Below are 72089 nucleotides of genomic sequence, written 5' to 3'. Positions count from 1 at the left end.
CTTTTTCTAGTTACCTGAAGTGGGATGTCCTCCTCACACTTCTATCTGAACCTAGCTTATCAGGTCTCAACAAGACTGGCTGTATCATTTTCCTCTGCAACCTGATTCTCAGGGCATTGTTCTTCCCGAGTCCTCAGTTACCTCTAATTATGACACTCTTCCTGCCTCCTCTTCTGCAGGCTTAGAAGAGAACTGAGGGAAGGTAGAATTTCATAGGGAAATCCCACTTAGAGCTGGGTGTTTTAAGGTCTCTCTCTGCATAATATCGGACTGTGGGTCTATGTATGCAATCCCATTTGATGCAGAAGGAAGCATCTCTGTGTATCCAAGGACATGGCATCAATCCCAGTTGAGGCCAGAAAAAAAAAAAAAAACATTTTAATAACAACAGCCTGGGTTACTTGATAATTTCCATAGGATGCCCTGGCCAACAACTTAATAACTGCCACCCAACCCCCCTAGTGAAATAATGGTTTGGTCACAATGGCTGTGACCAAACCATTGGAACTTAATCACCCACTATTAGGAGACCTCCTAGGAAGTGAATCTATACCATATTTGTCTTTCTGCATTTTAGTAACTTCACCCAGGATGATTTTTCCTGTTTCCATCCATTTGCCTGAAAATATCTTGTTGTCATTTTCTTAACTGAATAATACTTCATTGTGGAAGTATAGCACATTTTCCCCAAAGGAGTTTGTTGCTACTATTCTTTAGTCCTTATATGTTGCTGGGTTGTTAATCTTTGTATTGAATTACAAACTTTCAGGATAACTATATTCTTTTAGCCTAGAAATTCCTCCACCTTCTTCTACTTCCTGGTGATTTGAATTGCAATGTTCTCTTGAAGCTCATCTATTTACCTGCTTAGTTTCCACTGAGGAAATGTCTGTGAAGGCCTGGGAGGTGTGGTCTTGCTAGATAATATAATTGCAATTACATCACAGGATGTGCTATAAGTTTGATAAGTCAATGAATGTGACCAGACAGGATGAAGTCTTTGTCTCTTGATTTCTGTCACATTCTATCATTGTTTCTGTTGGTCTAGGTCACTCTCTTTCTGAATCTGTCTCTCTATCTCATTCTCTCTTTGTCTCTCTATGTCTCCAGCTCTCTGCATGCTCCTTCTGGTTCAGTATGAAATCCTCTCTGTTTTTCTGAGGAGTACAACAAGATGACTGCTTGATGATATGACACCATGGAGAGTCTCTGGACAAATATAAGCAAACCCAATTATACACTTTTTGTACAAAGAGTTGCCTTGGGGAGGGACAATTTTTACAGTAAGTAATTTGCTGACATATCTCTTCATTTAACCAATAAGAATAGAATCTGTGATAATGTGAAAGTCACATGCCAAGGATATGTGACTTTATTAATGACCATTTGAAAGAAATATGTGACACTTTTCCTGTAGAGTCTTGGACACATGAACTGACATCTCTAGGTTGTGTGCTGTCCATACTGTGGCATATAGGGCTTCTCACCCTATCTCTCAAGCAGGTTGTCCACTTGGCACTTTTAATAATTGACTCCTGAAACTCTTACTGGCTTTCACCTGTTTCATGACATCATTTTCCAAATGAGGCAGCTGAAACCCAGCAAGCCTTTATCTTATCCCTTTATCCAGATCCTTCACATTTACTCCTGTTTATTTCTGTGACAATATCAGGTAGGAAATGATACTTTAATGTGTATTTAATTGTACAGCTTCCTAAGTATGGAAGCTTCAAAGTGGTGTGGGATTAAGGGGAATGGACCTAATGACAAGGTGGTCTCCTACTGTGGTCTTTGAAATGTCCTAGGTTGTGACTTTGAACTGAGCATTTACTTGAGAACTCAATAAGTGTACCTTCACATATTTATTGATATAATAGGTTCCCATGGTCCAGGGTTCCCTGGGGTATTGAGTCTTTAAGAGCAGGGAAAAGAGAAGGATACCAGACAATTCCTGGGACTGGTTGTCTGAAAGAGTGAAATATTGTTGAGTGTAAAATGAGACCTGAGGGGCAGTAAACTCTTTTATAGCTGATTCTATTCCACACTAGTGTCAGCAAACCTCTATAAGTAGGGTTGGCTTGGCTGATATGGCTGGATCAGGAGCTTGACATTCACAATTTTCTGTGAGCAATCCTCCTGAACCTGGGGTTTACAGTTAAAACTTGTCCTTCAGGACAGAGAATAGGTCCATGTTATATGCCTAGGACTAAAGAGCAGCTGTGGTACTCCACACAAAATGTCTGCATGTAGTGTTAGTGCCAGGACATATCCTTTAGAGGTACTGAGCTCTTGGGATCTGAGGTAGTTTGGAACCACTAGTTCATGGCTAGGATACTCTGCTGCACAATGATTCTAGAAAGAATGCCTTACAAGTCAAACTCGGCCCAACTTAACGGAATCTTTTTCTCCATGTTAAAAGTCATTGTAAAAGTTGTCAACATATTATTTTTATTGACTACGTGGGAATTTCATATAATATACCTTACACCCCCTTGCCATTGCTCCCAGATTCAAATTCCCATGTGTCACAGTAATTCTTCTTCTTTAAAATACACCAATTCAACTACTCATTGGAACATGATCAAAGTGTCAGTGCCAATCCCTTTAAAAGAAACTGAGTTCACCATTGCTGCACCCTGGCACCTGCCCTGACCCGCTGGACTTCAATGGGTTCCTAAAGAAAGGAGGGTGGAAGGAATGCGGGAGGAACAAGAAACAAGAATAATGGGATCATGTTTGCTTGTCTGATCAAAGTCTCATTTATTAGAAATTTTTACCCAACTTATATAGGGAGAAGGCAGGAAAGGGGGAAGGCTAAATTACTGCTGCAGGATATAGGAAGAGTGCTTTCATGGGTTAAATATTGCACCTGCAAGATACTATAAGGATGTTTTCTTAAGATATCTCACAGATGCTCTAAAACTAACAGACACATGTCCTCATAAATCTATCACCCATGATTTAGGGTCCTATGTAACTCTTTCACTAAATAGCTTTAGGTCTCCACTAAATGACCTTTCTCACTATTTGACTTTGGCTTCAGTAAATAGAATTGGCTCCCGGCAGGCCCCAACCCCAAGAAGAAGCCATGATTCCTGAACAGCTCTTTGATTTATCACAGTTTTTGTTATATATTTATTTATTATGATTTACTCACTTTGTATCTCCTCTGCTGCCCTCTCTGTCTTCTCCTTCCAGTACACCCAGCCTCCTTCTTCTACCCCTATGTTCTTCTCCAGTTCCCTGATGGGGAGTTCCTGCTCCCCCTTCCAACTGATCCTAGCTTATCAGCTCTCATCAAGGCTGGCTGTATTATCTTCCTCTGCAGTCTGATTCTTTCTCAGTGCCTAGTTCTCCTTCTGTCCTTAATTCCCTCTACTTCTGACACTCTTCCTGCTTCCTCTTCTGCAAGAAGTTAGAATTTCATAGGGAAATTCCATTATAGCTGAGAGTTTTAAAGTCTCTCTCTGCATAATATCAGACTGTGAGGCTCTGCATGAAATCACATTTGAGAAAGAAGGAAGCATCTCTGTGTAAACAAGAATGTGCCACTGATCTATCAGTTGAGAGCAGAGAGTAACATATTTTAATAACAACAGCGTGGCTTGTTTGAAAATTTCAGTAGGATACCCTGGCCAAACAACTCAATTAACTGCTACCCAGTCCCACTAGTGGAAGACTGGTTTGGTCACAATAGATGGCCCATTCGGACTTTATCCACCACTATTAAAAGACTTCCTAATAAGTGAATACATAGCATGTTTGTCTTTCTGCATTTAAGTTACTTCACACATAATGATTTTTTTTCTGATTCTGTCCATTGAGCAGAAAAAATGATATCATTTCTTATAAGAATAATACTCCCTTATGAAAATATTCCACATTTTCCCCAAAGGAGATTGTCAGTACCTCTCTTTTGTTCTTGGAATTTGCTGGGACTTTACTCATTGTATTGAATGAGAAACTATCGATGTACCTATGCTATTTTAGCCTAGAAGTTCCTCCACCTTCCACTTCCTGGCGATTTGAATTGCAATGTCACCTTGAAGCTCATCTATTTACTCTTGTCACCCCCTGTAAAGAAATATCTGGGAATAGTTAGGAGTTATGGTATTGTTAGATAATATAATTCCTATTGAAGTTATAATATAGAATGGTTTGCTGTGAGGTTGATATGCCAATGAATGTGACCACACAGAATGGAAACTCTATCTCTCAGTCTCTGTCACTTTATATTTTTGTTTTTGTCGATCTCCAATCTCCGATCTCCATCTCTCTATTTCCAAGTCTCTCTCTAGCTTTTTCTCTGTCTCCCTCTCTCTGCCTGCCACTTGTGTTTCAGTAAGAAACACTCTCAGTTCTGCTGAATGGCTACAGCAAGATGACTGCTTGCTGACTTGACATCCTGAATGGTCTCTGTAAAAATATAAGCAAAGTCCCAATTAAACACTTTTGTTCAAAGATTTGCCTTCATCAAGGAGCATTTTCACAGTAAGTAATTCACTGGGATATATCTGTGCCTTTAACAAACAATAATGGAGTCTGGGATGATGTTAAACTCATCAAGGACAAGTAACTTTATTAATGAACACTTGAAAGAAATATGTGACACTTTTCTTGAACTAATATTCTTGGACACAGGAACTGTCATCTCTGGGTTGTGTGCTTTCAACTGCCCAGATTGAGGCATTATGGCTGTTCAGCCTTTCTCTCAAGCAAGCTGTCCACTTGGCCTCATTAATAACTAGCTTCAAAACTCTTACTGGCTTTCACCTGTTTCTTTTTTTATTATTTATTAATTACACTTTATTCACTTTGTGTCCCCCCTGTGGTTCCCTCCCTCCTTCAGTCCCAATCCCTCCCTTCCTCCACCCTCTGCATGCATGCCCCTCCCCAAGTCCACTGATAGAGGTCTTCTTTCCCTTCCTTCTCATTCTAGTCAATTAGGTCTCATCAGGAGTGGCTGTGTTGTCGTCTTCTGTGGCCTGGTAATGCTGCTTCCCCATCAGGGGGAGGTAATTAAAGAGCAGACCAATCAGTTCATCTCAGAGACAGTCCCTGTTCCTATTACATTGGAATGCACGTGGATACTGAACTGCCATGGGCTACATCTGTGCAGGGGTCTTAGGTTATCTCCATGCATAGTCCTTGGTTGGAGTATCAGTCTCAGGAAAGACCCCTGTGCTCATAGTTTTTTGTTCTGTTGCTCTCCTTGTGGAGTTCCTGTCTTCTCCAGATCTGACTGTTTCCCAATTATTTCATAAGATTCCCTGCATTCTGCCCAAACATTGCCCATAAGTCTTAGCATCTACATCGATAGTCTGCAGGGCAGAGGTCCTCTGTGTCAAGCTCCTAACTTGTTCCCTCTTTTCTTCTTCTTCTGATGTCCATCCTCTTTGCCTTTCTGGATAGGAATTGAGCATTTCAGCAAGAGTACTCCTGCTTGATTAGTTTCTTTAGGTGTACAGATTTTAGTAGATTTATCCTATATTATATGTTTATATGAGTGAGTATATACCATGTGCATCTTTTTGCTTCTGGGATAGCTCAATCAGGATGATCTTTTCCAGATCCCACCATTTACCTGCAAATTTCATGATTTCCTTTTTTTATTATTATTATTGCTGAGTAATATTTCATTGTGTAGATAGATATACCACAATTTGTGCATCCATTCCTCCACTGAGGGGCATATGGGCTGTTTCCAGCTTCTGGCTATTACAAATAAGGGAGGGCTCAGCCATTAAAGGCTAGGCTCACAACCATAAATATAAGAGTTCACCTGTTTCTTGACATCATTTTCCCCTTCAGGCAAACAGCACCTGAGAGAGTCTTGAGGTTTCCATGCAGATGAGTAAACAAACTTTAGTCGTGTCCAGTATCTGTGATCCTTTGCACACAAGACTTTTTCTTGTGATATCCAAACAGGCCTTTATCTCATACTTTAACCCGATTCCATACCTTTACTCCTGTTTACCTCTGTGACAATATCAAGTAGGAAATGAAACTTTAATGTTCATTTAGTTGGATAGCTTCCCAAGTAGGGAAGCTTCAAAGTGATGTGGGATTAAGGGGAATGTACAAAATGACAAGTGGTCTTCTACTGTGTTCTTGGATCTGAAATTCTTAGGTTGTAACTTTCAACTGAGCAGTTATTCTGGTACTCACTAAATATACCTTCACATTCTTATTGACATAATAGGCTAGCAGGGTTTATGGTTCCCTGGTGGATTGAGTCTTTAAGAACATGGAAAAGAGAAGGAAACCAAACAATTTCTGGGATTGGTTTGGCTGAAACAGAGAAAGATTAGTGAGTCTAAAAGGAGAAAAGAGGGGCAGTGAACTCTTTGACAGCTGGGGCCATTTCACGCTTTTGTTACCAACCCTCTATGAGCAGGGGTGCCTTGGGTGACCTGGCTTGATTGGCAGCTGTGTCCTACTCTGTGCTTAGTGAGGAACCTCCTGTTCCTGGTGATTGCATTTCAAACTAGTCCTTCAGGACAGAGAAATGGGTCTGTGCTATATGCCTAGGACACAAGAGCAGTTGTGAGTTTTGCTGTGTTCCTTCAGAAAATATCTCTAAATGTAGTGTTTGTTCCATGACTGCTTGTTATGAGATGCCACCTGAGCTCATGGGTTCCGAAGTATTTGGGTAAACACTAGTTCATGTGGATTCTCTGATACATAATGTGTTCCTGGAAAGCATGCCTTACCAAGTCAAACTCTACCCTACTATAGCAGGATCTTTTCTAAATATTAAAGGTCATTGTAAAAGTTGTCAACATATTATTTTTATTACTTATATGGGAATTTGAAATAATATAAAATATACTCTGTATCCATTGTCCCAGGTTCAAATTCCTACTTATGTGTCACAGGATTTTATATTATTTAAAATACATCAATTCTAGAATGTGTTGCTCATATACTCATTGCAACATGATCTGTGTCTCAGTGCCAACCTTAAAAAAAAAACTGATTTCATCCTTGCTCTACACTGGCATCACCCACAAGAAGAAGCCCTCAGTCCTAAGTGCTCTATACTTCATCACCTTGCACCTTGAACACGGTTTTTCATATGTATTTATTTATTATATTTTGTTCACTTTGTTTCCCCTCTGCTGCCCCTTTCTTTTTCTCTTTCCAGTCCCATCCACCATCCTTCTCCTACTCTTAGGCCCTTTTTATAGGTCAGTGATAGGGGAGGTTCTCCTCCCCCTTCTATCTGAACCTAGATTTTCAGGTATCATCATCATGTGTGCCTGCATCATCTTCTTGTCTGGTCTAATTCTCAGGGTTTTGTTGTCCTTGTGTCTTCAATTCCCTCTACTTATGATACTCTTCCTGCCTACTCTCCTTCGGGCTATCCAGATAACTGGGAGGAAGAATTTCATAGGGAATACCCATTTATACCTGGGTGTTCTAAGATTTCTCTCTGTATAATACCAGACTTTGGGTCTCTGTATGCATTCCTATTTGATGTAAAAGGAAACATCTCGCTGGATTGAACAACATTGCACTGATCTATCATTTGAGGGCAGAGAACAACATATTTTAATAACAACAGCCAAGTTTGCTTAAAAAATTTCCATAGGATTCCCTGGCCCAACAAACCAATTAACTGAAACCCAATCTCCCTAGTGGAACACTGGTTTGGTCACAATATTTGGTCTTTTGGAACTTTATCTGTCACTAGTAGTAGACTCAAGTTTACATCAAGTTTGCTCTCTGGATCCCAAAGTTGCAGGGAGATTGCTATCTACTTCTCAAGCTCAGAACACCCTGCTTGCAAAGACTACCAAGTATAGTCTCTGAAATATGGAACCTAATAAGACCTGCATCTACCCTGGACAAGAGGCAGAATTCAAATTACCAGACTCCTTCAGTTCCGCTTCTTTGTTTTATGGAGAGCCTATCTTAGATTGGTGAAATATGCATTTTCCTTACTGGTCATTCAGTTTTTGGATGCAGATTTTATGAGTCTTTGTCTTAGGTTGGAAAAACCACAAGTTTACTTTTACACATCATTGACTTACTCCATATCAAATGAGGTTGTTAGAGATCTTTAATTTAAAATCATGCAACTGCACTTGCATGAGTTGAAGTTGTTGAAGAAGGAACTGTAACACACAAGGAACTCAGGCACAGGCCAACAAACCCATACCTGCCTGGCCAGCCAAGTGTCTGTCCACACTTTAGCAAAGAGTCAAAGGATGGAAATCAACTCCTGAGGCTAGTAAATATATCCCAGGCTGTATTGGCCAATTCTAAGCTAGGTATTTTTTTGCAGATTCTAAGTCATGGATCTAATTTCTCATCATTAACATTTTCAATTTGAATTTTTTATGGACCAAATACCAGCATTCTAAATACCAGGATTCTAAACCTGAGTCCAATTAAATTCTGTGTCATCATACCAAGAATCAGAAACCCTAACAGGAATCATTAAAAAAGCAGGTTGCTTAACAACTAATACTGAAAGAGCATTGTTATCAGCACTAACACAATTAGTAAGATTGTAATATATACATTCAACTGAATAGATAACATTGTTCTTAAAATGTCTTACTACAATGTTTCCCATTAGCAGTAATGGGAAAAAGGATGATTAAGCTTTTTCTAAAACAAAGGAATTTAGACTGCCCTTATCAGAAGCCAAGTTTTTAATACCCTTATCAATAGATTAATACAATCTATGACTGTAAATGCAGGGACATTGCCCCAGGAGTAGAATGTGTGTGTTTCTCCGAAGTGTCTCCAAAGGAACCATTAGTCTAGTAATTATACATGGATCCACTTTCTCATGTAAGACCTGGGGTCTCACAGCTCAAGAGTTCAGGATTGCACCCTTCCCAGGAATTCCCACAGAGCACAACTCCATGCAAAAGAAGAGGGGTTATTATTATTATTATTATTATTATTATTATTCCAATTGCAATAGGGTTGCCCCTCCAAAGGCAGGAGAGGACACTGAACATGCAAAGCTCAGGGTTTTCTTACTTAAAAATCTGGCCACTTTTGCTCTATACATTGATTGGTCAGCAAGAATAGAGTGAAGATAGTTTACAGCTAGTTGTTTGCAGTGTTTGGTCATTTGTGAGCTTTCTCAAAATAATTCACCCTTTATTTTTTAAAAACTATCTTGGAGCAGTTCATCCTGCCCTTCGAGAACTCTCTGCCTCTGGCTTTAATTCAAGGCTATCTCAGAACAGTTCATCCTGCCTTTTGAGAGCTACATGCCTCTGGCTTCACTTCAAGGATGGGAATAGTCACAGCTGTTTTTCTTTTACAGTTGTTTTCATTCTCGGGTGACCCCTCATCCCCCTACTTTTTTTTGCCCCAGTATAAACCCTAAAATTGTGGATCATCTATCTACAGGGAGAGGTTGATACTGTCTCTGGAGCTTCAGGACCTGAACTGCACTTACAAATTTCCTAAGGAAAGCCAGTATATGGTTGACAATACAGGGTACTATTGTGACAAGGAGCAAAAGGGTAGCAAGAGGTTCCAGAAGGGAAGCACATAGGGGAGCAGTCCATTAAAACCATTTTAAAAAGGAAATTCTAATTAATTCTATTTTTTTCAAGATCTTCTTGTAATTTTTTAATCTTTCCTTTAACAATTCCTGACTTATTAGTGTAAAAAGAGCATTGCTCCTGTAGGGCTAAGAAGATTCCTCCTTTTACAGCTGTAAGGAGGTGTAATCCTTTCCGGTTCTGGAGAACTACTTCTGCTAAGGAATTGAGCTTGGAGGTCATTGATAGTGCTCAAAAGCAATTGTAAATAAAAAATTAACCATTGGGACAGTTTGTTTTATTTATATAATGAAACACCCAAACCAGCTGACCCAGTGCCTATGGACCAATTCCCACTAACAGAGAAATGAACTGAATGGCTCTTTTCATTCTTCCAACCATTAAGTCAATGCTGGGGACTGAGACCAGCTCATCATCCCCTGGAATGATGCTAATATCAGGGAGTAAGGTTGCCTGTACACAGGTCCCAGTCTAATCTGTGGGCAAAAAGGTATAGTAGGCTTCATTATTGCCAGATAAGAAAACAGTGTTATTGTCAGGGCAGAGAGTTGTGGAGTTGTCAAAAAGTTAGCATCAATTATAGTTGGATCTGGGCTATCATTTTTGTAGGGTTCAGTCAAACAGGTAACATTTTGGTTGAAGAGAGGCTGCACTCTCATAGGGGGGTGATGGTTGGCAAGGACCCCTCAGCAGTGGAATAAGTGGCATTAGGAGCAGGAAGTGCCAGAGGAACAGGCTGCCGTTTTCGTAGGCATAGCCAGCAGTCACTTGCAAGTGAAGGATTAGGAGGCTACGAGAGGCAGTAATAACAGGTATAGTCTGGGGTTCTAAAATAAGTTTTCCTCTACTATCAGGAAGAACCAGAGGGTGGTAATTGAGGGACAGCTATTCTTTATTAAATCTTCAATGCATTGTTTAACCTGTTCTTGTCTGACCTGATCCTGCAGCCCTCCTCCCTCTGAGAGGTGAATAGTGGGCACCTTACTCCCAGCATATAGGCTTTCCTACAATCCCTGAGCAAGGGGCTTGGAGTAATTTAGATCCATGGCATCTTCCTGGCATGTTGTGGGACCAATCATCTATCTTCCCCTCCCCGCTGACCTGGTTTAATATGGCAGTGAAATAGGTGATGTTATCTTTTCCAGTACATTGTTGCACAACCCCATAGCAACTGCTATGTACAGCCTGTTGATAGGTATCACAAGGGCAAGGCCAGGGGTGCCCATTTACATAAGGAATCATTTTAGGCTTGGTTACACAATGCCATTCTAAACTTGGAGTTCTCCCTGAACATTGTAGGGCTATATATGCCCATTTATTGCCACACTCAACTTGAGCATAGGCCTTGTTGGGCACCCAAATATCACCATTTAATAAGGCTCTGCCATTCATCACCCCACCCTTGCAATTACAGGGTTTACCATACAATGCTTCCAGGCCCCTGTGAACCTGGTGAGGATAGCCAAAGCTCCGGTCAATAGTTACTCAAATGAATACAAACAGAACCACCCAGCAGTACCATTGTCTGTCCACTTTACTGTTCAGAGAGTTCATTGTCCCTGATGAGTTTCAGTTTTAACGGGTTGCTGGAGGCTTGGACTTTCCAGGTGTTGGCAGGATGATGAAGAGCAGACTTGACATGTGACATGTGGATCCAAGCTACAATGCCCTCTATTTTGATGGCTGTTGGAGTGGTGAGCAGGACATTGTAAGGACCCTTCCACTGAGGTTCCAGATTCTGGAAGTGTTTTTGCAAGTACACCAGATCTCCAACCTGGAACTGATAGGGAACCTCCAAGGACCCAGGCACATATGCACTGCTAACCTTGCTCCAAATCTCTTTCTGAATAAGTTGTAGTCCTTCCAGCCTAGACAATAAGTCAGAGTTACCACTAGTTATGTCAAGGGGGTCCCCAAGAAGAGTCAGGGGAGCAAGAACCACATATAGTAGTTCGAAGGGAGTTAAGCCCAATAGGGAATGAGTATTTCTGACTCTAAAGAGGGCCAAGGGAAGGAGCACCAACCAGTCACCACCAGTCTACATGGTCAATTTGGTAAGAGTCTCTTTGAGAGTTCTATTCATTCTCTTTACTCTTTACCTGTCCTGAATTTTGGGGTGCATAAGCACAATGTAATTTCCAATCAAGCCCCAGAAACCTGGCCACCTCCTGGCTTACCTGAGCAATGAAGGCTGACCCATTGTCTGACCCAATTACTTTTGGAATACCGAACAAAGGAAAAATGTCTTCAAGAATCCTTTTGGCCATGACCAGGCAAGTTTCTTTCTCTGTGGGAAAAGCTTCCACCCATCCTGAGAAAGTGCCCCCCCCCCAAAAAAAAAAAAAAAACAAGATATTTATTGCCTTACCTGGGTGGTTTAATTTCAGTGAAATCTACTTCCCCATGCATTCCAGGTCTAGTTCCTTTCAGCCACTTCCCTGGGCTCTGGAAACTCTTACCTATGTTTACCCTCTGAAAAGGTTCACAAGCCCTTGTCTTTCTCTCAGTCAGGGCAGTGAGTTTTAGTATTAGGTACTGGGATTGGTGGGCAACTTCAGCCAATTCTTTGCTCTCAAGTGAGTCCAATTATGCATCTGTGTTATTAATCTCTCAGAATCTTCCTGTGGTAGAATGACCTTACCTTTGGAGTCAATCCATGCCCCCACATTGGTGTCAAATATCTCCTGTTTTTGCCATATTAGCTTTAAGTCACTTTCTGAGTAGTTTACTCATTCTTCCCTGGGCAATGAAGAATGCTTACCATTGCAGGCAGCAAGAAGGCATTGAGCAAGCCAGAATCTAATTTTTATTTTATCTTTTACCAGCTGATGTTGGCAGGCCTTTCTGCTGATAGATGGCCTTGTGCACATGGGTTGTTGCAAAGGCATACTGACCATCAGTGTAGATGTTTATCTTTTTACCCTTTTCCAGAGTTAATGCCTGGGTTAAAGCAATCAATTCAGCTCGCTGAGCGGAAGTGCCCTTTGGCAACACCTGGGCCCATTTTACTTTATGTCCATCTACCACTCCTGCCCCTGCCTTTCTCTTCCCGTTCTCCAAAAAACTGCTCCTGTATTTACAGTATGTCACCTTGATATCAGGCAGAAGCTGATCTTTCAAGTCCTTTTGCCATCCCTGTTCCTCTCCTAGAAGCTGCAAACAATCATTCTCCAGGGGCTGGATGTCTGGATTGGGCAATAAGGTGGCAGGATTTAGCCCTGAAGCCAGGGCAAAGGTGACTCTATGGTTATTCAAGAGCAAAGCCTGGTAATGTGTCATGTGGACATTCATAAGCCAGTGATCAGGTGGCTGCCTTATGACACTTTCAAGGGCATGAGGAGCATAGATGGTGAGGTCCTATCTCAGAGTCTGTTTGTCTGCATCTTTTAATAGTGCTGCCACTGCTGCTATTATTCGCAGACAGGATGGCTATCCTGCCACTACTGAATCAAGTTTTTTGGATAGATAAGCTATGGTTCTCTTCCAGGGTCCAATTTTCTGTGTTAGCACCTCTTTGGCCATTCCCTGATTCTCAGCCACATGGGGATGGATGGTCACATAAGGGAGTCCCAATGCCTGGGCCAACATTAAGGCTTCTTTGATATATCAAATGTGGCTTGTACATCATTTCCCCTGATGAAAGAATCATTCCCCTTTGTAAGGGCATACAGAGGGGCTGCCATCTCAGCAAATCCCGGAATCCACAGTCAAAAAATCCCTGCTGTACCACTGAGAATTCCCTCAGTTGTTTAGTAGTCCACGGAAGGGAAATATGAAATACAGTCCCTTTTCTAGCTTCTGACAGCTATCTCTTTCCCTCTATTAATATATAACCACACATCTTTCCCCCTCTTAATATATAACCTCATACCTTTCCCTCTGTTAATATATAACCCAGAAAACTGACCTGTTTTCTGCAGAGCTGGGCCTTTTTCACTGTTGCTCTGTAGCCAAGCCCACCCAGATCTTGGAACAACCAGTTGGTGGCTTCAAGGTAGGTTTCTTTAGAATCTGCAGATAATAGAATATCACCCACATATTGGAGAAGAATTACCTGGGGATTGGTGGCCCAGAAGTGCACCATGTCCTCGTGTAGGACTTCATCAAATATCTTAAGGGAATTTTTGAGGAAGTCAAGTCCATGTAAGCTTGCCTGAGACCCCTGAGCCTGGGTCTTTCCATTCAAGAGCAAAAATGTCTTGGCTGGTAGGGCTGAGTTGGAAACAAACAAACAAACAAAAAAATTGTGTCCTTAAGGTCCAGGACCATATACCAAACCCTATCGGGGGGAAGGGAACTCAACAGGTTATGTGGGTTAGGCAAGGTAGGGTATAAGTCCATGACCTGTTTGTTAACTTCCCTCAAGTCCAGTATGGGTTGATAGTCGTTGCTCCCAGGCTTCCGAACTGGCAATAATGGAGTATTGCAGGCACATTGGCACCTTTTGAGCACCCCTAGGTCAAGGAGCCCATTGTACTTGAGGGTGGATCCTGTCACGGGTTTCCTTAGACATTTGATATTGTTGCACCAAGATTGGGTTAGCCTGAGGCTTCAGCTCTATCTGAACAGCTTTATCTCTGCTTTTCCTAGGCCAGCCATATCAGCCCATGCTCTGGGATGTCTCTCTAACCACCAGTCATGTCTTTTTCCGGACTTCTCAAAAAGGTAGTATTCATCTTCCAGTTGAATTGTCCATACATGAATGGGTTCCCTTTTATTGTCTGTCACCTGTAGGCCATCTGGTCTAAAACAAATATGGGTCCCTATCTTATTTAAGATATCTCACCCTAACAGCAGGTATGGGCATTCAGGGACAACTAAGAATGAGTGGGATACCGGGCCCACTGTAAGGTCCACCATTCTTCGGGTAGTCCATGAGTATTTTTTACATCCAGTGGCTTCTTGGACCCATGATTTCTTCCCTTTTTTTAGCTCCAAACTCTTGCAACACAACAGAATACAGGGCGTCAGTGTCCACCAAGAAGTTGACTGGCATCCCCTCCACCTTAAGGGTTATCCTTGGCTTGGGAAGGACTGAATCCTGTTCCCCCAGTCACTGTTATCACCCAGTTATGACCCAGGTCTCCAGGGCTTGGGCGTTTGGTTTTTCTGGCTTTTTTTTTTTCCTTTTAGGAAAATCCTTGATCCAGTGTCCTTTCTCCTTGTAATATGCACACTGATCCTTAGACAGAGGGCCTCCCCAGTTGCCAGGAACTCTCTCCCTATCATTACGATTCTCCTGAACTATGGTGACCAGGATCTTAATTAACTTTCTGTCTTGTCTCTTATCCCTTTCTCTTTCTCTTCTTGCTCTTTCTGTTTCCTTTCTTCCTTCTCTTCTTCCATCTCCCAACTATAGAAAACCTTCTCTGCTACCTATACTAAATCCTTTAGTGACTTATCCTGCAAACCCTCTACTTTCTGGAGCTTTCTACAAATATCTCTGGCAGACTGGACTATAAAGATTATAGTCACCATTGCCCTATGCTCATCTGAGGAAGGATTATTGGATGTAAACCGGTGGTATGCCTCCATTAGCGGTTCAAGAAAGCCTGTGGGAGATTCATCCAGCCCCTAAACCATCTCTCTCACTTTCATCAAATTGGTGAGCTTGAGAGCAGCCCCACAGAGACCTGCCATTAGAGTCCATTGTAGAATTTTAGGAGCTCCCTACCTCTGGGTGTGTTGTAATCCCAGTTTGGGTGGGTGAGGAGAAAGCCATCATTAATCTCATTAGAGAGGACAAAGGGCCTCCCATCCATCCCTGACACATTCTTTGTCACCTAAAGAAGGACCTGTCCCCATTCCTCAGTAGTCAGGAGGCCATGCAAGAGTTTCTGGCAGTCATCCCAAGTAGGCTGGTGTGAGAATAGGACAGATTCAAACAAATCAGTTAGAGCTTGGCGATTTTCAGAAAAGAAGGGGGATTATGGGCTTTCTATCAGCTGAAGAAATAGGCCAGCACTGAAGTTGTTGATTTCCATAGCCATCAAGGGGCCCATAGGCAAGCAAAGGAAGGGCCATGGAGCCTGGCTGAGCTGTTCAGCAGCTCCAAGTTCCCACTGATGGACTGCTTTTGCTTTTGGAATCTGGTGGTGACTGCAATGGTGCCAAAGGGCTGATGGAACTCTGCTGTGGACCTGCTGGGGGATTACTTGGGGGGAGAACTGGCAGTAGGGAGGCAGAAGTTCAAAAAGAAGGAGATCCATATCTGAAGTGGCAAGTATCTTCTTCTCCTTGACTGCACAGATGGCTGTTGGGGAAGTCTCTGTGGGAAGAATAAAGGGGCGCAGCCAAGGAGATGGGTAATGAACTAGATCCTCCCAAGTCAGAATATATGGAACCTGATCATGGTGGCCTCCTGGAGTCTGGAGGGTCTTAATCTTGACATCAAGGATCTTGTCAAGGTGAAGGGTGCCCTCCAGTGACCATACAAACTGAAAAGTAGGACACTCTGAGGAAGAGAAAGTTTGCCATTTCCCCTTTTTAACTTCAACTGAAAGGTTATGAACCCTTTATCTCACCTCTGAGAAATGATCAAGGGTTAGGCAATAAGGGTGTAGTCACAGTCTGTCCCATAATAAAGTCATCCATCAGGAAAGTCAAAGAGGCAAAAACACGATAGAGACAAAGAGAACAAGACAAGCAATTAGACAAGGATGCCCTTACTGCTGGTACCACAGAACGCTGAGAGGCTGCCTGGCAGCGGCCATCTTCACGAAGAAATAGATGGGAGGAGGACCATCCTGGATCTAGACTCCCAAATGGAATCTGGAGTGTCCTCCAGTTCCCAGTCAAGCAATATTCTGATATATCTGTCTATCACAATGACTGATGAGACAAACAAAAAGGTCCAGATAGGTGCCTAACCAGAAACAGATTGGTAAGACAGAAACAAACAAAGCAAAACAGAAATCAAAGTAACCTGTTCCAAGCTCAATTTGATGAGAGTTGGGGAAGTGGCATGCCCTTTCCGGGCCAAACACAACAAATGTAAAACCTGGAGGTTTCACAGCTCAGGAGTTCAAGATTGTGCTTTTCCCAGGAACTCCCATAAACCACAACTCAATGCAAAAGCAAGAGGGTTTTTTTGTTTTTTGTTTTTTTGTTTTGTTTTGTTTTGTTTAGTTTTGTTTTGTTTTCCAATCACAATAGGGTCACCTCTCCAAAGGCAGGAGACAAACCTGAGCATACAAGGCACAGGGTTTTTATAATTAACAATCTGGCCACTTTTGCTCTATATATTGATTGGTCAGCAAGAATAGCATGAAGATAGCTTACAGCTAGTTGTTTGCAGTTTTGGGCCATTTGTGAGTTTTCTCAAAACAATTCACCTTGCCCTCATATTTTTTAAAAACTATCTCGGAGCAGTTCATCCTACCTTTTAGAGCTAAGTGCCTCTGGCCTCAATTCAAGGATGGGAATAGTCACAGCTGTTTTTCTTGTGCAGTGGTTTTCATTCTATAGTGGCCCCTCAATCACAGGATGGGAAACTCATTGTATATGTAAGACTGTCATTCTTAACTCCCATTGGAAGGTACAATAATATCTTTCCAATATCCCACTTTGCCTGAGTGCAAAAGAAGGCTTGATATGCCACCCCAACTTTAGAGTAGTAGGCATTTCAACCTATGACCTGGACAGGGGATATTGGTAAGCTGTCCTGATGAATACTCTCTCTGGTAAAGCAAAGAGGATGACCTCTTCCTATTCCTGAAAATTTAAGAGTCTGTTTTACTTGCATTCCTTCAAAAGCTGGAAAACCCAGAAACTAAGTATTGTTGACATTAACAAAATTTTTAAAATATATGTTTTAGGACCAAATTTTAGGCAGATATACATAGGCAAACTTTATGGTTATCCATTTTAGATTTAACCTTAAAAAACAACAACAAAACTAAAGAAACAGACTAGGCAAAATTCAAGTTTGTACTCAACTATTATTTTTAGCATGACTTTAAATCTATTCTTTTTAAACTAAATTTAAAACAAAACTTTTATTAAAACATCATTTATAAAGGTGTTAGCAAATCTTATTAATCCTATTATATTGTATTAATATTTAACAGAAAAAAATGACAGGACAAAAGTTTTATTTAACGTTAATCAGAGAACTATACTTAGTTTATAAGCCCTCAGAAAAAGTGAGATGTTCTGGCCATACCAAATCTATAAGACAGAAATAAACAACATTAAATCATTTATTTAGGTACTGGTAGCCAGACATATATTTTATATAATGGTTAACAATGATCTGATTATAACCATGCATAACCCTGGGCTAACATAAAATTGTAGTCCTTTTTTTTTTTTCCTGTAAGAGATCATAAGCAAGCATTTTGCATTGAAGAATCTACAGCATTTTAAATGTAGAACAACATATTTTATAGTTTTTTTTTACATGAATATATTTAAATTACTACAGTTTTTGTTTAATTGGCTTAAAAATGGCTTGGTTTTACTTTGTAACCTTAATAAAATAAATACCAAGGTTTTTCATTACCCCCAAAGTGTTGAGAACCTGTTTTAAGTTCTTTGTTAGACTTCCCAAGGGTTACTATTGTAAAATACCTGATTTTTTTTTTCAATGCAGTTTATTCAGGAACCTTGAACAATCCTCGGACCCTGAGGAAAGCCAGCCCACAGCATAAATAGCCTCTGGGTAGCCAACCCAGGCGTGCCATATGGGCAATGCAGATAGGTCCACATACATGGAAGCAAGCCAGATCCTCAGCCTTAGCCAAATGTGGAATTGTTCGTGACAGAGAGCACTCACCATCGGGAAGGTGGAAGGCGGAAACCAGCTCCATCTTTAAGGCATAGCATTCCGCAGCTCTCTAAAGTTCCCCCTTTTTATTTTAGAGGCATTTTTTTTTTTTTTTTTTTTTTTTTTTTTTTAGTATTTATCTCCCATGTTCTAGAACTTATTTCAGGTATGTTGATTCAAATTGTCTCATGTCTAAAAATATCCAAGTCTACAGATAAACATACACACAGAGAGAGATACATAAGAAAAACAGAAATGTGACATTGTTACCTTGGAGTAACCAGGATACCCAAATACCAGGAATTGACCAGCCCGTACTGGACACAAGTCCCACGGAAGGAGTTGACCCCCTCATGGGTCCCCTCCAGTCACATAGATTCCAGAAGGAGCAGAGCCCCCATGGCCCTTTCCACAGTTTCCAGATGGAGAGCAGTCTCCAGGAGCCCTATTATCACAGAGAATAGAGTTCCAGTGTCCCTCTCTCCTGGTCCCAAAAGGAGTAGAACCTTAAGGGGCCTCTTCCCCAGGAATTGGGCCTTCCTCCAGATTCCCTCAACAAGATTGGAAACTCTCCAAGTTTCCTAGACCTCATGAGCAAAGTAAAACCAGAAACCAATACAGAAACATGCAGACAAAAAAAAAAAAGACAAAGATAAAAAACAACCATAGTACCTGCTTCATAAACGTATAAATATTTTTAAAACCAGTTTTTGTAATATTAAAACAAAGCTCTGTATCCCATTTTTAAGAGGATTGCTTGATTTGCTGTTTTAGTTCTTTATATATCCTGGATATAAGCCATCTGTCACATGTAGGGTTCGTAAAGATCTTTCCTAGTCTTTAGGCTATCGTTTTATTTTGATGACTATGTACTTTGCTTTACTGAAGCTTTTCAGCTTTGTGAATTCCCATTCATCAGTTGTTGCTCTTAGAGCCTATGCTGTTGATGTTCTATTCAGGAAGTTATCTCCTGTGCCAATAAGTTCCAATGTCTTACACACATTTTCTTCTAAAGGATTTAGTGTATCTGGTTTTATGTTGATATCTTTGATCCACATGGACAGAATGGCAGAGAAACACTTAAAGAAATGCTCAATTTAGCTATCAGAGAGATGCAAATCAAAACGACCCTGAGATTTCACCTGACAACCACCAGAATGGCTAAGATCAAAAACTCAAGTGACAACATATCCTGGAGAGGTTATGGAGAAAGGAGAGCCCTCCTCCATTGCTGGTGCAAATGCAAACTTGTACAACCACTTTGGAAATCAATTGGCAATTTCTCAGAAAATTAGGAATAGTGCTTCCTCAAGATTCCGATATACCACTCCTAGGCCCCTCATTTTCAAGGTTCCCTGTTTGGGTGCCAAATGACCCATCCTTTAGGTTGGTCAAAAAATGTATGTGAGATTAATATTTGCTAATTATTATCTTTAGTAAAGCTTGCCGTTAATCTAAAACAGCTGTGTAACCAAATCCCCACACAGAGACTGGGGTTTATTTAGTTAGCCTAGAACATGATGTTGGGCAATAGTTACTCCCTCCTAAACCTCCAAGCCCTCATATTTTCCTAACTTTTAGATTTTACCCATTATAAAAATGTGAAATATTATGTCCAGTCCATCTCAATGTAGTTCCAAGATCTGTCCTCCAGCTCTCTCTCCAAGCTCTCTCTCTCATGCTTTTCTCCCACTCATTTCCTGCCCTCTAGCTCTTCTCCTCTTTCCTGTCCTCTGGCTCCTCACTTTGCACAACACTGTGGCTAGTTGCTTTCTTTTTGACTGTTTAAAATAATGCAATATCGATCGGGACATGGCTAGGATACAGAGTTAATAAAATGTAACTGATAAAAAAATAAAAAATAAAAAATAAAATTAAAAAATGAGCATTCATGTAACTTACCAATAGGGTTCTTCTAATGTAGAGGTATTTGTGTATTCCAGAATTACTGATATATTTACCATTTTATATTCCATATGCATGTTATGCCAAATGTGTCATATGGTGAATTTATAGTAGTTCTGGAATTGTATACTATTTCTGGAATATTTTCCTACTTAAAGGTACTGCATCACAACTTAGAAAATTAAAGTTCAGTAGCCAGTCTTAAAAGTAAAATTAATATTTACAATTAATTACCTTTTGTCTAAATTTTTCAAATTTGTCTTTGTTATTTTTAACGCACAATATATGAATGTTTAATTTTTTCACTTTTTAAAAATGTATTTATATTTTTTATGAATTAGAGTTTATTCACTTTATATACCTGCTGCAACCACTTTCATCAATCCCTCTCAATAGCACCCTCTCTCCCTCATCTCCTCCCATGCCTTTCTCCAATACACTGATAAGGGAGGTCTTCCTCCCCTTCCCTTTAACCCTACCCTATTAGATATCATCAAGACTGGATACATTGTTTTCCCTCGTGGCCTGATAAGGCTGATTTCCCATCAGGGGGAGGTTATCAGAGAGGCAGCCACTGAGTTCAGAGACAGTTCCTATTCCCATTACTAGGGGACCCACTTGAGCTGCCATGGGCTACATCTGTGCAAGAGTTCCAAGGATTGTAGGTTATCTTCAAGCATGGTACTTGTTTGAAGTATCACTCTCAGAAAAGACCCCTGTCTTCAGAATTTTTTGATCTATTGATCTGCTTGTGGAGCACTTGTCCCTTCCAGGTCTTCCTGTCCTCTCCTTCTTTCATAAGACTCTCTGCATTCAGCCCAAAATTTGGCTTCGAATCTCAACATCTCCTTCAATGCCTTGCTAGCTAAAGTCTTTCAAAGGCCCTCTATGGTAGGCTGATGTCCTGTTGACTATTTTCTCCCTCTTCTTATGTCCTTCCCCTTTGCCTTTTTGCATGATGTTTGATCATTTTACCCACAGTCTTCCTCTTTGCTTAGCTTCTTTAGGTGTACAGATGTTAGTATGTTTATCCTATATTATATGTCTAATATCCCCTTATAAGTGAGTATATACCATGTGTATCTTTCTGCTTCTGAGATAACTCACTCATGATGATCTGTTCTAGTTCCCACCATTTGCCTGCAATTTCATGATTTCCTTGTTTTTAATTGCTGAGTAGTATTCCATTGTGTAAATGTACCAGAATTTCTTTTTCCATTTCTTGATTGGGTGACATCTGGGTTGTTTCCAGATTCTGGCTATAAAAAATAGTGCTGCTACAAACATGGTTGAGCAAATGTCATTGTTGTTTACTTGAGCATGTTTTGAATATATGCCTAAGAGTGTTATAGCTGGATCTTGAGGAAGCACTATATATAATTGTCTGAGAAAGCACCAGATTCATTTCTAAAGTGGTTGTACAAGAAGTGAAAACCATACAATGGCAAAAAGACAGCACCTTCAACAAATGGTGCTGGTCTAACTGGATATCTACCTGTTAAAAAGTGAAAATACATCCAAATCTATCAACCTGCACAAAAGTAAAGTCCAAGTTGATCAAAGACATCAACATAAAACCAGACACACTAAATCTGTTAAAAGAAAAACTAGGGAAGAGCCTTGAACTCATTGGCACAGGAGACAACTTCCTGCACAGAACACCAACAGCATAAGCCCTAAGATTAACAATCAATAAATGGGACTCAAAAAAAAAATAATGCAATATCAGATTGAAACCAGAAACTGGGGGAGAGGAGAGAAATCAGCATTTGAATAAATGAGGGTAAGGTGTATAGATTTCAAAAGAACATTATACAAACAGAAAAGGGTCCACCTAAAAGAGTGAGTATAAATGGGGGGACAGAGACAGATTCCTGATCAAGTCTCAGTTTACTGAATGAGAAAACAATACTAATAAAGCAAAGGGTAAAAGCAAATATTTTTTCACAGTAGCCACCTAAAAGGCATCCAGGAATTCACTCGAGGTTACACAAAGTTTTTGGTCTAGTTCCCAAGGTTTCAGGGAGCTTGCTATCTACTTCTCAGACTCAGAACACCCTGCTTGCAGAGACCACCAAGGAAAGACTCTGAGACATAGAACTTAGATAAGACTTGCATCTGCCAAAACCAGGAGGCAGAATTCAAATTACCACCCTCCTTCAGAAACCAGACAATTCCTGGGACTGGTTTGGCTGAAAAAGTGAAAATCTGTGAGTACAATAGGAGAAATGAGGGGAAATAAACTATTTGACAACTGGTTCGGTTCCACACTAGTGTAGCCAAACCTCTATGAGCAGGGTTGACTTGGCTGACCTGGCTGGATGGTCAGCTATGTCCTACTCAGTGGTCAGTGAGGAGGCCTCCTGATCTTGGTGTTTACATTTAAAATTGGGCCTTCAGTGCAGTGTAATGGGTCCATGTTATATGCCTAGAAAACAAGAGCAACTGTGTTTCTGGCTGTAGTCCTCCAGACAAACCCTTTAAACATAGTGTTAGGGCCAGGACTGCTAGTTAAATGGTGCCAGCTGGAAAGCATGCCTTACAAAGTCAAACTGTGCCTCCCTTTAGCATAATATTTTCTCCATGTTAAAAGTCATTGTAAAAGTTTTCAACATATTATTTTTTATTGACTATGTGGGAATTTCATATAATATACATTACTCATTTTCCATTGCTTCTAGGATTAAATTCCTACCCATGTGCAACTCTCATTATTTTTTCTTTAAAATACATCAATTGAAATATGTGTTGTTCATCTATTCATTGGAACATGATCAGAGTATCAGTGCCAAGTCTCTTAAAGAAAACTGAGTTCATCCTTCCCACACCATTCATCCTTCCCACACCCTTCATCCCCAACAAGAACAAGCCATCAGTCCTGAAGAGGTCTAAATTTCATCATCTTGACCATCTTTTTTCTTATGTATTTATTTATTATGATTTATTCGCATTGTATCTCCTCTTTTTGCATTTTAGATGACTTTTTCTAGTTCAAACCATTTACCTGAAAATATCACAATGTAATTTTCTTAGCTTAATAATACTCTGTTATGTAATTATTCCACACTTTCCCCAAAAGAGATTTTCAGTCTTTTTCTTTAGTCCTTGGAAGTTATTTAGATTTTATTCATTGTATTGAATGATAAAATATCAGGATAACTTATTTCTTATAGCCTAGAGGTCCCTCCATCATCTTCTACTTTCTGGTGATTTGAATTGCAAATCCCCTTGAAGCTCATTGCTTTACATGTTGAGTCCCCAGCAAGGAAATGTGTGGGAAGTGTGTATGGCCTTGTTATGTTTCTGTAAGTTTTTTTTCAGCCCTTTTATCTTTTGTATACAGGAGGGCTACTGATTTCTTGAGTTATTTTTGTATCCCGCCAATTTGCTGAAGGTTGTATGAGTTCCCTGGTAGAATTTTGGTGGTCACTCAGGTATACGATCATATCATCTGCAAGGTAAAGGCTAAAAGATGAGTTTCCAAGCAAATGGACCAAAGAAGCAAGCAGGAGTAGCCATTCTAATATCTCATAAAATAGACTTTCAACCAAAATTAATAAAAAGAGATCAGCAAAGACACATAATCCTCATCAAGATAAAATTCCATTAGGAAGGCATTACAGTCCTGAACATCTATGCCCCCAAATCAAGGGCATATTTGTAAGACAAACATTAATAAATTTTAAACCACACATACATTCCCACACATTAATAGTGGGAGACTTTAACACCCTACTCTCAACAAAGGACAGCTCAGCAAAACAGAAATTAAACAAGGAAACAATATCTCTGACAGAAATCATGAATCAAATGGGCCTAACAGACAATTACAGAACCTGACACCCAAACACAAAAGAATTTACCTTCTTAGCATCTCATGAAACCTTCTCCAAAATAGAGCATATAGTTGGTCACAAAGCAAGCCTCAACAGACACAAGAAGATTGGTATACATGTATCTTATCTGATCACCGTGGAATAAGGCTGGACCTCAATAACACAGAAATAGCAAAAAACCTACACACACATGTAAACTGAGCAGCTTGCTACTAAAAGATAGCTGGGTCATGGAAGAAATAAAGAAAGAAATTATAGTCTTCCTAGAGTTCAATGAAAATGAAGGCACAACATACCCAAACTTGTGGGACACAATGAAAGTAGTGCTAAGAGAAAAGTTCATAGCACTAAGTGCCTTCAAGAAGAAATGTGAGACATCTCATTCAAGCAACTTTATAGCTCACTTAAAAACTCTACAAAAAGAAAAAGCAGACACACCAAAAAGGAGTAAATGGCTGGAAATAATCAAACTCAGGGCTTAAATCAGTCAATTAGAAACAAATAAAACAATTCAAAGAATCAATGAAACCAAGAGCTAGTTCTTTGAGAAAATCAACAGGATAGACAAATCCTTAGCCAATCTAACTAAAGGTAAGAGAGACACCATCCAAATCAACAAAATCATGAAAGAAAAGAGGGACATAACTACAGACACTGAGGAAATCCAATCATTAGAACTTATTTCAAAAGTCTATATGCCACAAAATTTGAAAATCTAAATAAAATGGCCAATTTTCTTGATAGTTTCCACTTATCAAAGCTGAATTAAGACCAGGTATATATAATAAATAGTCCTATATTCCCTAAGGAAATAGAAGCTGTCATCAAAAGTCTATCATCCAAAAAGATCCTAGGACCAAATGGTTCAGCACAGAATTCTACCAGACTTTCAAAGAAGAGCTAATGCCAGTTCTCTTCAAACTATTCCACAAAATAGATAGAGAAGGAAGACTACAAAACTCATTCTATGAAGCCATTGTCACATTGGTACCTAAGTCTCACAAAGACCCAACAAAGAAAGGGAATTTCAGGCCAATCTCCTTTATGAACTTTGTTGCAAATATACTCAACAAAATACTTGCAAACTGAATACAAGAACATCAAAGATATCATGACTAATGATATTTTTGACAATGACCAAATCGGGTTTATCCCAGGTATGTAAGGGTGGTTCAGTATACGGAAATCCAACAATGTGATCCACCATAGTAACAAACTGAAAGAAAAAACAAACAACAAACAAAAAACACATGATAATCTCCTTAGATACTGAGAAAGCATTTGACAAAATCCATAATGCATTTGTGGTTAAAGTATTGGCGAGATCAGGGATACAAGGCATATATCTAAATATAGTAAAGGCAATATACAGCAAGCCTATTGCCAACATCAAACTAAATGTAGAGAAACTTAAAGCAATCCTATGGAAATCAGGGACAAAGCAAGGCTCCTCATTTGCTCCATATCTCTTCAACAAAATTCTGGAAGTCCTTGCTAGAGCAATAAAACAACTGAAGAATGGAAGAAGTCAATTTATCATTATTTGCAGATCGTATACCTGAGTGACCCCCAATATTCTACCAGGGAACTTGTACAGCTCATAAACACCTTCAGCAAAGTTGCAGGATATAAAAATAACTCAAAAAAAAAAAATCAGTAGCCCTTCCGTATACAAAAGACAAAAGGGCTGAGGAAGAAATTAGCGGAAAAAAAAATTACTCTTCACAAAAGACATAAAATACCTTGGTGTAACCCTAACCAAGCAAGTCAATGACTTGTATGTAAAAAACTTCAAGATTCTGAAGAAAAAAATATAAGAAAATATCAGAAGATGTGAAGACCTATGCTCATGGCTTGGCAGGATTATCATTGTAAAAATGGCCATCTTCCCAAAAGCAATCTAGCAAATCAATAGAATTCCCATCAATCTACCAACATAATTTTTTACAGAAAATTTGAAAGAAAAATTCTCATTTCTTATGGAAAAACAAGAAACCAGAATTGCTAAAACAATGCTCTACAATAAAAGATCTTTTGGATGTATCTCCATCCTTGATCTCAAGTTGTACTATAGAGCAACAGTAATAAACACTACATGGTCTCTCATAGAAACAGAATGGTTTTTCAATGGAACCAAATAGAAGATCCAGAAATAAACCCACATACTTATGGACACCTGAGTTTTGACAATGATGCAAAAAAAAAAAAGGAAAAATGAATGCCTACAGATTGGGAAAGAATCTTCACTGACCCTCTATGTGACAGAGGGATTTTATCAAAAGGAAGGAGAGGAAGACCTCCCCTATCAGCAGATTTGGGAAGGTGCATGCATGGATAAGTGGGAAGGATCGTGGCTTTGGGATAGGAGGAAGGAGGGGTTTATTGAGGTATATAAAGGTTGATATGCCAATAAAAGCAAACAGACAGAATGGAGTCTCTGTCTCTTGGTGTCTGTCAAGTTATATGTTTTTTTTTTTTTCGAGATTGGTCTTAATATTTCTGAATCTGTTTCTCTAGCTCTTTGTCTCTCTTGCTCTTTCTGTCACCCTCTTTCAGCCTGCCACTTGTTTTTAATTATGAAAAGCTCTCAGTTCTGCTGAAGGACTACAACATGATGACTGCTTGCAAACATGACATTCTGGATTGTTTCTGTAAAAATATAAGCAAGCTCCCAATTAAATGCTCTTTGTTCTATGATTTGCCTTGATCAGGGAGCATTTTCGCAGTAAATAATTCACTGACTGAGGACATATGTGTGCATTTAACAAATAATAATAGAATCGGTCAAAATGTGAACTCACATGTCATGGACTTTATTAAATACCATGTGTAAGAAATATATGACACTTTTCCTGAACTAAGAACAATCTTGGACACAGGAACTGACATCTCATGGTTTTGTGCTTTCACCTGCCCAATTTGATGCATGTAGTTCTGCTCACCTTCTCTCTCAAACACAGTCTCCACTAGGCCCTTTTAATAACTGCCTCCTGAATCTCTTACAGGCTTTCACCTGTTTCATTAGATCATTCTCCATTACAGGGAATCAACACCTGGAGAATCTTCAGGATTGCATGGGGATGATTAAATAAACTTTCCTCAGTGTCCAGTACTCTAATCCTGTCCACACATCACTTTTTCTTGTGAAACCCAACTAGCCTTTCTCCCATCCCTACCAAATGAAAAGTTAGTCTACAACTGTAGTATTGGTTCTGAAATTTCCTAGGTTTTGACTTAGAAATGAGCAGTTACTCACATACTTACTAAATGTACCTTCACATTTTATTCATATAAATGGCAAACCGTCCTATGGTTATTTGGGGTATTAAGAATTTAATGGCTAGGATTCTCTGCTAGATAATGAGTTCCTGGAAAACGTGGACTTGGTCTCTCTATTTCTGAGTCTGTCTCTCTAAGACTTTCTCTGCCTCTCTTAGTCTCCCTCTCCCTGCCTGCCACTTGTGTTTCATTATCAGAAGCGATCAGATATGCTGATGGACTACAACAAGATGACTTCTGGCTGACATGATATCCTGGATAGTCTCTGTAAATAATATAAGCAAGGTCCCAATTAAACACTTTTTGTTCAAAGATTTGCCTTGGTCAGGGAGCATTTTCCCATTAAGTAATTCACTGCCTGAGGACATATCTGGGATAATGTGAAAGTCACATGTCAAGGACACATAACTTTATTAATGACCACATGAAAGAAATATGTGACAATTTTCCTGAACTAAGAGTCTTAGACACAGGAACTGACAGCTCTGGGTTGTGTACTTTCAGATCCCCAGATTGAGGCATTTAGAGCTCCTCAACCTTTCTCTCAAGCACACTGTTCACTTGGCCCTTTTAATAACTGGCTCCTGAAACTCTCACTGGCTTTAACATGTTTCATGTCATCATTATCCATCTCAGCCAATCAGCACCTGTGAGAATCTTGTTTCTGTAAGTAAGCAAACTTTTCTCAGTGTCCAGTACCTCTGAGCTGGTAAACCCATGATTTTTCTTGTGAAACCCAACAAGCCTTTATCTCATCCCTTTATCCATATCTCACAACTTTATTCCTATTTACCACCATGACAATGTCAGGTAAGAAATGAAACTTTAATGTTTATTTAATTGTACAGCTTCCCAACTAGGGAAGCTTCAAAGAATGTGGGATTTAGGGGAATGTACCAAATGACAAGGTGGTCTCCTACTGTGCTTTTGGTTCTGAAATTTCCTAGGTTGTGACCTAAAACTGAGCAGTTAATTACATACTTACTAAATTCACATTTTTATTGATATATTGGCAAACCAGCCCTTGGGTTACTTGGTGTATTGAGTCTGTAAGACCTGGGAAAAGAGAAGCAAACCTGACAATTTCTAGGTATGATTTGACTGAAACAGAGAAAGATTGGTAAGTGTAAAAGGAGAATTGAGGGCAATATATTTTTGACAGCTGGTGCTGATAAAAACTAGTGTTGGTTGGCTGACCTGGCAGGATCAGCAGCTGTGACCTTACAGTGGTCTTTGTATTGGGGTTTACAATTAAAACTGAGCATTCAGGAAAGAGAAATGGGTCCTTGTTAAAGGACTAGGACAAAAGAGTAGCTCTGTCCTCCAGAAAAACCTCTAAACATAGCATTAGTGACAGGACTGATAGTTCAGTGGTGCCACCTGAGCTCATAGGATCTGAGGTAGCTGGGTAACCACTAGTTCAAAGCTAGGATTCTCTGCTACATAATGTGTTCTTGGAAAGCATGCCTTACAAAGTCAAACTCTGCCCTTCTTTGGTGGAATATTTTCTCCATGATAAAAGCCAGTGTAAAAGTTTTCAACATATTATTTTTATTGATTATGTGGGAATTTCATATAACATACATTACACTCATTTTCCATTGTTCCCGGGTTCAAATTCATACCCATATGTCACAATATTTTTTTCTTTTCTTTAAAATACATCAGTTTAAGTATGTGTTGTTGATATACTCATTGGAACATGAACAGACTCTCACTGCCAAGTCCCTTAAAGAAAACTGAGTTTATCCTTGCTGCACCCTGGAACCATGTGCAAGAAGAAGCCATCAGTACTGAAGAATGCTATACTTTATCACCTTGATCACAGATGTTCTTATGTATTTATTTATTATGATTTGTTCACTTTGTATGCACTCTGCTGCCCTCTTAAATTTCAAGTTCCACTCACCCTCCTTCTTCTACCCTTATACCCTTTCTCTATTTCCCTGATAGGGGCCTTCTATCTGACCCTGGTTTATCAGGTCTCATCAAGAATGGCTACATCATCTTCCTCTGTGGCCTGATTCTCAAGGCATTCTTCTCCTTATGTCCTCAGTTCCCTCTAATTATGAAACTTACTCCTTCCTCTCCTGCAGGCTTCCCAGAGTATTGAGAGGAAGGAGAATTTCAATAATGTGTCTTCACATTCTTATTGATATAATAGGCTAGCAGGCTCTAGGGTTCCTTGGGATATTGAGTCTTTAGAGCAGGGAGAAGAGACGGAAACCATATAATTCCTGGGACTGGTTTGGCTGAAACACAGAAAGATCTGTGAGTGTAAAAGGAGAACTGGGTGGGGGGCAATAAAGGATTTGACAGCTGGTGCTGTTCCACACTAGGGTTGCCAACACTCTATGAGCACAGTTGCCTAGGCTGTCCTGCTGGATTAGCAGCTATGTCCTACCAGTTGTCAGTGACCAATTCTCTTGTCTTGGTTTACAATTCAAACTAGTACTTCAAGACAGAGAAGCATATCTGTGTTATATGCCTAGGACACAAGATCAGAAGTATTTCCTGCAGTGGTCCTCAAAGCAAACCCTGTGTTAGTGCCAGGACTGATTGTTCAGAGGAGTCACCTGAGCTCATGATATCTGAGGTAGCTGGGTAAACAGTAGTTCATGGCTAGGATTCTCTGGTGCATAATGAGTTCCTAGAAAGCATGCCTTAAAAAGTTAAACTCTGCCCTCCTTTAGCAGAATCTTTTCTCCACATTAAAATTCATTGTAAATGTTTTTAACATATCATGTTTATTGAGTATGTGAGAAATTCATATGTTATATATTACACTCCTGTTCCATTGCTCCCAGGTTCAAATTTCTACCCATGTGTCACACTAAAATATTTTGTCTTTATAATACATCAAATGAAGTGTGTGATGTTCATAGAGTCACTGAAACATGATCAGAGTTGCAGTGACAATTCCCTTAAAGAAAACTGAATTCATACTTGCTGCACACTGGTACCACCCCCAAGAACTCTGATGGCAGTGAGAATTTCAAAGGGAAATCCCATTTACACCTGAGTGGTTTAAGGGCTCTCTCTGCATAATATCAGACTTTTAGCCTAGAAGTCCCTGCATGTTCTTCCACTTCTTGGTGATATGAATTGCAATGTCCCCTTAAAGCTCATCTATTTACATGTTTAGTCCCCAGTGAAGAAATGTCTGGGACAGGTTAGCAGATATGGACTTGTGAGATAATATAATTCCTATTGGACTTATATTGTAGGAGGGCTTGCTTTGAGGTTGATATGCCAGTGAAAGTGACCAAACAGAATGGAGTCTCTGTCTCTCTGTCTCTGTCACTTTATATCTTTGTTTCTGTAGGTATCAATCTCTTATTTGTGAATCCGTCTCTCTAGCTCTTTCAATCTATATCTTTCTCACTCTCTCTCTCTGCCTGCTGCTTTGTGGTTCAGTATGAAAAACTCTCATTTCTGCTGAAGGACTACAGCAAGTTGTCTGCTTGCTGATGTGAAAACATGGATAGTCTCTGTAAAAATACCTGGGAGGGTTTTCACAATAAGTAATTCACTGACTGAGGATGTATCTGTGCATTTAATAAATAATACTGGAATCTGTGATAATGTGAAATTCATATGTCAAGGAAACGAGACTTTACTAATGACCACTTGAAAGAAATTTGGGACAGATTAACTGAACTAAGATTCCTGGACATGGGAACTGTCATCTTTCAATTGTATGCTTTCAGCTGCCCAGATTGAAGCATGTATGCTCACCCTTTCTCTCAATCAGGTTGTCCTCTTGGCCCTTTTAATAACTAGCTCCAGAAACTCTTTCTGGCATTTACCTGTTTCATTATGTCATTCTCCCTCTGAGCCAATCAGCACCAAACCATTGTGATGTCATAATATTGTAATGCTACAACAGAATTGTGATGTCAGAATACCTCTGTGATGTCATTATAGCATTGTCCTTTCTATTATTGTTATTGTGTATTAGCATTGAGATATAATTGCAGTGTGATGTCATAAGAACTTGTAAAGTCATAATAGCATTGAGATTTCTTAATATCATTGGAAAGTCATACTGTTGGGAAATCATAATAGCATTTTATTTTTTTTTTTAATTTTTTATTTAACTTTTTTTTTATCAGTTACATTTTATTAACTCTGTATCCCAGCCGTGTCCCGATCCCTCATTCCCTCCCAGTCCCTCCCTCCCTCCCTTATCTCCACCGTGCCCCTTTCCAAGTCCACTGATGGGGGGGATCTCCTCCCCATTCATCTGATCCTGTTTTATCAGGTATCTTCAGGACTGGCTGCAAAGCCCTCCTCTGTGGCCTAACAGGACTGCTCCTCCCTTCGGGGGTGGGGAGACCAAAGAGCCAGTCATCGAGTTCCTGTTAGAAATAGTCCCTGTTCCCCTCACTTTGGGAAACCAATTGGTTACTGAGCTACCACAGGCTACCTCTGAGTGGAGGTTCTAGGTTATATCCATACATGGACCTTGGTTGAATGTCAGTCTCAGAAAAGACCCTGTGCCCAGATATATTTGGTCCTTGTGGAGCTCCTATCCTTTCCCCATCAGACTAACTCCCCTTCTTTCTTATGATTCCCTGTACTCTGCCAAAGGTTTGGTCATGAGTCTTTGCTTTGAAAACACTGCTAGTTAGAGTCTTTCAGATGCGCTCAGTAGACTCCTGTCATACGTTCAATGCACATCCCATCTGTCTTTCTAAATGAGGATTGATCATCTTACCCCATGTCCGCTCAATTGATTATCTTTTTTAGGTGTATAGATTTCATTATGTTTATCATATCTTATAGGTCTATATAAGTGAGTATATCCCATGTTTGTCTTTCTCCTTCTGGGATATTTCACTCAGAATGATCTTTTCTAGATCCCACCATTTTCTTGCAAATTTCATGATTTCCTCCTTTTTGATTGCTGAGTAGTATTCCATTGTATAAAAATACCACAATTTCTGTACCCATTCCACCGTTGATGGACATCTGGGTTGTTTCCAGGTTCTGGCTATTACAAATAGAGCTGCTATAAACATGGTTGAGCAAGTGTCCTTTTTGTGTACTTGAACAAACTTTGGGTATATACCTAGCAGTGGTATAGCTGGGTCTGGAGGAAGCACTATTCCTATTTGTCTTAGAAAGCGCCAGATAGCTTTCCAGAGTGGTTGTACCAGTTTACATTCCCACCAGCAGTGGAGCAGGGTTCCCCTTTCTCCACAACCTCTCCAGCATGTGTTATCACTTGAGTTTTTCAACTTGGCCATTCTGATGGGTGTAAGGTGATATCTCAGGGTCGTTTTGATTTGCATTTCCCTGATGGCTAATGAGGATGAGCATTTCTTTAAGTGTTTTTCTGCCATTCGATATTCCTCTGTCGAAAATTCTCTGTTTAGCTCTGTTCCCCATTTTTTAATTAGATTACTTGGATTGCTGCTTTTCAGCTTCTTTAGCTCGACCTCAACAACAACAGAAACAACAAAAAGCCAACACGCACATGGAAACTGAACAACTTACTACTCAATGACAGCTGGGTTAAGGAAGAAATAAAGAAAGAAATTAAAGACTTCCTAGAATTCAATGAAAAGGAAGGCACAACATACCCAAATTTATGGGACACATTGAAAGCAGTGCTCAGAGGAAAATTTATAGCACTAAGTACCTGCAAGAAGAAATTCGTAACATCACATACAAACAACTTAATGGCCCAACTGAAAACCCTAGAACAAAAAGAAGCAGATACACCCAAAAGGAGCAGACGGCTGGAAATAATCAAACTAAGGGCTGAAATCAATCAACTAGAAACAAATAAAACTATCCAAAGAATCAATGAAACAAAAAGCTGGTTCTTTGAGAAAATCAACAAGATAGACAAACCCTTAGCCAAACTAACTAAAAAGCAGAGAGAAACTATCCAGATCAGCAAAATCAGAAATGAAAATGGGGACATAACCACAGACATTGAGGAAATCCAAACAATTATTAGGTCATACTACAAAAGCCTATATGCCACAAAATTTGAGAATCTAAATGAAATGGATAATTTTCTTGAAAGATTCCATCTACCAAAACTAAGTCAAGATCAGGTAGAAAGACTGAATAGCCCTATATCTCCGAAGGAAATCGAAGCAGTCATTAACAGTCTCCCCTCCAAAAAAAGCCCTGGACCAGATGGCTTCAGCGCAGAATTCTACAAGACCTTCAAAGAAGGGCTAACTCCAATTCTCCTCAAGCTATTCCACAAAATAGAAACAGAAGGAACACTACCAAACTCATTCTATGAAGCCACAGTCACCTTAATACCTAAACCACACAAAGACCCAACAAAAAAAGAGAACTTTAGGCCTATCTCTCTTATGAACATTGACGCAAAAATACTCAATAAAATACTTGCAAACCGAATCCAAGAACACATCAAAGATATCATCCACCATGACCAAGTAGGCTTCATCCCAGGCATGCAAGGGTGGTTCAACATACGGAAATCCATCAATGTAATCCACTACGTAAACAAACTGAAGGAGAAAAACCACATGATCATCTCCTTAGACGCCGAAAAAGCATTTGACAAAGTCCAACACCCATTCATGTTTAAAGTCTTGGAGAGATCAGGGATACAAGGCACATACCTAAACATAGTAAAGGCAATATATAGCAAGCCTATAGCTAACATCAAACTCAATGGAGAGAAACTTAAATCAATCCCACTGAAATCAGGGACAAGACAAGGCTGTCCATTGTCCCCATATCTCTTCAACATAGTACTTGAAGTCCTAGCCAGAGCAATAAGACAACTAAAGGAGATCAAGGGGATACAAATCGGAAAGGAAGAGGTCAAAGTGTCACTATTTGCAGATGATATGATAGTATACATGAGCGACCCCAAAAATTCAGCCAGAGAACTCCTTCAGCTGATAAACACCTTCAGCAAAGTGGCAGGATACAAAATCAACTCAAAAAAATCAGAAGCCCTCCTATATACCAAAGACAAAAAGGCTGAGAAAGAAATTAGGGAAACAACACCCTTCACAATAGCCACTAATAACATAAAGTTCCTTGGTGTGACCCTAACCAAGCAAGTGAAAGACCTGTTTGAGAAAAACTTCAAGTCTCTGAAGAAAGAAATTGAAGAAGATATCAGAAGATGGAAAGATCTCCCGTGCTCATGGATTGGTAGGATTAACATTGTGAAAATGGCCATACTGCCAAAAGCAATCTACAGATTCAATGCAATTCCCATCAAAATACGAACTCAATTCTTTACAGACCTTGAAAAAAAGATTCTCAGCTTCATATGGAGAAACAAAAAACCCAGAATCTCCAAAACGATCCTGTACAACAACAGATCATCTGGAGGTATCTCCATTCCTGATCTCAAGCTGTACTACAGGGCAACAGTAATAAAAACTGCATGGTACTGGCATAGAAACAGAAAAGAGGATCAATGGAACCGCATAGAAGACCCAGAAATAAATCCACACACCTATGAATACTCAATATTCGACAAAGAAGCCAATTCCATTCAATGGAAAAAAGACAGCATCTTCAACAAATGGTGCTGGACCAACTGGATGTCTACATGCAGAAAAATGAAAATAGATCCATATTTATCACCCTGCACAAAACTAAAGTCAAAGTGGATCAAGGACCTCAACATAAAACCAGATACCCTAAATCAATTGGAAAAAAAAGTGGGGAACAGCCTAGAACTCATTGGCACAGGAGACAACTTCCTGAACAGAACACCAACAGCACAGGCTCTAAGAGCAACAATCAATAAATGGGACCTCATGAAACTGAAAAGTTTCTGTAAAGCAAAGGATACCGTCATCAAAACAAAACAACTGCCTACAGATTGGGAAAGAATCTTCACTAACCCTTTATCTGACAGAGGACTAATATCCAGTATATACAAAGAACTAAAGAAGCTGAAAATCATAATAGCATTTTAATATAATTCTATTGTGATATCATAACACATAATATCATTGTGATGTCATAATAGCATTATGATGTCATAACATTGTGAAATCATAATACAATTGAGATGTCATAATAGTTTTATGATACCATAATACTTTTGTGATGTTGTAATAGCAATGTTATTTCATATAATTGTAATGTCATAATAGCACTACATAGCATAATAGCATTGTGAAGTCATAATAACTTTGTGATATCATAATAGCATTGTGATATTATAATATCATTTTTTTTCAAATTTCTTTTGTAATATCATAAAACAATCATGTCATAATAGCATTTTGACATTAGAATAGCATTGGGATGTCATGATGAATAATGCTATTGCTATAGTATAATTGCATTTTGAAGTCATCATAGCATTGTGAGGTCATAATACCATTGTGATGTCATCATAGCATATGTAATCATACCGTTGTAAAGTCATAATAGCATTTTGATATCAAAATTTCATTGTGATGTCATAGCACAATCTTGTTTTATTACCTCTCTGTTAATAACATGGTGATATCATACAATTTTGATGTCATAGTTCTTTCTTTTGTCATAATTACATTGTGATATCATAATCTATACATCATCACCTTAATTACAGTTTTCCTTATGTTTTTATTTATTGTGATTGTTCCCTTTGTAACCAATCAGCTGCACCCTCTTCTTCTTCCAGTCCCTCCTCCCTTTCTTCTTTCCCTGTGCTCTTTCTCTAGTTACTGGATAGGGGAGGTCCTCCTCCTCCTTTTATCTGACCCTAACTTATAAAGTCTCAAGAAGGCTTGCTTCATCTTCTTTTTCTGTGGTTTGATTCTCAGGGCATTGTTCTCCTTGTGTCCTCAATTTCCTCTACTTAGGACACTCTTCCTGCCTCCTCTCCTGCAGGATGCCCAGAGCTCTGAGGGGATAGAGAAATTCATATGGAAATACCATTTAGAACTGGGTGTTTTAAAGTCTCTTTCTGCATAATATTGGACTGTGGGTCTCTGTATGCAATTCTGTTTCATGCAGAAGAATGCATCTCTCTGGATCCAAGAACATGACACTGTTCTATCAGTTGAGACAGAGAGCAACATATTTTGTGAATTACAGCCTGGGTTGATTTAAAATTTCTGTAGGATGTCCTGGCCCAACAATTCAATCAACTACAATCCAATCCCCCTAGTTGACTGATGTGGTCAGAAATGATGGCCAAATGGAACTTTATCCTCCACTATTAGCAGACCTACTAATAAGTGAATACATACCATATTTCTTTCTGCATTTTACTTACTTCCCCCAGAATTATTTTTCGTGGTTCTGTCCATTAGCCTGAAAATATCTTAATATCATTTTCTTAGCTGAATTATAATCCATTATGGAAATATTCCTCATTTTCTCCAAAGGAGTGTGTCAGTCCTCTTCTTTAGAACTTGGAAGTAATTGAGACTTTAAACATTATATTGAATGACAAAGTTTTAGGATAACTATGTTCTTCTTAGCCTAGAAGTCCCTCTATCTTCTTCCACTTCCTGGTGATTTGAATTGCAATGTTCCCTGGAAGCTCATCTATTTACATGTTCAGTCCCAAGTCAAGAAATATCTAGGAAGGTTTAGCATCTACAGCCTTGTTAGATAATATATTTCCTTTAGGAGTGATAATATAGGAGGGTTTGCCTCGAATTCGAGGTGCCAATGAAAGTGACTAGACAGAATGGAGTCCCTGTTAATCAGTCTCATTCACTTTATATCTTTGCTTCTGTTGGTCTTGTTCTCTCTATTTCTGAATCTGTCTCTCTAGCACTTTCTCTCTATATCTCCCTCAGTCTCACTTTATCTACCAACCTCTGGTGGCTCAGTATGAAAACCTCTTAGATCTGCTGCAGGACCACAGCAATTTGAATGCTTGCTGACATGTCATCCTGATTGTTTCTGTAAAAATACAAAAAGGACCCAATTAAATGATTTTTTTTCAAAGAGTCACCTTGGTCAGGGAACATTTTCCAGGTAAATATTTCCATGACAGAGGATATATTTGTGCATTTAACAAATACTAATGGAATCTATGATAATATGAAAGTCACATGTCAAAGACATGTGATTTCATTAATGACCACTTGAAAGAAATATGTGACACTTTTACTGAACTAAGTTATACACAGGAGTTGTAATTTCTGGGTTGTGTGCTTTTAGCTGCCCAGATTGAGGCATGTAGGGCTGTTCAGCCTTTCTCTTAAGCAGGCTGTCCACTTGGCCTTTTAGTAACTGGCTCCTAAAACTCTTACTGGCTTTCACCTGTTTCATGACATCATTCACCCGCTCAACCAATCAGCACCTGAGAGAATCTTGAGATTTCCATGGAGATGAGTAAACAAACTTTACTCAGTGTCCAGAATCTCTGATCCTGTGCATACTTGAATTTTTCTTGTGAAAACTAACACTCCTTTATCTCATCCCTTTATCAAGATCCCACACTTTTATTCCTATTTACCTGTGTGACAATGTCAGGTAGGAAATTTCAAGTTTAATGTTTATTTAATCAGAAATTTTCCTAATTAGGGAAGCTTCATAGTGATGTGGGATCAACTGGAATATACCAAATGACAAGGTGGTCTCATAATGTGGTATTGGCTCTGAAATTTTGTAGGTTGTGACTTAGAAATGAACAGTTACTGGTGTTCTCACTAAATGTATCTTCACATTATTATTGAAATAATAGGCTGTCATACCCTATGATTCCCTGCTCTATTGAGTCTTTAAGAGCAGCGAAAACAGGAGGAAATCAAACAATTCCTGGGGCTGGTTTGGCTGAAATGGAGAAAGATGGGTGAGTGTAAAAGGAGAACTGAGGAGCAATAAACTATTTGACAATTGGGTCTCTTCCACACTAGGGTTGAGGTTTGCCTTGACTGACCTGTCCAGTTTGGTAACTGTTTGCTACCAAGAGGTCAATGACAAACCTTTTATTCCTGGGCTCTACAGTAAAAACTGGTCGTTCAAGAAAGAGAAATGTGTCCATGTTTTATGCTTAGGACACAAGAACAGCTGTTTCCTTCTGTGGTCCTCTAGTCAAACCCTCTAAGCATAGTTATACTGCCAGAACTGAATGTTCAGTATGTCATTTGAGCTCAATGGGTCTGAAGTAGCTGAGTAACAACTACCAGGATTCTCTTATATAATGAGTTCCTGGAAAACATGTCTTATAAAGTCAAACTATGCCCCCATTACCACAATCTTTTCTCCATCTTAAGAATCATTGTAAAAGTTGTCAACATATTATTTTTATTGCTTATGTGGAATTTCATACATTATATATTACACTTATTTTTCATTGATCCCAGGTTGAAATTTCTACCCAAGTGTCACAGTAAAATATTTTTAAATACATTATTTGAAGTATGTGTTGTTAATATATTCATTGTAACATGATCAGAGTCTTAGTACTAAGTCCCTTAAAGAAAACTGAGTTCATCTTTGCAGCACCCTGGCTGCAAAGATGAAAAGGAACAAACCCAAAAAGGGAACCATTAATCCTGAAGAGCTCTATACTTCACCATATTTATCGCAGTTTTTCTCATGTATTTATTTATTAAAAGTTTTTTTTTTCATTTTGAATCTCATTCTGCTTCCTACTCTCTCTCTTCTCATTCCAGTCCAACACACTATTCTTCTTCTGCCCCTATTCCTGTTCTCTATTTCCCTGATTGGGATGGTCCTTCCCCTCTTCCCCTCTTCCCCTCCTTCCCCTCTTCTCTGAACCTGATTGGGATGGTCCTTCCCCTCTTCTCTGAACCTAGCTTATCAGGTATCATCAAGGATCTCTGCATCCATTTCCTCTGTGGACTGATTCTCAGGGCATTGTTCTCCTTGTGTCCTCAATTCCCTCTACTTGTGAGACTTTTCCTGCTTCTCTCCTGCAGCCTTCCCAGAGTACTGAGAGGCTGGAGAATTTAATATGGAAGTCCATTTAGGAACTGGGTGTTTTAATTTCTCTTTCTGCATAATATCGGCCTGTGGGTCTCTATATTTAATCCCATTTGATGGAGAAGGATGCAAATAAGATCATCAATATAAGATCATGGCACTGATCTTATATATATATATCAGTTGAGGGCAGAGAGCAGTATATTTTAATAAAAACAGCCTAGGTTTCTTAAATTTACTTTGAATTTTCTGGCCCAACAACTGAACTAACTACCACCCAATCACCCTAGTGGAAGACTTGTTTGGCCATAAGAGATGGCTTATTGGAACTTTATCTCCCACTATTAGGAGACCACCTAATAAGTGAATATATACCATATTTTTCTTTCCCAATTTTAGTTTCTTCACCTAGGATTTTTCCTTGTTCCATCAGTTTGCCTGAAAATATCATGTCATTTTCTTAGCTGAATAATAATCTGTTAAGGAAATATTCAACAATTCCCCCAAAGGAGATTGCCAGTCATCTTCTTTAGTCCTTGGAAGTTGCTGGAACTTTATTCATTATATTGGATGACAAATTATCTGGGTAACTATATTCTTTTAGCCTAGAATTCCCTCCATCTCCTTCCACTTGTTTGTGATTTGAATTGCAATGTCCCCTTGCAGTTCATCTATTTACATGAAGAGTCTCCAGTAAGGAAATATCTGGGAGTATTAGGAGGTTTGGCCTTGTTAGATAATATAATTCCTTTTGGAGTTATATTGTAGGAGGTGGGCTTTGATTCTGATATGCCAACAAGAGTAATCTCAAAGAATGGAGTCTTTGTCTCATGACCTTTATCACATTATACTTTGTTTCTGTTGGTCTAGGTGTCTCTATTACTGAAACTGTTTCTTTACCTCTCTCTCTCAGTCTCCCTTTCACTACCTAGTGCTTGTGGTTAAATATGAAAAGCTCTCAATTCTGTTGAAGGACTACATGAAGATGACTTCTTGCTGACATTACATCCAATGAATGCTTCCTGATGGTATATCCTGGATGGTCTCTGTAAAAATGTAAGCAAGGAGACAATTAAACAATTTTTGTTCAGAAAGTTGCCTTGATCAGGGGGCATTGTCACAGTAGGTATGTGAAATGACTGAAAATATATCTGTGCACTTAACAAATAATAATGGAATCTGTGATGATGTAAAACTCACATGTCTAGGACATGTAACTTTATTAATGACCACTTGAATGACCATATGTGACACTTTTGCTAAACAAAGAGCCTTGGACACAGGAACTATCATCTTTGTGTTGTGTGCTTTCAGCTGCTCAGATTGAGGCATGTATGGCTGCTTACACTTTCTCTAAAGAAAGCTGTTCCCTTTGCCCTTTTAATTACTTGCTCCTGAAACTCTTATTGACTTTAACCTGTTTCATGACATCATTCTCCCTCTCAGCCAATCAGCCCCTGAGAGAATCTAGAGATTTCCATGGAGATGAGTAAACAAACTTTCTTCAGTGTCCAGTATCTCTGTTCATGTGCCTACTTGATTTTTTCTTGTGAAACCAAACAGGCCTTTATTTCATCCCTTTATCCAGACCCCACACCTTTATTGGTGTTTACCTCAGTGACAATGTCAGGTAGGAAATGAAGCTTTAAAGTTTGTTTAATTGGAGAGCTTCCTAAGTAGGGAAGCTTTATAGTGATGTGGGATTAAGGGGAATGTACCAAATGACAAGGTGGTCTACTATTGTGATCTTGGATCTAAAGATTCCTAGGATGTGACTTTGAACTGAGCAGTTAGTCATGTGCTCAATAAATGTACCTTCAGATTCTTATTGATATAATGTGCTGGCAGGGTCTAGTGTTCCCTGTGTATTGAGTCTTTAAGAGCAGGGAAAGAAAAGGAAAACAGACACTCCCTGGGATTCTTTGGCTGGAACAGAGAATGGTCAGTGAGTGTAAAAAGGAGTGTAAAACGGTCAGTGAGGGGCAATGAACTCTTTGACAGCTGTTCCTTTTCCACACTAGTTTTACCAACCCACTATGAGAATGGTTTACTTGGTTGATCTGGCTGTATTGGCAGCTATATCCTACTCAGTGGTCAGTGAGGAACCTTCCTTGTCCTGGGGTTTTCATTGAAAAAATGTTCATTCAGGATAGAAAATTGGTGCATGTTCTAGGACACAAAAGCAGCTGTGTTTCCTGTTGTGGTCCTCCAGACCTAAACATAGTGTTCATGCCTTGACTGCTTCTTCAGAAGTACCACCTGAGCTCATCATGTTTGAGGTAGCTGGGTATCTACTAGTTCATGGATAGGATTCTATGCTACATAATGAGTACTTGGAAAGCATGCCATACAAAGTCAAACTCTACCCTTTTGAGCAGAATCTTTTCTCCACGTTAATGTCAACATATTATTTTATTGCTTTTGTGAGAATATCATATAATATATATTCCACTACTTTTCCACTGTTCCCAGGTACAAATTGCTTCCCATTTGTCTTTATATTTTTTCTTTAAATTACTTCAATTGAATTATGTGTTGTTCATATACTCATTGGAAGATGATCAGAGTCTCCATGCCAAGACCCTTATGAAATGTGAGTTCATCCTGGCCTCACCCTCTTACCACCCCCAAGAAAAAGCCATCATTCCTTAATAGCTCTATTCTTTATCACCTTGAACACAGTATTTCTTATATTTTTATTAATTATGATTTGTTCAATTTGTATCCCTTCTGATGCACACTCCCTCTCCTCCTTTCAGTAAAACCCACACTCTTTCTTCAACCCCTAAGCCATTAGTCTAGTTCCCTGGTTGGGAAGGTCATCCCCCCCTTCTATCTGACCCTAGCTTATCAAGTCTCATCATGGCTACCTGCATCATGTTCCTCTGAGGCCTGATTTTTGGGGCATTATTCTCCTTGTGCTTTAATTCCCTTTATTTGTGACACTCTTCCTGCCTTCTCTCTTATAGGCTTATGCCAGCCCTGAGGGGGGGAGGAGAATTTCATAGGAAAGTCACATTTAGAGCTGGGTGTTTTAAGGTCTCTCTCTGCATAATATTTGACTGTGAGTCTGTTTATGCAATTCCATTTGATACAGAGGTAAGCATCACTGTGGATCCAAAAACATGACACTCATCTATCAGTTGAGGGCAGAGAACAGCATATTTGAATAACAACAGCCTGGGTTGCTTGAAAATTTCCATAGGATGCCCTGGTTCTGTATCTCTATTAACTGCTATGTAATCACCTTGTGGAAGATTGGCTTGATCACAATATATAGCCTATTGGAACTTTATCCCCCACAATTAGGAGACCTACTAATAAGTGAATACATACCATATTTTTCTTTCTGCATTTTAGTTACTTTACCCAGGATTATTTTTGCTGCTACCATCCATTTGCCTGCTAATATCTTTTTGTCATTTTCTTAGGTAAATCATACTTTGTTATGGAAATATTCCACATTTTCCCTAAAGGAGACTGTCAGTCCTAATCTTTAGAACTTGGAAATATTTTGATCTTTAAACATTGCATTGAATGACAAACTATCTGATACCTATGTTCTTTTAGCCTAGAAATCCCTCTATCTTTTTTCCACCTGTTGTGATTTGAATTGCACTGTCCTTTTGAAGCTCATCTATTTATGTGTGGAGTCCCCAGTAAAGATATGTTGGGGAAGGGTTAGGAAGTGTGGCCTTTTTAGATAATATAATACCTTTTTTTCCCCTATTTTTTTCTCAGCCATATTTTCTTTTATATATAGGAGGGCTACTGAATTTTTTTTTTTTTTAGTTTTTTTTTTTTTTTTTTTTTTTTGTTTTTTTTTTTTTTTTTTTTTTTTTTTTTATCCAGCCACTTTGCTGAAGGTGATTATCAGCTGTAGGAGTTCTCTGGTAAAATTTTTTGGGTCACTTGGGTATGCAACAATAACATCTGCAAATAGTGATACTCTGACTTCTTCCTTTCTGATTTCTATCCACTTGATCTTTTTTCAATTGTATTATTGCTCTAGCAATGACTTCAAGAACAATGTTGAAGAAATATGGAGAGAGTGGGAGTCTTAACTTGTCCCTGATTTCAGTGGGATTGATTTAAGTTTCTCTCTGTTTAGGTTGATGTTGGCTATAGGCTTGCTGTTTATTGTCTTTACTGTATTTATATATGTGCCTTGTACCCCTGATCTCTCCAATATTAAAACATGAATGGATTTTAGATTTAGTCAAATGCTTTTTCAGCATCTAAGGAGATTGTCATGTGTTTTTTTTTTCTTTCAATTTGTTAATATGGTGTATTACATTAATGGATTTCCATGTATTGAACCACCCCTGCATAACTGGGATGAAGACTAATTAGTCATAGTGGATGATATCTTTGATGTGTTCTTGTATTTGGTCAAAGACATAACGTACCATGGTGTACTTACTTGCTTATCCTAGCAAGCAAGTCAAAGACCTGTATGAAAATAATTTCAATTCTATGAAGAAAGAATTAGAAGAAGATATCAGGAGATGGAAAGAGCTCATAACTTGGCAGGATTAACATAGAAAAATGGCCCTCTTACCAAAAGCCATCTACAAATTCCAATGCAATTCCCAAAAAAATTCCCAACACAATTATTTACAGACCTTGAAAGAAAATTCTCAACTTCATATGGAAAAAACAAGAAACCCAGAATTGCAAAAAAATCCTCTACAATAAATCATCTTCTGGATATATGTCGATCCCTGATCTCTTGTTTTACTATAGAGCAACAGTAATAAAAACTGCATGGTACTGTCATAGAAACAGAATGATGGATCAATGGAACAAAATAGAAGACCCACAAATAAATCCACTCTCTATGGACACCTGAGTTTTGACAAAGAAGCCAAAACCATACAATGATTGATAAAAGACAGCATCTTCAACAAATGGTCCTGGTCTAACTGATGTCTACATGTGGAGAAATGTAAATAGATCCAGGTTTATCACCCTGCACAAAACTAAAGTGCAAGTGGATCAAAGACCTCAACATAAAACCAGTTATATTAAATTGGTTAGAAGAAAAAATGGGGAAGAGCCTTGAACTGTTTGGCACAGGAGACAACTTCCTGTACAGAACACGAACAGCACAGGCTCTAAAAGCAACAATCAGTACATGAAACTTCATCAAACTGAAAAGCTTCTGTAAAGCAAAGGACACAGTCATCAAAACAAAATGAATTACTACAGATTGGGAAACAATCTCAACCCACCCTCTATGTAACAGAGGACTAGTATCCAGTATGTATAAAAAACTAAAGAAGTTGAAAAAGGACAAATCAGATACTCCAATTTAAAAAAATGGGGAACAGAGCTGAACAGAAAATTCTCCATGGAGGAATATTGAATGGTAGAGAAACACTTAAGGAAATGCTCATTGTCATTAGCCATCAGGGAAATGCAAATCAAAAGGACCCTGAGGTTGCACCTTACACCCATCAGAATGTCCAAGATCAAAAACTCAAATGACAACACTTGCTGGAGAGGTTGTGGACAATGGGAAACCTTCCTCCACTGCTGGTGAGAATGTAAACTTGTACAACCATGCTGTAAATAATTCTGGTGCTTTCTCAGACAACTAGGAATAGCAGTTCCTCAAGATCCAGCTATTCCACTCCTAGGCATATATCCAAAATGGGCTCAAGTGTACAATAAGGACATGTGCTCAAACATGTTTGTAGCAACTTTATTTTTAATAGACAATGTGGAAACAACCCAGACACCACACACTTACTGAAAAATGGATACAGAAATCGTGGTATTTTTAGAAATTGAAATATCATGCAGCAATTAAAAAAGAAAAAGGAAATCATGAAATTTGCAGGTAAATGGTAGAAACTGGAAAAGATCATCCTGAGTGAGCTATCCCAGAAGGAAAAAGACACACTGCTATGTACTGACTCATGTAGACATATAATATAGGATAAACCTACTATAATATGTACACTTAAAGAAACTAATCAAGAAAGAGGACTCTGGCTAAGATGCTCAATCCCTATTCCCAAAAGCAAAGAGATCACACATCAGGAGAAGGAGAAAACAGGAAAGAAGTTAGGAGCCTGCCACAGGGAGCCTCTGCAAGGCTCTGACTGAGCAAATGCTCAGACTTATGGCCAACTGATGGGCAAAGTCCATGGAATGTAATGAAAGAAATGGTAAATAGTAATATCTGGAGAGGACAGGAGCTCCACAAGAAGAGCAACCTAACCAAAAAATCTGAGCACAGGGGTATTTCCTGAGACTCATACTCCAAATGAGGACCATGCATGGAGATAAACTAGAGCTCCTGTACAAATATAGCCCATGGCAGTTCAGTGTCCAAGTGGGTTCCATAGTGATAGCAATGTGGACTGCCTCTGACATGCACTGATTAGCCTGCTCTTTGATCAAATCACCCTGATGGGGGAACAGCCTTAACAAGCCACAGAGGAAGACAATGCAGCCACTGCTAATGAGGTCTGATAGACTTGCATCAGAAGGAAGGAGAGGAAGATCTCACCTAATAGTGGACTTGTGAAGGAGCATAGGTAGAGAATGGGGAGGGAAGGAGAGAATAGGAGGGGCGTGAGAAGGGATTATGAGGGGATTCAAAGAGAATGAAGTATAATTAATAAAAATTAAAACAAAAATATTGAAAAATATATTTTCTTTTGGTGTTATAGTATAGGAGGATGTGCTTAGAGGTTGATATGCCAATAAAAGTGGCCAGACAGAATGTAGTCTCACTCTCTCAGCCTCTGCCAATTTATGTCTGTGTTTCTGTCTGTTCAGGTCTCTTTATTTCTGAATCTGTTGCCCTACCCCATTCTCTCTCTGTCTCCCTCTCTCTGCCTGCAGCTTCAGGTTCAGTATGAAAATCTCTCAGTTCTGCTGTAGGACTGCAACAAGATGACTGCTTGCTAACATGACATTCTGGATGGTCTCTGAAAAAATATAAGCAAGGTCCCATTTAAACAGTTTTTTTTTCAAAGAGTTGCCTTGATCAGGGAACATTTTCCCAGGAAGTAATTCACTGACTGAGGACATATCTGTTCATTTAATTAAATCTAATAAAATCTGTGATAATGTGAAACACACATGTCAAAGACTACTGACTTTATTAATGACACTTGAAAGAAATATATGACAATTTTCCTGAAATAAGAGTCTGGACATAGCAACTGTCATCTATGGGTTTGTGGTTTCAGCTGAACAGATTGAGGCATGTAGGTCTGCTCAGCCTTTCTCTAAAGCAGGCTGTCAACTTGGCCTTTTTAATAACTGGCTCCGGCTTTCACCTGTTGCATGACATCATTCTCCTTCTGAGAAAATCAGCACCTGAGAGAATCTTGAGGTTTCCCTGGAGATGAGTAAACAAACTTTCATAGGTTTCCAGTATCTCTGGCACAGATGACTTTTTCTTGCAAAACCCAAGAAACCATTATCTCATCACTTTTTAACACATCCCACAACTTACTCCTTTTTACCACTGTGACAATGTCAGGTAGTAAATGAAATTTTAATGTTTATTTAACTGGACAGGTTTGTAAGTAGGGAAGATTTATAGAGATGTGGGATTAAGGGGAATGTACCAAATTAGAAGGTGGTCTCCTACTGTGCCCTTGGAACTGAAATTTCCTAGTATGTGACTTAGAATTGAGCAGTTACTCATGTACTCAATAAATGTACCTTCAGATTCTTATTGATATAATAGGGTGGCTGGGTCTAGGGTTCCCTGAAATATAGAGTCTTTAAGAATGGAGAAATAGAAAAAAACCTGATAATTCTTGGGACTTGTTTGGTTGAAACAGAAAGAGATAAGTGTATATAAAGTGAGACATTAGTGGCAATCAACTGTTTGACAGTTGATGCTGTTCCACATTAGTGTTGCTAACCTTCTATGAGCAGGATTACCTTGGCTGTCCTGGCTGCATTGGCAGCTGTGTCCTACAGAGTAGTCAGTGAGCAAGCTTCATATGGTTCTGATGTTTAAACTTTAAAATGGTCCTTCAGAACAAAGAGATGTTTCCGTGTTATATTATATGCCCAGCAAACACAGCAGCCAGGTTTCTTGCTGTGTTCCCCCAGACAAACCCTCTAAACATATTGTTTGTGCCAGGACTGTTTTTTCAGTGCTGCCACCTGAGCTCATGGGGTATGAGATAGCTGGGTAACCAATAATTCATGGCTAGGATTCTTTGCTACATATATAGTTCCTGGAAAAAAATGTCTTAAAATTAAAAAGTCTGCCCTCCTTTAGTCGAATCTATTCTCCATGATAAAGTCATTGTAAAATTTTCAACATATTATTATTATTGATTATGTGGAAATTTCATATAATATACATTGTATACCTTTTCCCTTGCTTCTAGTTTCAAATTCCTACCCATGTGTCACACTAATTTTTTTTCATTAAAATACATTAATTGAAATATGTGTTGTTCATATACTCATTGAAACATGATCACAGTCTCAGTGCCAAGTCCCTTAAAGAAAACTGAGTTCATTCTTGCTGTATGCTACTACGACCCCAGTAAGAAACCATCAGTCCTGAAGAGCTCTATAGCTCTATAGCTCTGAGTTGATCAAGCTCATCAACTTGGTCACAGTTTTTCTCATGTATTTATTTATAATGATATTTGTTCAATTTGTATCCTCCATACTGCTTCCTCCCCTTCTCCTGCCCATCCCACCATGCCTCCTTCATCTACCCAAATGCCTTTTCTTTAGTACCCTGATAGGGAAGTTGATCCTCCCCTTTCTTTTTTTATTTAACTTTTATTAATTACACTTTATTCATTTTGTATCCCCCTATAAGCCCCTTCCTCCTCCCCTCCCGGTCCCACCCTCTCCCCCTTTCTGCATGCATGCCCCTCCCAAAGACCGCTGATAGGGGAGGTCCTCCTCTCCTTTCTGATCTTCCTTTATCAGTTCTCATCAGAAGTGGCTGCATTGTCAGGGTTCTAGGTGATCTCCATGAATAGTCGTTGGTTGGAGTATGAGTCTCTGGGAAGTTCCCTGTGTTCAAATTTTGTTGTTCTGTTGCTCTTCTTGTGGAGTTCCTATCCTCTTCAGCTCTTACTATTTCCCACTTCTTACAAAAAAATCCATTTACTCTGCCTGACAGTTGGCAATCAGGCTCAGCATCTGCTTTGACACTCTGCAAGGCAGAGGCTTTCAGAGCCCCTCTGTGGTAGGTTCCTAGGTTATTTCCTGTTTTCTTTGTCTTCTGATGTCCATCCTCTTTGCCTTTCATGAAATGGATTGAACATTTTAGTTACTGTCTTCTCTTTTGCTTAGTATGTATAGATGTACAGATTTTGGTGGGTTTATTCTAAGTTGTATGTTTATATGACTGAGTATATACCATGTGTGTCTATAGCTTCTGGGACAACTCACTCAGGATGATCCTTTCCAGGTCCCACCATTTACCTGCAAATTTCATAATTTCCTTATTTTTCATTGCTGAGTAATACTCCATTGTATTACTCCATTGTATTACATTGTACATAGATGTACCACAGTTTCTGCATCCATTTTCCAATTGAGGGGCATCTGGGCTGTTTCCAGCTTCTGGCTATTACAAATAAAGCTGCTACAAACATGGTTGAGCAAATGTCCTTTTTGTGTACTTGAGCCTCTTTTGGATATATGCCCAGGAGTGGTATGGCTGGGTCTTTAGGAAGCGCTATTCCTAGTTGTCTGAGAAAGCGCCAGATTGATTTCCAGAGTGGTTGTACAAGTTTACATTCCCACCAGCAGTGGAGAAGGGTTCCCCTTTCTCCACAACCTCTCCAGCATGTGTTGTCACTTGAGTTTTTGATCTTGGCCATTCTGATGGGTGTAAGGTGAAATCTCAGGGTTGTTTTGATTTGCATTTCCCTAATGGCTAGTGAGGTTGAGCATTTCTTTAAGTGCTTCTCTGCCATTCAGTATTCCTCTCCAGAGAATTCTCTGTTTAGCTCTGTTCCCCATTTTTTAAGTGGATTACTTGGTTTGCTGCTTTTCAGCTTCTTTAGTTCTTTATATATACTGGATATGAGCCCTCTGTCAGATAAAGGGTAGGTGAAGATTCTTTCCCAATCTGTAGGTGGTCGCTTTGTTTTGATGACGGTGTCCGTTGCTTCACAGAAGCTTTTCAGTTTCATGAGGTCCCATTTATTGACTGTTGCTCTTAGAGCCTGTGCTGTTGGTGTTCTGTTCAGGAAGTTTTCCCCTGTACCAATGAGTTCTAGGGTATTTCCCACTTTTTTTTCAAGCCGATTTAATGTGTCTGGTTTTATGTTGAGGTCTTTGATCCACTTGGACTTCAGTTTTGTGCAGGGTGATAAGTATGGATCTATTATCATTTTTCTACATGTAGACATCCAGTTAGACCAGCACCATTTGTTGAAGATGCTATCTTTTTTCCATTGTATGGTTTTGGCGTCTTTGTCAAAGATCAGGTGTCCATAAGTGTGTGGGTTTATTTCTGGGTCCTCTGTTTGGTTCCACCATTTGATCCACCATTCTGTTTCTATGCCAGTACCATGCAGTTTTTATAACTGTTGCTCTATAGTACAGCTTGAGATCATGGATGGATATACCTCCAGAAGATCTTTTATTGTAGAGGATTGTTTTATCAATTCTGGGTTTCATGTCATTTCAGATGAAGTTGAGAATTTTTCTTTCCAGGTCTGTAAAGAATTGTGTTGGCAATTTGATGGGAATTGCATTAAATCTATAGATTGCTTTCGGTATGATGACCATTTTTACTGTGTTAATCCTGCCAAGTCATGAGTATGGGACATCTTTCCATCTTCTCATATCTTCGAATTCTTTCTTCAGAGGCTTGAAATTTTTCATACAAGTCTTTAACTTGCTTGGTTAGGGTTACACCAAGGTCCTTCATGGCATTCGTGGCTATTGTGTGGGTTTTTTTTTTTTTCTCTTATTTCTTCCTCAGCCCTTTTGTCTTTTGTATACAGGAGGGCTATTGATTTTTTTTTTTAGTCAATTTTGTATCCAGCCACTTTGCTGAAGGTGTTAATCAGCTGAGTACCCTCAGAGAGTTTTGGGGGTGTGGGGGTGTTAATCAGCTGAGTACCCTCAGAGAGTTTTGGGGGTCATTCATGTATACTATCATATCATCTGCAAATAGTGATAATTTGACTTCTTCCTTTCCAATTTGTATCCCCTTGATCTCCTTCAGCTGTCTTTTTGCTCAAGCAAGGACTTCCAGCAGAATTTTGAAGAGATATGGAGAAAGTCTTGTCCCTTTCAGTGGGATTGTTTTAAGTTTCTCTCTGTTCAGTTTGATGTTGGAGATATCCTTGCTGTATATTGCCTTTACTATTTGTATATATTTGCCTTGTATCCCTGATCTCTCCAATACTTTAAACATGAGTGGATGCTGGATTTTGTCAAATGTTTTTCAGCATCTAGGGAGATTATCATGTGTTTGTTTTTTCTTTCAGTTTGTTAATATGGTGGATCACATTGATGGATTTGCCTATATTGAATCACCCCTGCATACCTGGGATGAAGCCTACTTGGTCATAGTGGATAATATCTTTGATGTGTTTTTATATTCGGTTTGCAAGTATTTTGTTAAGTATTTTTGCATCAATGTTCATAAGGGACATTGGCCTGAAATTGTCTTTCTTTGTTGAGTGTTTCTGAGGTTTAGGTACCTAAGTGACTGTAGCTTCATATAATGAGTTTGGTAATGTTCCTTCTGTTTCTATTTTGTGGAATAGTTTGAAGAGAATTGGAGTGAGCTCTTCTTTGAAAGTCTGGTAGAATTCTTTGCTGAACCATCTGGTCCTGGGCTTTTTTTGGATGGGAGACTTTTCACTGCTTCTATTTCTTTGGGGGATATAGGACTATTTAATTGATTTACCTGGTCCTGATTCAGCTTTGGTAATTCAAATTGATCAAGAAAATTATCCATTTCATTTAGATTTTCACATTTTTTGGCATATAGACTTTTGAAGTAAGTCTTGATGATTGGATTTCCTCAGTGTCTGTAATTATGTCCCCCTTTTCATTTCTGATTTTGTTGATTTGGGTGGTGTCTCTCTGCCTTTTAGTTAGTTTGGCTAAGAGTTTGTCTATCTTGTTGATTTTCTCAAAAAAACAGTCTTGGTTTCATTGATTCTTTGAATTGTTTTATTTGTTTCTAATTGATTGATTTCAGCCCTGAGTTTGAGTACTTCAAGCTGTCTACTCATTTTTTGGTGTGTCTGTTTCTTCTTTTTCTAGGGTTTTTAAGTGGGCCATTAAGTTACTTGAATGAGCTCTCTCCAATTTTTTCGTGAAGTCACTTATGAACTTTCATATTAGCACTGCTTTCTTTGTGTTCCACAGGTTTGGGTATGTTTGTCTTCATTTTCATTGATTTCTAAGAAGACTTTAATTTCTTTCTTTATTTCTTCCCTGACTCATCTGTCATTTAGTAACAAGTTGTTGAGTTTCCATGTGTGTGTATCCTTTTTGCTATTTCTGTTGTTGAGATCCAGCTTTATTCCATGGTGATCAGACAAGATACAAGGGATTTTTTCAATCTTCTTTTATCTTTTCAGGCTTGCTTTGTGATCAACTATATGGTCTATTTTGGAGAAGGTTCCATGAGGTGTTAAGAAGAAGGTAAATTCTTTTGTGTTTGGGTGTAAATGTCTGTGAAGTCCATTTGATTCATGACCTCTGTCAGAGTTATTGTTTCTTTGTTTAATTTCTTTTTTGTTGACCTGTCCTTTGTTGAGAGTTGGGTGTTGAAGTCTCCCACTATTAATGTGTGGGGACCTATATATGGTTTAAATTTTATCAATGTTTCTTTTATAAATGTGGATGCTCTTGTATTTGGGGCATATATGTTCAGGATTGTGATGTCTTCCTGGTGGAATTTTCCCTTGATGAGTACGAAGTGTCCTTTGCCATCTCTTTTTATAAATTTTGGTTGAAAGTCTTTTTTATCAGATATTAGAATGGCTACTCCTGCTTGTTTCTTGGGTCCATTTGCTTGGAAAGTCATCTGCCAACCTTTTACCCTCAGGTAATGTCTATCTTTGTGCCTTAGGTGTTTTTCTTGTATGCAACAGATTGCTGTGTTTTGTTTACATATCCATTCTGTTAATCTGTGTCTTTTTACTGGAGAGTTGAGTCCATTGATGTTGAGAGAGATTAATGACCAGTGCCTGTTAGATCCTTTGATTTTGATGTTGGCTGTGGTTATAAGGTTTTGTGATTTGTTGCTTTTTGTATTACTGTAGTAAGGTCAATTATTTCCTGTGTTTTCTCGACAGAAGCTAATTTTCTTGGGTTATTTTCCTTCCAGTGACTTCTGTAATGCTGGATTTGTGTGTAGGTATTGTTGAAATTTGTTTTTGTCTTTGAATATGTTGTTTTCTCCATCTATGAGGACTGAGACTTTTGCAGGGTAAAGTAGCCTGGGCTGACACCTGTGTTCTCTTAGGGGTGTATGATATCCATCCAGGCCCTTCTAGCTTTCATAGTCTCTGTTGAAAAGTCAGGTGTTATTCTAATGGGTTTGCCATTATACATTACTTGGCCTTTTTCCCTTGCAGCTTTTAGTATTTTGTCTTTGTTCTGTATACTTTCTGTTTTGATTATTATGTGGTGGGAGGATTTTCTTTTCTGATCAAATTTGTTGGGTGTTTTGTAGGCCTCATGTATTCTTATTGGCCTCTCCTTTAACCTGGGAAAATTTTTTTCAATAATTTTGTTGAAACTATTTTCTGGGCCTTGGAGCAGGGAGTCTTTTTTTCCTCTATACCTATTATCCTTAGGTTTTGTCTTTTCATATTGTCTTGGATTTCTTGGAAGTTCTGTGTCAGGAATTTTTTGGATTTAACATTTTCTTTGACAGATACATCAATTTCTTCCGTTGTATCTTCTACACCTGAGAGTCTTTTTTCCATCTCTTGTAGTCTGTTGGTTATGCTTACCTCTGTGGTTCCTGTTTTCTTCTCTAAATTTTTCCTCTCCATTATTTCCTCCATTTGTGTTTTCTTTAATTTTTCCAGTTCTATCTTCAGGTCTTGATTTTTTTTATTTTATTTTTTATCAGTTACATTTTATTAACTCTGTATCCCAGCCGTGTCCCGATCCCTCATTCCCTCCCAGTCCCTCCCTCCCTCCCTCATCTCCACAGTGCCCATTTCCAAGTCCACTGATGGGGGGACCTCCTCCCCATTCATCTGATCCTATTTTATCAGGTATCTTCAGGACTGGCTGCAAAGCCCTCCTCTGTGGCCTAACAGGACTGCTCCTCCCTTCGGGGGTGGGGAGACCAAAGAGCCAGTCATTGAGTTCCTGTTAGAAATAGTCCCTTTTCCCCTCACTTTGGGAAACCAATTGGTTACTGAGCTACCACAGGCTACATCTGAGTGGAGGTTCTAGGTTATATCCATACATGGTCCTTGGTTGAATGTCAGTCTCAGAAAAGACCCTGTGCCCAGTTGTTTACTTCACCTGTCTGATTGTATTTTTCTCTTTTTCTTTTAGTTCCTTCAACTCTGTTTTTTTTATTTCTTTTAGTGATTTAATTGTTTCTTCTCTGAAGGCTACAAGGTGTTTGGCTGCATCTTCCCATATTTCTTCACCGATGGCCATAATCTGCTTGTCTTTAACTTCCTCCATTTCTTTATAGATAGCCATGATCTGTTTGGTTTTATCTTCCTCTAATTCTTTATGTATTTTATTTGTTTTCTCTATTATCCTCTTCATCAGCATAGATGTAAGGTCATCTTGATTTTCTATTATGCTGCATTGTCTAGGGCTGTTTGACCCTGGATGGCTGGGTTCCTGAGATGCCATACTGTCTTTTTTTGGTTGAGCTTTTACGATGACCTCATTGGGCTATTTTAGGTGTTGGCTGTTAGTTTCTGTGCTTCCTGGAGTCCTGAGGTAGGGAGAATCTTGTTGGCCGGAAGATGATATTTCCTGAAGGAGTCCTCCTCTGCTTTTTGGGTATGGTCACTGTATGGCCAGTGATTCTCAGGAATTGCCACTGCTCACCTCAGGTGTATAGACCTGAGTAGTAGCTGTGGTCTTTGTTACACAGGGGGGGGTGGTGTCTCCTCTTACCCATAGAAGTCCTCAAGACAGCTGCCCCACTGCTGGGTTTCTCATTATAAATTTAGTGAGCTGCTGCTGTTTTGACAGATTTCCAAGTACAGTCCTCTTGAAGAACCTGCTGATTCCCTAGCTTTGGGGTTTTCTCCCAACAAGAAAACTCAGTCTGTTGTCCTGGGGCACACAGTTCTGTCCAGGAAAGTGAGAGGAGCACCCAGCAAGTCTCTGGGCCAGAGGCTGAGTGCTTTGCTCTGGGCATGGAGAATGTGCACCTAGGTTGAATTGGCACCTAGGGGTGCCACTCTGGTCTAGAGGCTGTTAACTGAGGGTTCTACTCTGGTTTGAAGGCTGGGTGCCTCACTCTGGACCAGAAGCTGTGTGTCCCTGTCTGGGATGTTGGCTGCAGGCACTGCTCTGGTCTGGACACTGTGGGTGCAGCCCTCTTGAAGGACCAGGGATTCCCATAGTTTTGTCAGTCTTGCTAGGGATAACTGGTTTTGATTCTTGTCACAGTATCTGAGGGCTGCTGTAATGGCACTCTGGCTTTTGTAGGTCTGAGGATGCAGCTGTGTGCCCCAGTGCCCTAAGGGTATTCAATAATGGAAGCTGAGCACAGCGCTCCTGCCTGCATTAGAAAGCTTGAGCCTAGAGTCTGCATGATTCCAGAAAGTCGGTGGTGGGTGTCCTGAGCTTTAGACCTGATGATCCCCCCACCCCGCTGTGGGGTTTCTTCCTGCCAGGTACACCTAGTCTTTGCTTTGGGACCACTGATCTGTCTGCGGTGGCGAGTAGACCCCACAGACACAGACTCCTACCCATGGCTCTGCCCTTCTGGTCTTTGGGAGCCTGGGTGTCTGCCTAAATTGGGTAAGTTTCCTTAGACCTTTTCAGGGTGGTGATATCAGCTGAGTGCTCTGAGATCAGACCAGCCTTTTCACTCCCTGTGGGTTTGCATCCAACAGTGAAACTCAGTCTCTGGTCCCCTGGGGCCCAATGTTCTATCTAGGCTGGCAAATCAGGTACCCAGGCAGGGCTTTGTGCTGGAGCCTGAGTTCCCTGGCTCTCACTCCAGGCTGGCTCCTGGGGTACCTGTGGAACCCAAGTCTTTTCCAGGGGATGTCTGGGTGACCTAAGGTCAGTCCCAATTGTTTCCTGCTCCATGGGGTTATCTCTTGACTGGAAAATCCAGTCTGTGATGTTGTGTGCCCACATTTCAGTCTGGAACCATGACCAGATCACACTGGCTTGTGAATCTGGGCTGGTGACCAAGCATCTGGTGAAATGGGGATCTCTTCCAGGGCTTAGCTGGGTGAGTTAAAAGCCGATTGAATCCCCCACCATGGGGTATCCTCTCACCTGGGAAACACAGCTATTTTATGGCTGCAAGTTCTGATTGCTGGTCACTGTGCTGATCCTGCTGTGCTGCTGCTCAGAATGAGAGTCCTCCTGGTGCGGCCATCTTGCCCCACCCTCACTCTTCCCCTTTCTATCTGAACCTAGCATATCAGGTCTCATCAAGGATAGCTGGACCATCTTCTTCTGCGGCCTGATTATCAGGGCATTGTTTTCTTTCTGTCCTCAATTTCCTCTACTTATGACAGTTTTTCTGCCTCCTCTCCTGCAGGGTTTACAGAACTCTGAGGGGATGGAGGAGAATTTAATAGGGAAATCCCATTTATACCTGTGTGTTTTTGCATGATATCAGACTATGGGTCTCTGTACGCAATACCATTTGATGCAGGAAGAAAGAAGCATCTCTGTGGATCAAAGAACATGACACTGATCTATGAGTTGAGGGCTGATAGGAGCATATTTTAATAAAAACAGCCTGAACTGATTGAAAATTTCAATAGGATGCCCAAAAGCTCAATTCATTGCATCCAATACCCCTAGAATAAAATGGGTTTGGTCAGAATTAGATCCCTATTGGAACTTTATCTCCCAGTATTATGTGATCTCCTATTAAGTGAATGCATATCTTATTTGTCCTCTGCTTTTTGGTTACTTTACCCATTATGAATTTTCCTGGTTTCACATATTTGCCTGAAAATATCATGTCATTTCACAGCTGAAAAATACTCAGTTATGGAGATATTCCACATTTTCCCCAAAGGAGATTGTAAGTCCTCTTCTTTAGAACTTGGAAGTTGCTGGAATTTTAATCATTGTATTGAATGACAAACTATAAAGACAAAGGACAAACTATGTGTTCTTTTATCGTAGATGTCCCTGGATCTTTTTCCAGTTCCTGGTGATTTGAATTGTAATATCCCCTTGAAGCTCCTGTCTTTATATGTTGGGTCCCCAGTGAGGAAATATCTGGGAAGTGTTAACAGGTATGGCCTTGTTAGATAATATAATTCCTATTGGACTTATATTATAGGAGGCTGTGCATTGAGGTTGATATGGCAATGAAAGTAACCAGAGAGAATGGAGTCTGTCTCTCCATTTCTGTCACTTTATATCTTTGTTTCTAAATGTTTCAGTCTCTCTATTTCTGAATCTATCTCTCTAACTCTTTCTATCTCTGTCTCTCTCAGACTCCCTGTCAGTGCCTTCCAATTGTGGTTCAGTATGAAAAGGTCTTAGTTCTGCTGAAGAACTACAACATGTTGTCTGCTTGCTGTTGTGACATCATGGATAGTCTCTGTAAAAATATAATCAAAGTCCCAATTAACTGCTTTTTGTTCAATGAGTTGCCTTGTCATGTAGTGTTTTCTCATTAAGTAATTCACTGATTGATGATGTATCTGTGCATGTAACAAATAATAATCTGTGATAATATGGGACTCACATGTCAAGGATAAGTGACTTTATTAATGACCACATGAAAGAAATATGTGACAGTTTAACAGAACTATGAGTGTTAGAAACAGGAACTATTATCTCTGTGTTGTGTGCTTTCAGCTGCCCAGATTGAGAAATGTAGGGTAACCCAGCCTGTCTCTCAATTAGACTATCCCCTTTGCCCTTTTAATAAATGGCTCCATAAACTCTTACTTGATTTCACCTGTTGCATAACATCATTCTAAATCTAAGCTAATCAGCACATGAGAGAATCTTGAGGTTTCCATGGAGATAAGCAACAAACTTTCCTCAGTGTCCACTGTTTCTGTACACACTTGGCTCATTCTTGTGTAACCCAACAAGCATTTATCTCACCCCTTTATCCACATTCTACACCTTTACTCCTGTTTACCTCTGTGAAAATGTCAGGTTGGAAATGAATCTTTAATGTTTATTTAATTGGACAGCTTCCTAAGTAGGGAAGATTTAAAGTGATGTGAAATTAAGGGGAATGTACCAAATGACAAGATGGTCTCCTACTGTGTTATTGGATCTGAAATTTCCTAGGTTGTGAATTTGAACTGAGCAGTTACTGGCATACTGACTGAATGTACCTTCACATTCTTGCTGATATTATTGTCTGGCAGTGTTTATGGATCTCTGGGGTACTGAGTGTTTAAGAGAAGGAAAAGAGAAGGTAATCTGACAGTCCAGGCTCCTAGTATAATAGGGACCACCTGGAAGAGGGAGCATACATAGGGGACAGAGACAGGAAGACTGGAGACAATACAGATTCCTGATCAAGTCTCAGTTTCCTGAAGGTGCAAATAACACTTATAAAGCAAAGGGTACAAGTGATTTTTTTTTCACAGTAGCAACACATCTGTGCCACCAGACAAGGCATTCAGTAATTCATTCAAGGTTATACCAGTTTTGCTCTCTGGTTCCCAAGATTGCAGAGAGCTTGCTACTTACTTCTCAGGCTCAGAACACCCCACATGCAGAGACTGCCAAGGACTGTCTCTGAGACATTGAACTTAGGTTAGACCCATATCTTCCATGGGTCAGGAGGCAGAATTCTAATTACCAGACTCCTTCAGTTTGCCCTTCTTTGTTTTATGGAGAGTCTGTCTTAGATTGGTGAAATATGCATTTTTCCTTACTTGACATCAAAGTCTAGGATGCAATTTTTCCAAACCTCTGTCTTTGTTTGAAAAAAACCACAATTTTACTTTTACATATCATTGACTTACTTCCATTTCAAATGGGGTTGTTAGAGACCTTTAATTTAAATTCATGCAACTGCACTTGCATGAGTTGAAGTTGTTGAAGAAGGAACTGTAACACACAAGGAAGGCAGGCACAGGCCAACATACTCATAGCCACCATGCTCAGAAGTGTCAGGAGAAAATTCCTCACCCACTTGTTGCACCAGACGTTCCAGTCGTTATTAAGCTGCATCATTTTCCTGTGAAAAAACACAGACAAATCCTCATCCCCATATGATTACAGATTAATATTTGCAAATAAATCTTATTCTAGTGGGCATGTGCTACCATGCCTTGTCCTTGAGGATTGTAAGGTATTTTAATTATATGAGAAGGTTGAATATGTTAACAAAAATTTTTTAAAGATTTGTTAGTATATCCTGTTCCATTGTCATTTTACAATTGCTTAGGAACTGCTAGACCATTATAATCCTATAGACAATGAGTAATTACATACTTTTCAGCTTTTCCTGGTTGAAGAGTGGCAAAAATAAATCCAGAATAGGTATCTATACAAACATGTATTTTAAATGTTTAAATTCTAGTATAGTAGTAATATCCATTCACCAAATCGAATTTTCAACCAGTCCTTTAGGACTGACTAGCAAATGAGGAACAGGCTGAAATTGAGGACAAGTACAACAAGCCTTGACTATACTATGGGTCTGTTCCCTAGTCAACCCATATTTAAGTCTCAAGGTTTGACTATTAAGTTGATGGCTATTATGGGCATCCTGGGCTCTTCTTAACTGTGAACAATACATTTTGGTGACTTTATCTGCCAATGAATATCCTTTAGACAGGGGTCCTGGCAAATTAGGATGAGCTCTCAAATGTCCTATAAAGACAGAGAATTTTTTTTGTATCAAATTTTGAATTTGTAAAACTAAAATTCCAGCAGGAGAAGATGTCTGAATTTGACCTTCAGTCTCTAACCCAGGCAAAGATTGAGCTACATTTGCAGTATGTGTAAACATGTTCAAAGACTGATTATTAAAACTTTGAAGTGGGAAATAGAGCTGGAGAGGATGGAACCCCACAAGGAGAGCAACAGAACCAGAAAATTTGAACACAGGGAACTTTCCAGAGACTCATACTCCAACCAAAGACTATTTGTGGAGATAACCTAGAACCCCTGCACAGATGTAGCACAGGATAGTTCAGTGTCCAAGTGGGTTACATAGTAATGGGAAGAGGGACTGCCTCTGACATAATCTGATTGGCCTGCTCTTTGATCACCTCCCTCTGGGGGGGGGGGGAAGCAGCCTTACCAGGCCACAAAAGATGACAAGGCAGCCACTCCTGATATGATCTGATAGACTAAAATCAGAAGGAAGAAGAAGAGGACCTCCCCTATTAGTGGACTTGGGGAGGGGCATGGGTGAAGAAAGGGAAGGGAGGTTGGGATCGAGAAGAGAGAAAGGCTTATGGGGGGATACAAAGTGAATAAAGTGTAATTTAAAAACAAAAAAACTTTGAAACTTAGCCAATACTGAAGATAACTCTGTAATTTGCACAAATATATTAGACACTTGACAAGATTTTTTTTATTAGCATAGGCAGCAACTCCAGATAATGAATCATCAAAGTATTAAAAAACATTAAAGTATCAACAATTGGGCTAACTTTTGTTTTAAATGGAAAAATCTATAGATTGCACCTATAAAAACAATTAATTTGTTTTATTTTTTTTCTGCCTCAACAGGTTGGATTTTGTCATAATAAGCTTATATATGTTAAAATGTCATATTTATCGGATCTCAGGCAAGTCTGAGGGCCAGCATATTTGATTTACTCTTTGTCTACCTTTATCAGCTATATAACAGCCTATAAAACATGACGTAATAATCTCAATTTTGGCATACTTTTTAAATGTATGTTGTAGAACCAAATTTTAGGTAGATCTGTATAGGCAAACTTTAATGGTTACCCATTTTAGATTTAACCTAAAAAAAAAAAAAGAATCTGTACATCTAAACAAACTTAACAAAAGAGAAGAACCTAACTAAAATGTTCTATCCCCATCCTGAAAGGCAAAGAGGATGGACATCAGAAGAAAAAGAAAACAGGAAACAACCTAGGAACCTGCCACAGAGGGCCTCTGAAAGCCTCTGCCTTGCAGACTGTCAAAGCAGATGCTGAGCCTGATGACCAACTGACAGGCAGAGTGAAGGAATTTTATGTAAGAAGTGGGAAATAGTAAGAGCTGGAGAGGACAGGAACTCCACGAGGACAGCAACAGAACAACAAAATTTGAACACAGAGAACTTCCCAGAGACTCATACTCCAACCAAGGACTATTCATGGAGATCACCTAGAACCCTGACAATGCAGCCATTTCTGATGAGAACTGATAGAGGAAGATCAGAAAGAAAGAGAAGAGGACTTTCCCTATCAGTGGACTTGGGGAGGGGCATGCATGCAAAAAGGGGGGGAGGGTGGGACCAGGAGGGGAGGAGAGAGGGGCTTACGGGGGGATACAAAATGAATAAAGTGTAATTAATAAAATATAAATAAAGAAACAATCTAAACAAAGAGACTAGATGAAACTCAAATCTTGTACTCAACTATAATCTTTAGCATAACTTTAAATCTGCTAGTTTTAAAGTAAAATCTAAGCAAAACTTGTAATTAAACAATTTATAAAAAGGCTAGCAAATCTTATTAATCCTATCATATTTTATTAAAACTTAACAACAAAAAATTAAAGGTAAAGTTCTATTTAGCATTATACAGAGTTCTAAAATTAGACTGTAGCCCTCAGCAAAAATTTGCTACTCTGGCCCTACCAAATTTATAGGCCAGAAAGAAACAGCATTAACTCATTTATTTAGGTACTGGCAGCCAGGCATATATATAACTGTGCACAACCCTGGGCTAACATGGAACTATAGTCCTTCTTTTCGTGTAAAAGAGCATAGCAAATATTTTGCATTGAAGAATCTCCAGCTTTTTAAATGAAGAACAATATATTTTATAGTTATTTTTTACATGATATATTGTAATAACTGCAATTTTTGTTTAATTGTCTTAAAGAGCATGGCTTGGTTTTACTTTGTGAACTTAATTAAATAAATACAAAGATTTTTTATTTCCAAAGTGTTGAGAAGCTGTTTTAAGTTCTTTGTTAGTCTGCCCAAGGGTTACTATTTTTAAAATAATGATAACTTTTTAAAATGTTTTATAGCTTTTAAAATGATATAATAGCATGGAATATCATAATGCCATTGGGAATTCATGACACAAATGTTATATCACAATATTATTTGATATCATGATACCATTATGATCTTATAACAGCATTTGGATGTCATTATTGTGATGTCTAATACTATGTGATATAAAAAAAATTATGCTGTCATAATACTACTGTGATATAATATTGTTGTGACATTATGAGGGCATTGTGATGACTTAATAGTATTTTTAGGTCATAATGCCATTGTTATGTCAAAATTCCATTGTGATCTCATACAGCAGTTATGTTGGAAAAGCATTATGATGTCATAATAGCATTCTGAACTCATTATACTATTGTGATGTCATAAAACCTTTGTGAAATCATATTACCATTGGATGTCAAACCACTTTGCTGTCATAATAGCATTGTGATATCATAATTATATTATTATGTTATATTATAATTTTGATGTTCTAATTCCATTGTCATAGTATACCACATAATCTCATAATAGCAATGTGATGTCATAATTCCATTGTGATTTCATACTACCATTATGATGTCAAAATTCCATTGTGATATTATAAAAGCATTTTGAGGTCATAATGAAATTGTGATCTCAAAATTCCATTGTGATGTCATAAGACAATCATGTCGTAAAAGCATTTTGGTGTCATCATAACATTGTGATGTCATATAATCATTAGGATCATTTTCACTATTGTGATGCCATCATAGCCTTGTGATGTCATAATTCCTTCATGATGTCATACTATAATTGTGATGTCAAGTGCCATTGTGATATCATAATAGCATTTGGAAGTCAAATTTCCTTTGTGATGTCATAATAGCATTTTTAAAGCCATTGTATCATTTTGATGTGAGCATAGCATAGGGTTAGGGTTAGGTTTACAATTAGGGTTATGGATTTGGGTTTTGACATTTATTTGGGCTTTTGTTTCTGCCTTGTTTGACATGGGATGGACAGTTTTGCCTTTTAAATACATAAAGTATAATTTTTGAGTTTTTAGTACTTAACTAGTCTAATATGTACTTTGCCAGCTGTAAGCATCCTGTGTCTATCTTCATTAGGCATTACCAATATTTATCCCCCTTGAAAATTTCTCATGTTAAAAGGATAAGTCTGCTTCAAGGGCAGTGTGACATGTTAATTTAGTCAGCATATCAAAGTTTTTTTTTTTTTTTTTTTTTTTTTTTTAACATGGCCGGTGTGCAGTTCGTGTTTTTCTGCCAGCCTAATTTTAGGTCCTTCCATTGACCTTCCATCTCTTAAGCCAAAATGCCCTTTAGCACCAGTTCTTCTGTGGAAGTTCCACTTTCTGAAATTAGCTGGTCCTTTTAGAGCATTGTGACATCATCTCTCCACATAAGAACATAAAGTAATGTGAATTTAATCTTTAAAACAGTAAGGACATAACATCTATCAATAAGAAAAACAAACTTACATATTAATCTTAAGGAAAATTTTGTCATTTTGAATTTTAGACTATGTCTCTAAGTGGCTAAATAGCAGGATTTGTTATGTAAATTAGGCTAATCAGGCACTCACAGATCTGCCTGTTTCTTTTTACTTTGTGTTGGGAATTAAAGGCATGTGCCTTCATCATCTTGTTCAAATATTTCTTTCTCAAATCAATATATTTGTAACACAAAGACTTTAAATGAAAATTAAGCAAAGAGACAAGAAAATTTTCAGTTTTGAGTCAGTTGTTATGCTGTGACAAGCAAAGCCTAGTTGGCTGTTTTTGGAATTTAATTGATGTTTAATGAATTGGTAGACCCCTATCAGAAAGAGCTGACAAGTGTGTTGCAGCCATAGAGCTTTGATCAAATTTTAGCTGTTATTAATCTATTTTTTTTTATTAGGAAGAGTACCCTTTCTGTTGTCTGTAATTTAGTATTCCATTCCTTGTTTGATTTCCCCATTTTCTCCTTGCACTTTCTTGGAGAAGTCCTCCAGAAGAGCCACCAACATTAAATACATTGCAACCAGATCCAAGACTATGGCAACCAAAACAAAGCCAAAGAGGATTAAAATACCCTCTGCCATGGCATTTTTTTTTTAAGTTTTAGATGCAGTTTTAGTCCAAGCTTTGTCTAGAGGTCTGTGTGCCTTCAGTTCCTTTCTTTCCAGACATGGATGCTGAGATGAGCTGAGCTGAGCCAGCCATAGTATAAGGAAGCCAGCTTGTGTATCCTCCTGGTAGACTGTAGCAGCAGCCAGTTTTGTTATGTTAAGACTCAGGTCTGTCTACAATAGACTATCTTTTACTCCTGGGCCTGTTTAAGAGTCTCTCTTAAAGAGAGAGTAATTGACCTGGGAATTTTTAGGTTTTAGGTTTGGGTTATGGGGGTTGTATTACTAAGAGCTTAATCCTCCCCCACTAAATTATGTTAAAGAATGATTTAAAGGCTGTGGAAACTTAGACTAGTTGGTGGCCATTTATTATATAGTTAGATTAGCTGGGGGCCATTTTTTGATAGTTATTAATATTTACTATTGAAATATCTCATAGTTAAGCAGCAGTTATTCCTAAACCAACTGTAGACCCAAATCATGACACAGAAACAGGAATTATTTAATTAACCTTTAGTCCAATGCTGGGCAAAAGTTATTCCTAAACCTCCAAGACCGCATAGATTCCTACCATTCAGATTTCGCTCAGCTCATTGTATGTGTTTTAGTCATATCTTAAGTATGGACCATCTCTCTATGTGGTTCCAAGAACTCTCCTACTTATTCTCCACCTCTCCTCCTCTTGCTTCCTTTCTCTTTCTCTTGCTATGGACCAGGATGTCCCTCTCTATTTTCTCCATTGCTCAGCATTGTAGCTGGTTGTTTTATTGAAGATACAAAGAACAAATGGTGGCATGTTTACACAAACTTGAGACAGGTGATGCATAGAATAAACATCACAGTACAATTTCTGGATTGAAACCAGAGAGTGGTGGCCAGAAATCAGCATTTGAATTAAACAAGAGAAAACTGTAGAAAACTATATTCTTTCCAAACTAACATTATACAAACTATTTATTTACTTGTTTATTTAATGTTTAATGTTTATATACATATATAAACATTATATATAATATAATATAATATATATATATATATATATATATATATATATATATATATATATATAATAGATAGTGTTCTGCCTGCATGCTGAAAGAGGGCACCAGAAGATCTCATTATAGATGGTTGTGAGCCATAGTATGGTAGCTGGGAATAAAGATGATATATGTAAGAGTAACCAATGCTCTTAATCTCTAAGCCACCTGTCTAGCTCTGGTCAAAGTTTTCTTTAATTCATATCCTTAAATTTTCAGTTTCATAATAGCATTGTGATATCATAATAACATTGTGATGTATAATACCATGGTGAAATTATAATTCCATTGGGATATCATAATACTAATGTGAGGGCATAACAGAATTTTGATGTCATAATACCAGTGTAAAATAATAAAACCATTGGGATGTCATGATACTAATACGATGATATAATACCATTGTGATGTCATAATTCCATATGCTGTCATACTTGCATTGGGATGCCATGATGAATGTAGATACCATAATGCCATTGTGATATCATCATACCACAGTGATGACATAACACTATTGTGAGTTCATAATAGCAATGTGATGTCATAGTATTATTGTGATGTCATATCATTGTGAAGCATAATGCCATTATGTAGTCATAATAGTATTGTGATTTCATAATAGCATTGTGATAGCATCATAGAATTGTGATGTCCTAATACCCACCATTGTGAATTAATAAAAAAAAACTGATATCATAATACAGTTGGGATGTAATAATACGATTTGGATATCATACCACCATGATGGCATAACTCCACTGTGATGTCATAACTCCATTGGGATGTCATAATATCATTATGATGTCACAAAACCATTGTCATGTCATAATACCACTGTAATGTCTTCATTGCATTGTGATATCATAATACCCTTGGGATGTCCTTATAGCATTGTGATGTCATAATACCATTGTAATTAAGTGATAGGATTGTAATGTCAACATAGTATTGTGATATCATAATAGCATTGTGACATCATAATACCATTATGAAGTCAGAATAACATTGTGATGTCATGATACCATTGGGATATCATACAATTATGATGTCATAATACCTTTGGGATATTATAATAGCATTGGTATGGCATCATAGGTTTATGGTAAAAAAATTCCATTGTGATATTAATTGTAATAGCATTGTGATATCATAATATCATTGGGATGTCAAAATTCCATTGTGATATCATACTGTTGTGAAGACTTAATAGCATTTTGATATCATAATTTCATTGTAATATCATACCACAATCATGCTGTGATGTTATAATAGTATGGTGATATCACAATACAATTGTAAAAATCATAACACCATAGTGATGTCACAATAGCATTGTAATGTCATAATAGCATTGTAAAGATCTAACACCATTGTGATAGCATAAAAGCATTGCAGTTTCATCACAGCGTTGGCATGTCCATATATCATATGTAAACACATCATTGTCAAGTCACAATAGCATTGAAATGTCATAATTCCCTTGTGATGTCATAACACACATCTTGTAAGAGCATTATGAGGTCATGATAAAATTTTGATGTCATAATACCATTGGGTGGTCTTGTCACAATTTTGATGTCATAGCATTGTGATATCCTTATAATATTTTGATGAAATAATTACTTGGGGATGTCATCATACTATTGTAATGTTCTAATATCATTGTGAAGTCATACATTTGTCAAGCATAATAGCATTTTGATGTCAAAATTCCATTGTAATATCATACCACAATCATGTCGTAATACCATTGTGATGTCATAATGTCATGGTGATATCATAATATCATTGTAACGTCATATTATGTGACGTCATAACAGCATTGTGAAGTCATAACACCGTTTCAATGACATAATAACATCTTGATGACCTCATAGTATTGAGATGTCCTCATATCTTTGTAAAGTCATACCATTATAAGCTCATTATAGCATTGTAATATCATAATTCTATTGTGTCACCACAATCATGTTGTAATAGCATTGTGATATCCTAATAGTACTGGGATGTCATGATGAATTTCGATTGTCATGATGTCATTGTGATGTTATCATAACAATGTGATGTCATATCATTGTGATGTCATAATATTTTAATTTCATAACTATTATGATTTTATAATAGCATTGTGAAGTCATAATACTACTGTGATATAATAAGAGAATTGTGATGTCATAAAGACATCATAATGTCATATCATTATAATATCATTGTAGCATTGAAATGTCATACCATTGCCAACTCTTAATTAATAGCACTATGATGTTATAAAAGCATTTGGATGTCATGATGAATTTTGTGTCTTGATGTCATTGGGATATCTTACTAACATTTTGATGGCATCATAGAATTGTGATATCACAATACCACTGTGATGTCATAACAGCAATGTGATGTTGTAATACCATTTTGATATCAAAATTACATTGTGATATCATACCAAAATCATGTATTTATACCGTTGGGCTGTCAGTATGAATTTTGATGTCATAATGCCATTGTGATATCAAAATAGCATTGTGATGTCATCATAGAATTATAATGTCATAATAGCATTGTGATTTCATAACAGCATTGTGATGTCATATCATGGTGATGTTATAATAGCATAATGATGTCATAGTACCTTTGTGATATCATAATAGCATTGTGATGTCATAATGCCATTGGGATGTCTAAATATTATTTTGAGGTCATATTAGCATTGTGATGTCCAAATACACTTTTGATATAATAGCTTGGTTATTTCATCATTATTACTGTGATATCCTAATACAATTCTGATGTCCTAATACCATTGTGAATCATCCAGTTGTGAAGTCATCATAAGAGTGTGATGTATTAATAGCATTGTGATTTCATAATATTATTGTGATGTCAAATGGCATTGTAATGTCTTAATAGCACTGTGAAGTCAAAACACCAATGTGATACATAATAGCATTGTGATGTCATCATAGCATTCTGATGTCATGATACCATTGTGAATGAAATGATTGCATTGTAATGTCTTCATAACATTGAGATGTCCTAATATGATTTTAAATTCATACCTTTATGAAGTCATAATAGCATTGTAATGTCAAAATTCCATTGTGATATCATAACCCAAGCATGTCATAATAGCATTGTGATGTCATAATAGAATTGCTATGTCATAATAACATATTGATCTCTTAAACCCATTGTGATGTCATAATAGCCTATTGACATAATAATGTGATTGTGATGTCATATTACACATTTGATGTCATCATAGCATTGGGATGAAAAATTTTGAAATCATGATACCATTCTGATGTCAAAAAAGCATTGTAAAATCAACATAGCACTGTGAGGACATCATACCATTGTGATGTCATAACACCACTGTGATAACATAATAGGATTGTGATATCATAAAAGCATTTCGAGGTCATATTATTGTGATGTCATAATAGCATTGCATTGTCATAAAGAGCATTGTAATGTTATGATAGCATTGTGAGGAAATAGCACCATTGTGATGTGATTATATTAGTTGAATCATACTCCTTTATAGGAATATTCCAATTTCCTCCAAAGGAGATTGTCAGTCCTGTTCTTTAGTCCTTGGAAGTTGCTGGTACTTTAATCATTGTATTGAATGACAAACTATGTTCTTATAGATTAGAAGTCCCTCCATCTTCTTCAGCTTCCTGGTGATTTGAATTGCAATGTCTCGTGAATCTCGACTATTTATTGCTTAATCCCCAGTGAGGAAAAGTCTGGGAAGTGTTAGGAGTTATGCCTTTCTTAGATAATATAATTCCTATTAGAGTTATGTTACAGGTGCTTTGAGGTTGATATGCCAATGAAAGTGACCAGACAGAATTGAGTCTCTGTCTATCAGTCTTTGATATTTTATATTTTTGTTTCTGTTGGTCTAGGTCTCTCTATTTCTGAATTTGTCTCTCTAGCTCTTTCTCTCTCTGTCCCCTTCTCTCAGCCTGCATCTTGTTGTTCAGTATGACAAGCTCTCAATTCTGCTGAAGGCTACAACAAGAACACCGCTAGCTGACATGACATCAGGGATGGACTTTGTAAAAATATAAGCAAGATCCCAGTTAAACAATTTTTGTTCAAAGATTTGCCTTGGTAAGGCAGCATTTCCACCAGAAGTAATTCACTAACTGAAGACATAACTGTGTATTAAACAAATAATAATGGAATCTCTGATACTGTGAAAGTCACATGGCAAGGACAAGTGACTTTATTAATGGCCACTTGAAAGAAGTTTGTGGCACTTCTCCTGAGCTAAGACTTTCAGACACAGGATCTTTGAGTTGTGTGTTTTCATCTGCCCAGATTGATGCATGTAGGGCTGCTCAGCCTTTCTATCAAGCATGCTGTCAACTTGGCCCTTTTAATAACTGGCTCACGAAACTCTTACTGGATTTTACCTGTTTCATGACATAATCCTGCCTATCAGCCAATCACCACCTGAGAGATTCTTGGAGTTTCCATGGAGATGAGTAAAAAAACTTTCTTCACTGTCCACACCTGACTTTTTCTTGTGAATCCCAACAAACCTTTATCTCATCCCTTTATCCAGATCCCACACCGTTATTCCTGTTTACCTGTGTGATAATGTCAGTAAGAAATTAAACTTTCATATTTATATAATTAGAGAGCTTCTTATGTAGGGAAGCTTCAAAATGATGTGAGATTAAGGGGAATGGATGGAATGGCAACGTTGTCATTAACTGTGGTCTTGGTTCTGAAATTTCCTAATATGAGACCTTGAACTGAACAGTTGTTAGTGTCCTCACTAAATGTACCTTCATATTCTTATTGATATAATAGGCTGGCAGGGTCTAGGGTTTCCTGGGATATTGAGTCTTTAAGAACATGAAAAAGAAAGGAAACCAGACAATTTCTGGGACTTGTTTGGCTGAAACAGTAAATGATCAGTGAGTGTTAAAGGAGAACTGAGTGGTAATAAACTATTTAACAGCTGGTGGTGTTCCACACTAGCATAGTCAACCCTTTATAGGCAGGGTTGCCTTTGCTGACTGGCTGGAAATCCCATTTATACCTGTGTGTTTTAAGATCTGTTTTTGCATAATATCAGACTATGGGTCTCTGCACGCAAGACCATTTGATGCAGAAAGAAAGAAGCATCTCTGTGGATCAAAGAACATGACACTGATCTATGAGTTGAGGGCAGATAGCAGCATATTTTAATAAAAACAGCCTGAACTGATTGAAAATTTCAATAGGATGCCCAAAAGCTCAATTCATTGCATCCAATACCCCTAGAATAAAATGGGTTTGGTCAGAATTGGAATCCTATTGGAACTTTATCTCCCAGTATTATGTGATTTTCTATTAAGTGAATGCATACCTTATTTGTCCTCTGCTTTTTGGTTACTTTACCCATTATGAATTTTCCTGGTTTCACATATTTGCCTGAAAATATCATGTCATTTCACAGCTGAATAATACTCAGTTATGGAGATATTCCACATTTTCCCCAAAGGAGATTGTTAGTCCTGTTCTTTAGAACTTGGAAGTTGCTGGAATTTTAATCATTGTATTGAATGACAAACTATAAATGACAAAGGACAAACTATGTGTTCTTTTAGCATAGATGTCCCTCGATCTTTTTCCAGTTCCTGGTGATTTGAATTGTAATGTCCCCTTGAAGCTCCTCTCTTTCTATGTTGGGTCTCCAGTGAGGAAATATCTGGGAAGTGTTAACAGGTATGGCCTTGTTAGATAATGTAATTCCTATTTGACTTATATTATAGGAGGCTGTGCATTGAGGTTGATATGGCAATGAAAGTAACCAGAGAGAATGGAGTCTGTCTCTCTATTTCTGTCACTTTATATCTTTGTTTCTATATGTTTCGGTCTCTCTATTTCTGAATCTATCTCTCTACCTCTTTTTATCTCTGTCTCTCTCAGACTCCCTTTCAGTGCCTTTCAATTTTGGTTCAGTATGAAAAGGTCTTAGTTCTGCTGAAGAATTACAACATGTTGTCTGCTTGCTGTTATGACATCATGGATAGTCTCTGTAAAAATATAAGCAAGGTCCCAATTAACTGCTTTTTGTTCAATGAGTTGCCTTGTCATGTAGTGTTTTCTCATTAAGTAATTCACTGATTGAGGATGTATCTGTGCATGTAACAAATAATAATGGATTCTGTGATATTATGGGACTCACATGTCAAGGATAAGTGACTTTATTAATGACCACATGAAAGAAATATGTGACAGTTTAACAGAACTATGAGTGTTAGAAACAGGAACTATTATCTCTGTGTTGTGTGTTTTCAGCTGCCCAGATTGAGAAATGTAGGGTTGCCCAGCCTGTCTCTCAATTAGGCTATCCCCTTTGCCCTTTTAATAAATGGCTCCTTAAACTCTTACTTGATTTCACCTATTGTATAACATCATTCTAAATCTAAGCTAATCAGCACATGAGAGAATCTTGAGGTTTCCATGGAGATAAGCAACAAATTTTCCTCAGTGTCCACTGTTTCTGTACATACTTGACTCGTTCTTATGTAGCCCAACAAGCATTTATCTCACCCCTTTATCCACATCCTACACCTTTACTCCTGTTTACCTATGTGAAACTGTCAGGTAGGAAATGAATCTTTAATGTTTATTTAATTGGACAGCTTCCTAAGTAGGGAAGATTTAAAGTGATGTGGCATTAAGTGGAATGTACCAAATGACAAGATGGTCTCCTACTGTGGTATTGGATCTGAAATTTCCTAGGTTGTGAATTTGAACTGAGCAGTTACTGGCATACTGACTAAATGTACCTTCACATTCTTGCTGATATTATTGTCTGGCAGTGTTTATGGTTCCCTGGGCTACTGAGTCTTTACGAGAAGGAAAAGAGAAGGTAATTTGACAGTCCAGGCTGCTAGTAAAACAGGGACCACCTGTAAGAGGGAGTATACATAGGGGACAGAGACAGGAAGACTGGAGACAAGACAGATTCCTTATCAAGTCTCAGTTTCCTGAAGGTGAAAATAACACTTATAAAGCAAAGGGTACAAGTAATTTTTTTTTCACAGTAGCAACACATCTGTGCCACCAGACAAGGAATCCAGTAATTCATTCAAGGTTATACCACTTTTGCTCTCTGGTTCCCAAGATTGCAGAGAGCTTGCTATTTACTTCTCAGGCTCAGAACACCCCACATGCAGACTGCCGAGGACTGTCTCTGAGACACTGAACTTAAGTTAGACCCATATCTCCCTTGGGTCAGGAGGCAGAATTCTAATTACCAGATTCCTTCATTTCGCCCTTATGGAGAGTTTGTCTTAGATTGGTGAAATATGTATTTTTCCTTATTTGTCATCAAAGTCTAGGATGCAATTTTTCCAAACCTCTGTCTTTGTTTGAAAAAACCACAATTTTACTTTTACATATCATTGACATACTTCCATTTCAAATGGGGTTGTTAGAGACCTTTAATTT

The 72089-nt window shown here is 38.5% G+C and overlaps 1 long non-coding RNA gene across 2 annotated transcripts; it reads left to right on the top strand.

Moving 5' to 3' along the window:
- Nucleotides 1–13462: 13462 nt before the first annotated feature.
- LOC132651872 (uncharacterized) lies at nucleotides 13463–60706 on the top strand. 2 transcript variants are annotated; one of them, XR_009589422.1, is made up of 5 exons: nucleotides 13463–13530; nucleotides 14127–14201; nucleotides 51749–51812; nucleotides 56484–56596; nucleotides 60349–60706. It is a non-coding gene; the product is annotated as an uncharacterized LOC132651872 (long non-coding RNA). The 2 variants fall into 2 exon arrangements; XR_009589423.1 differs by lacking the exon at nucleotides 51749–51812.
- The last annotated feature ends 11383 nt before the right edge of the window (nucleotides 60707–72089 follow it).

This window comes from Meriones unguiculatus (assembly GCF_030254825.1).
Source record: "Meriones unguiculatus strain TT.TT164.6M chromosome Y unlocalized genomic scaffold, Bangor_MerUng_6.1 ChrY_unordered_Scaffold_32, whole genome shotgun sequence".
In the NCBI taxonomy this organism is placed as follows: domain Eukaryota; kingdom Metazoa; phylum Chordata; class Mammalia; order Rodentia; family Muridae; genus Meriones; species Meriones unguiculatus.
Note: the sequence above shows the minus strand (reverse complement) of the source record. Positions and strands in the feature narration are given on the sequence as shown.